Source organism: Alnus glutinosa, chromosome 14 (genome assembly GCF_958979055.1).
Source record: "Alnus glutinosa chromosome 14, dhAlnGlut1.1, whole genome shotgun sequence".
Taxonomy (NCBI): Eukaryota; Viridiplantae; Streptophyta; class Magnoliopsida; order Fagales; family Betulaceae; genus Alnus; species Alnus glutinosa.
In genome coordinates this window covers 2,782,501-2,833,256 of record NC_084899.1, presented here as the reverse complement: position 1 = coordinate 2,833,256, position 50,756 = coordinate 2,782,501, and the positions used below count along the sequence as shown (strand labels likewise).

At 34.2% G+C, this 50,756-nt stretch overlaps 2 protein-coding genes and 3 pseudogenes across 2 annotated transcripts; 3 read left to right on the top strand and 2 right to left on the bottom strand.

Annotated features, from left to right (window-relative positions):
* The first annotated feature begins 1,492 nt into the window (after positions 1-1,492).
* Positions 1,493-12,847, top strand: LOC133857481 (receptor-like protein kinase 5; annotated as a pseudogene).
* A 3,788-nt stretch (positions 12,848-16,635) lies between these two features.
* Positions 16,636-19,822, top strand: LOC133857479 (receptor-like protein kinase HSL1). Its single transcript, XM_062292749.1, has 2 exons — positions 16,636-19,276; positions 19,407-19,822. Exons 1-2 carry the CDS (start codon positions 16,636-16,638, stop codon positions 19,766-19,768), a joined length of 3,003 nt encoding a protein of 1,000 aa, XP_062148733.1. The 3' UTR covers positions 19,769-19,822.
* Positions 19,823-30,254: 10,432 nt separating this feature from the next.
* Positions 30,255-33,767, bottom strand: LOC133857477 (receptor-like protein kinase 5; annotated as a pseudogene).
* An 8,658-nt stretch (positions 33,768-42,425) lies between these two features.
* On the bottom strand, positions 42,426-42,944 carry LOC133857475 (hexokinase-1-like). The gene is made up of 2 exons (XM_062292746.1): positions 42,867-42,944; positions 42,426-42,710 (listed from the first exon to the last, which is right to left on the bottom strand). Exons 1-2 carry the CDS (start codon positions 42,936-42,938, stop codon positions 42,426-42,428), a joined length of 357 nt encoding a protein of 118 aa, XP_062148730.1. The 5' UTR covers positions 42,939-42,944.
* Positions 42,945-45,910: 2,966 nt separating this feature from the next.
* LOC133857474 (receptor-like protein kinase HSL1) overlaps positions 45,911-50,756 on the top strand; it is a 17,173-nt pseudogene continuing 12,327 nt past the window's right edge.

Sequence of the window (50,756 nt, the reverse complement as noted above, 5' to 3'; positions counted from 1 at the left end):
CATCAGTCAGCGTAAAATGAATATAATAAATAAGTGTAAAGAGTAACATTACTTTACTCTCTATATATAAATCCTTTAAGAGTCTGTTGTATTAGATAAGGTTTGGATAGAGGAGATTCCCTTTTACATGTATGACGTTGTTGTATTAGAGCAACATTCTTTTTCTTCTTGAGTCTGTTTTACATTATCTTAGGCATATAAAAAAAAAATCACTAATTATTCAAATATTTTACGTGTCTTAAACCTTTTTTTTTTTTTTTTAAAAAAAAAAAAAAATGCTAATCTTACAAATTACCATGTGTTTCATGGAGCATGATAGAGTATATCATAAGGTGAGATGTTCGGTTTAGTTGATGTGATAGAATCTTTAGGATTTGATAAGGGTTGATGAGATATTATTTCTATTTTTTAGGTTTCAATTATCTCTTTGTACTTTGAGTCTATATAAAAGATCGATTATAATTATCACTAAGGGTATTATAACTTTTAATATAAAATTCTTACAAATTAACGTGGCAGCATTAAAATGTGAATTGTCACGTTACGTGATAGATTATATGGCAAATATTACTTTTACAAATTGACGTGACAGCTCACATGACATTGATTATGTTAGCTACTAAAATGTGATAGTATTATCACATGACTTTCATTTCCAAAAGAATGCGAACGGCCATATTTCTTTAATTTGATGTTCAACTAGCCATAGTCCTTTATTTTAGGGGGTAAAATTGGCCAAATGAAATAGAAAGGAGCCTATTCAATGCAATCATTGCTTAATGTGAAATGAAGAAATTCGAGGAATGGGGAGATTGATACATTATTTGCTTTATAGTTTTTCGCGCTAACACCCTTTTCCTTAGGCAATTATGTTTAGTTAAAATAATTTTAAGATGCTCAAAATTATGAGTATATATGCAAGCAGATATTAACTGTATTTGTTATCTACACATGTGAATGTAGTTAGCAAAAAATATTATTCGCATGTGCGGATGCGAATAGCGGTTTTAGGTAAGTGAGTGCAACCTTTATATATATATATATATATATATATATATAATTTTTTTTATATATATTATAGTTAATATATTCAACACAAAACAACGCCATTAACATTAAGTTATGAATAAGTTATATTTAGACAATTTATGTTTTTTATGTTATGAATTTGTAAAATATATATATTGGATTTATAATTTATGTTTTTTTAATGTTTGCTGACTTGATTGTTATGCTCATTGAATTATAGGATAAAAAACATAAGGGTGTTTCTTGTGAGCATTGATTACTATGAATATTTTGAGGTTATATCCACCATGTTAGCATAATATAAATCAAATGCTAATTTTAATAAGCAGCGGAATAATTATAAATACCTCTAGCCATTGCTTTGTTCAAATGAAACAAATAAATTTTTCTGCAACAACATGGATTTTGAAAAACATAAAATTAGAGAGAAGATCTTCTGACCTATGCCTACATGTGCTAATAGATGGATACACATGACTCTTTATATAGGTAAGCCAGGGTCCCCTCATATTCATTATTTAGTTGATTTTCTTTCTTCCATCAATGAATTAAATCAGAAACATAAATATAAAACCGTTATTATCATTAACCATAATGTGGAATATAAAAAACGTTTAAATCATATTGAATACAATTATTATTATAATTACTGTTACAGTAATTATTTAGCCGTTACCGATACAACTATTAAATGTGGCATAGGGACACATATGTAATTTCTTACATTCTCTCACTTGGCCCTTATGACACATATAATTCTGTATAATGTTCGATTCTTCAATATGACCATTACTTTATTTATTCCAACTATTCATGAAATACTCTCACTCACTCAAGGAATACTACACATGAATCATGGTGATAAAACTTTATATAATAAGTTGTTCCTTCCATGCATTACATACATATATCATATTCCCTAAATGAGCATTATATGAGCAATCAAACTTTATGAATAAACTTCCTATAAGTTATTCAGGTTCAACGTTAAATTTATCCCCATGATAAGGTAACAAATGTGCACAAAACTTTATTAACAATAACTTCATGTCTATAGACCAAATAGAGAGAGACTAAGCAAAATTGAATTAATGAATTTCATATACTCCGTATGACTTTATACTTTCTTTACCGGTAAACTTTTAGTCATTGGATCCGCAATCATTAATTCAGTGCTTATATGCTTAATAGACATTTTATGTTTCTTTAATGTTCTCTCGTACTGAGATACTTGATGTTGATATATTTATTTCTGCTTCTACTTATAAAAGAATATTACAGTTGAATTATCGCAGAATATCTTTATGGTCTAACTATAAATCGACAATCTTGAGACTTTTAACAAAATGTGTCATCCATCATGCTTGTGTAGTAAATTCATAGCATGAAGAATTTTAACTTTCTTGGTAGACGTAGCAATTAAAGTTTGCTTACTGTATCTTTAGGATATATCCCTCAATAAGAAAATATATACTATAAAGTAGACTTTCTACTCTCTATACAGTCAGCAAAATTCAAAATCTGAATAACCAATCACCACCAAATGGTAAGTTTATCTTTAGGTTAAGTTGTACTTCTTAGTTCCTTGCGTATATCACAAGACTTTATTTGCAGCACTTTATTGACCCAATAATCTTACTGTTAGTCCAATGGTTAAGTCTAGTGCAAGTCTATGTTTGCATTAGGTTGCATAATGTAGATGCTTACAAAAGACCTTTCATCTGCCATTGTTCCAATACATTTTGGGACAATAATCTGTATTGAATTTGCTCATTTTTGTTGCTACTGAAGGTGCAAAATCCTTCATTCTAAAATTTTCCAAAACTTTTTCAATGTAGACCTTCCGAGACAATTATGTTAATGTTCTTTATGTCTCAGTGAATCTCTATATCAAAACACATAAGAGGTTTCACCAAAATCCTTCATTTCAAAGTTTTGTGAAATGAACTTCATGTAGCAAACCTAAATCACCACTTACAAAAATAATATCTACATATGGGTCTAGAAAGATTACTTTACTCCTACTGACCTTAAGTTATATATACTAATTAACAAGGTTTTCAATAAACAATGAAGCAATAACCTTGTAAAAAGCATATCACCGATGAGAGATCTGTCACAGCCCACATAAATAGAATTATTTAATTTTGAAGCATTCTGATTGTTATTTATAAAACCTTTTGGTTGTTTCATATAAACCTCTTACTTAAGATCCATATCAGGAAAGTTGCTCTCACATCCATTTGATGTAGCTCTATGTCAAAATGAGCTACTAATGTTATGATTATCTTAATGAACCATTCTTCGACACTGGAAAGAGTGTTTCATGATAATCAATGCATTATTTATGAGTAAAACCATTGGCTACGAGTCTAGCTTGACTTTTTAGCCATGGATTTATCCCTTACATCATGGCATTGAACCACAGTGTGGAGTTATCTCCACTCATGACTTGTGAAAACAATTTGGATCATCCTTAGCTCCGACATCAAAATCAGACTCTTGAGGCATACAACATAATCACTATAAATTGTTGATCTCCTTATTCTATAGGATTTTCTTAATTCTACTTCCTCTGTATTTTGCAAAGTCTAAGTAGATTCAAACTGAACCTGTTTTTCGTGAGTTGATAATTCTAAAACTGATTGTAGCTTAGGATAATCAATTTGATTTTCCATAAGTACAATCAAACATCCTTCATATAAAGGACCTTTAGTCAACTCTCGTGTTTCCTTAAGTAAAACCTTTGAGGATAAACACTACCACTAGATTCAACATCCTCTAGAAATTTTACAATCAACAACTCTAGAATTATATGAAGGGTAATAAAACATAAAAACCCCTTATAGTTTACTGTATAGCCTATAAAAGATCCGATGGTTGTCTTTGAGTTTAATTTCCTTAGGAGAGGATTGTAAATCCCCTCTTTAGTAAGGCAACCCTAATGTGTAAATAATTTAAACTTGGCTTTCATCTATTTCATACTTTAAAAGATGTCTTAAGAACAACTTTAGATGGAATCATGTTTAACATATACAAAACGGTCTTCAGGGATTTACTCTATAAGTGTAATAGAAGATTAGTATTACTAATCAATTCCCCTTTTGTGTGTACTTACCATAATACTCTTTGCCTATATCAAATCTTATGATCTTCATGTTGTTTCTCTTCTTCTACCTTATAGGTATTGAAAACATTCAATACCTCAGCCTTATTATTTTAGAAGATAGAGATACATAAATCTTATATGGTCATCACTAAAAGAGATAAAAAAAAAATATATCTGACCATTTAGGCAGTGAGTATGAAAAGGTCAATACCTATTAATGTGCATCATCTCAAGAATTTCAAAAGGCTCTCTTTAGCATCTTTAGTGGTCTTGTTGGTATGATTTCCCTTATGCAGTCCACACAAATACCAAAGTCAATAAATTATTATTTATTAACTTTTATTTTCTTTATGGAGATATATTTAAATCTCCAATGACATAATAAGAGCATTTTACATTCACACGACTCCACTTTACGTCAACATCAATATACAGAAATAAACAATAAATTTGCTTCAAAGTTGTGATATAGAATAATTTTAATAAACCATCAACTAATATTCCACCCTAAATAAAAATTTCATATTAAAAATTGAAATTTTATTTAACAAGCTAAAATATAAATTAAATTTTTCTTGAAAATTCTAGAATATTTAAAACATTATTGAGGTCTAAAAAGAACTGAATTTTAAAATTAATCTATAAATCCCAATAACCTTCAATTGTAAACACGTGTTATTTATTTTAAGAAAACTTTGCATTGTGTTGACAATGTGGATTGTTAACCAGAATCAATCCACAACATATTTAAAGGAGTCAATAAAGGAGATTCACTACACACTAGATATATAAGATTTTCTTCATTTCAAGTCATTTATCTTACTTCATGCAATTTTTCTTTATATGCCCTTATGTTTTCTTTATTGCAGGAGAAATAGGTATCTTGACTGCCAAAACACTTTATTTGCACCTTATTCTCATGCTTTAAATGTTGGGCACGATTACCTTTATTGGTCTTTACCTTAACATGAGTAACTATGTAAAGACTTTCTGGATTCTTTCATCTTCTTGAACACACATGGTTAGAAATTCCTTTAATTAACCAATTATCCTTATGTGTGCCACAAGATAAAATACCATAATCAGAAGAAAGAATTCAAAATGAAATATATACCAAGAATGACTTAAATAATTTCATCATTTAGGAACTTAAGCTAACGTATCATATCCTTCATTCCCATAATGGGATTAAAAATATTTTTGAGACTATAAAAGCCTTTTTCTAGTCAGAAAAATTACTAGCATAAAGTATTGGAACATACAACTACTAAAAGTAGAGTGATAGGAATAGTTGTAATAACCAAGAAAATAAACAAAAGAATAATTTAATACTATGAAATAACTTTATTTTAAATTAGCCATTGCCAATTTAATAGTAAATAGTAAATTTCAACATACCTGTGGGCAAATGTTGCATCATGCATGAAATTTACCCTTTATTAATAAGACTAATAAATTTAAACATTAATAAATAAATTCTCCGTACCTATGGGCCTAAGAGAAACTTTACTTTTAATCCTAAATTTGTTATCTTATTTTAATTAAGTCATAAAAATAAAAACGTCACTTTGGGGATAAGCAATTAAATTTATGAGTAATTACAACATGATGTTAATTTTTCTATATGAAGTTCAAATGTGTACGACTTTTATGTAAATATTATAAAATTAGGATGTTGTGGCTCTCCAAAAATCATAATAATTACGCTGCAATTCATGAACATCTAATAAAATTCTTTACGATGTTCATACGTGTAATCTTGATGTAATTATCAATAAAAATGGGATGTTGTAGCTCTTTCAAAATTATTATGATAATTACGTGTGTGTAATCTTGATGCAATTATCATTCAAAATTGGGATGCTTTGGCTCTTCCAAAATTATCATAATTATTACGACGTCATTAACATCTAACAATTTTATAGATGCCCATAAATGGTCCCAAGAATATAACAAACCAATACTAAATGGGGTAAACATCATTCTCTAAGGTGGAACCAGGTGAGTTTTCAAGAAAGTGAGGGAGATTACAAGGACACACTTAAATCCCAAGACTTTACTAGCCAGAACTTTTATAGACATTGCATTATTGGATATTATTGTAAACATACCAGCTTACATGGAATGATTATTCTTAGGTTTAGGCATCAAGCAATTTATATTTAAAATAATATAAATTAAACAATTAAATATATTCCTTGGCTCATGAATTAAAGAAACATTAATTTTAATACAAAACAATATAAATTATAAGAGAAATAAAATTGCAATATGAAGACATAATAAATCGCATGACCCAATAGTTTTAGTAGTCTTGGACCCTTTGGAGAGCCCAAGTTCTAAACCCCACATCACATGAGCTCAATTTTTTTTTTTTTTTTTTAAATTTGGATGGACAACTTAAGAGATTGGGCTGCTGAATAGTAAAATTCGGATGGGCCACACTTGGGCTTTTGGGCCAACCCACTTAATGACCCAATTATTTATTTATTTATTTATATATATATAACTGGATCGGGCTTAATTGGGTTGAAATAAACCCATACCCAGTAGTCCAACAAACTAGACCCGAATTTTATAAGGTTGAAACCCTACCCGGATGCCCAACCCATTAACCCGAAAATCTATCCATTTGACCAGGAAAAATTGAGCTCATGCACCGCCTTTCTTTCCCAGGAGTAACCCTAGCCGGAAAACGTAGCCGCCGCCGCCACCCCTTCAACTTCCTCATGCACCGGCCACTCAAAGCCGCCGCTCTCAACCCCTACTGCCACCTTATGCAGCGGCACTTCGTGGCCGCTGCTCAGCGGCCACGGGTCGCCGTTTACCTAAAATCAGGTGGCCCACAAGGGCCGCCGGTGCTTTCACGGGGAGAGGCCGCGAGAAGTGGCTTCTCCTCATGACGACAAGTTGCGTTGCTTTCACGACGACAAGTTGTTTTTTTTTTTTTGCCATAGTCAGACATCATGGCAGGCAAAAATGAGATTCCATAGTTGTTAGGATTGAATTCACCAGGACGAGAAAGCATAAAACATTTTAGGAATGTGGGATACGAGGAAACCAAAATAAAAAAACTTGAGGGCTTTGTGTTTGCGGTTATAGTTCTGTCTTTTGTACAGAATTAGTTTATGGAAATTCACAAATTCCTAAAGGTGTAGGCGTCTAAAACTAAAAGCTAGGTAGTGTGTGAATGGATTTCCATTATCTTTGCAAACGGGCCTAACAAGGTCACTACCTTTTTTTGGTTCTTTTTTTTTTTTTTTTTTTTAAAAAAAAAAAATTACAAGAGAGAATCATTTCCACTTCTGATCTAAAAGAAAGAAGTGGACGATCTTATATATTAATGAAAAATGAGTGGGCTCTCATCAGTAGACCTAAACCAAATTAAAATAGCACTGAAATAATAAAAAAGTTTAGGAAATAGGTCAAAGAAATGACCAGGTCATATCAATGAGACGCACAAAGCGGTTTGAAAAGATAAAAAAGAACAGATCAGAACAAACCCATATACATCCCACATGAAAACAACAACCACCACAAATGAATATTTATCTTAGGAGAAATGATTCATACACTCATTTCTCACAACAGCCCCACAATAAGCTGACGTGGCTGGTAATATTTTATTATTTTTTTTGTTTTGTTTTATATCTTAGGAGAAATGAATATTTTATTATTATTTTATTATTAATGAAAAAATAATAAAATATTACCAGCCACGTCAGCTTATTGTGGGGATCATTTCTCTTATCTTAGTCTTTGGTCCACCTGCCTTTCTCTAAGTGCACAACAAACCAACAATCACAAGTTCATATTTTTTCAACAAATTGGATTGTAAAACATTTTTTTGACCCAATTTTCGTTAAGTGTTGCTTGCGTGCTATTAGCATGCGAGAAGCATACGAGATAATAACAAGAATTGACTTCTCATTGGAAGACAATATGGTCCCTAATTAAATCGACTGTAGTATTGAATCTTATGCACTAAATATATTTTGGTTCAATGATTCCAACCACTGCATCTGAATGGACGGAGGAATTGGTTCTCATTGACTCAAACTTTTTCTAACACCAATAATTACACTTGGAAAAGTTGTAAAGGAGACGAGAAAAAACAAAGACGTCACTAATTAGCAATTAATCTTTGAGAAATGATATGCCGATTCTGTGGTCATGCATTCTTGTGCCATTTTTGGTGCATATTGTTAAACCGCCTTAATTGACGGTCAATTTTTTTGGTATTCGTGTTAAAAATTTATAGGGCTGCGTCATTGATTTAATGCATTCTCTTTTATTTTTTATTTACTTGCACTGATGAAATTATTTTGTAGCTTTTTATTGGGTTGCCCAACCCTTTTGTTCTTCTTTATTATAATTCCTTTGTTGATGTACTTCAAAAAAAAAAAAAAAAAAATGCTATCTTTTCCATTTTTTCATGCTACTTTATACATACCTAAATTGCAAACTCTCATAAATTTTAAAAAGTTGTAATTGACCCTTCAAACTATTAGCCTATTTTATTTAGCCCTCCACCATTAAGATTTTTGGTTAAGTTATATGAAAAATTAGTTATTTGATATACACATGACCTAAAATAACAATAATACACCTTTTTTTAAAAATTTATTTTGGAAAAATGTGGTCGCCAGGAGACCCATGGCCGGCTGTGGCCTTTGGGTATCCATGGAGGAGACCTAGCCGTTGGGTCTTTATGGAGTGGAGACTCACGTCGGCCGTAGGTCACCATAGTATATATAGAGACTCAATCATTAGGGAAGAGGAGACCCAGGGCGGACGGCTATGGTTTGGTCTTTGTAGAATTTTTTATTTTATTTTAATTCAAGGGCATTATTTTCACACATTTTATAAAGGGTATAATGGACATTTCATGTGTTTGCAATGCAAGTTAACAAAAAATTATAATGGCAGCACTAAGGGGGCTAATAATTTGAGAAATTAATTACAACTTTTTAAAGTTTGAGGATAACATTGAAATTAAAGTGTAAGTTCAGGAATAAAAGTATATAGTTTTCCCTCGGTTACACGCACGTTTAGCCTGGCTCTTTTGTTGTTGAGCAAACTATCTGTGTGGCACCACACAAGGGTGGCCTTGGGCAAGTGAAATTTCATTAATAAAATAAAGGAACATCCCAACAAAGACCTATGTATAAATATTTCAGTGCAAAATAAAACCTAACATTTGAGAAAAGGCCAAAAATGACCCGGCCCAATAATTTTTTGGCACACAATCTAAGAAAGGAGTAGTTGAAAATGATAATTTTTTAGACAGTTCAATAGATGAGTTGTTTAGAAAAATGCATGTTTAATGTAACTGCCAAAAAACTTGAAAGCCATTAAATAAAGGATTTAACGCATGGAAAAATTAATTTTCGCATTCACATTATTCCACCAAAAATAAGACTCAAATCTAGCTAGTCACTTGTAATATAACATTATAGTCCATATTTTAGTACCTAATATAATAATTAAGAGTCACGTTGACTTGACTATTACTTCAATTTATAAATGGCTCCTTTGGGCAATGTTGAGATCCGAGTTAAAACAAGAACTAAAGCTCAACCCCCAAATGACGAAAACAACCCTAAAATGCATCCAATTTTCTTTCTACACCATCCTCCTCCACCTCCTCTTCTTGAGCCACACAAACTCTCAGCTCAATGATCAAGAGCAAGCAGTCCTACTGAAACTGAAGCAACATTGGAAAAACCCAGAGTCTCTCAGCCGATGGAGTACCTCATCAAACTCCTCCCATTGTATCTGGCCAGAGATCACCTGCAATACCGATGGCTCATCAGTCATCGGACTATCCCTCCAAAACATGAGTATCAACGGATCAGTCCCACCCTTCATCTGTGACCTCAACAACCTTGCAACCCTTAACCTTTCATACAACTATATGACCTCAAATGAGTTCCCACGTCCTCTCTACAACTGCTCCAATCTCCAATACCTCGACCTCTCGCAGAACTACTTCGCCGGCACGGTCCCTGTTGACATTCACCGCATGGCTCAGCTTCGCCTGCTCAACCTTGGAGCCAACATCTTCTCTGGAAACATCCCAGCATCCATCGGGTGGTTAACAGAGCTGAGGTCACTTCAGCTTTTCGCATGTCAGTTTAACGGTTCTTTCCCGCCAGAAATTGGCAACTTGTCCAATCTCGAACGACTAGAATTGGCCTGGATGACGAGGATCACAACAACGTTGCCTTCGGAGTTCACAAGACTGAAGAAACTGAAGTATCTTTGGGTGGCAGGCTCCAATTTGGTAGGAGAAATTCCAGACACGATTGGAGAAATGGCGGCACTGGAGCATTTGGATTTGTTGAGGAACAATCTGAGCGGGAAAATCCCGAGTGGTTTGTTTATGCCGAAGAATTTGAGTATAGTATATCTTTACAAAAACAAATTGTCTGGGGAGATTCCTCAGGTGGTTGAGGCTTTAAACATAGATGTTATTGATCTCTCCGAGAATTATTTGATCGAGACAATACCCGATGATTTCGGAAGACTCACCAAATTGTCGGGTTTGAGTTTATTTAAAAATCAATTATCTGAAAAAATTCCAGATAGCATAGATCGTCTTCCAGGACTGATAAATCTTAAACTGTTCAACAATAATTTATCAGGTACTCTACCTCCGGACATGGGGCGGTACTCTATGCTTGAAGTTTTTCAGGTGGCGTCCAATTATAGGCTTACTGGCCAGCTACCACAACACTTGGGTGATAATGGAAGGTTGGTACGAGTGGTAGCTTCTGACAACAACCTTAGTGGTCAACTGCCCAAGTCGCTTGGAAATTGCAATAATTTGATATTTCTTGATGTTCAGAATAATAGGTTTTTCGGGAATATTCCTAATGGCCTATGGACATTATTGAATATTGGCAGCTTGCTGTTAAGCAACAATTTGTTTACGGGTGAGCTTCCTGAGAGATTGTCACGCAATCTTTCTCTATTAGAAATCAGTCACAATAGGTTTCCAGGTAAAATTCTGGCGGGAGTGTCTTTCTGGAGGAATTTGGTGTTTCTGGACGCTAGTAATAATCTCTTAAATGGTTCAATTCCTCGAGAACTAACCGCTCTTCCACGTTTAACAACTCTTTTGCTTGATCACAATCGACTCTCAGGCTCCCTTCCATCAGATTTTTTATCATGGAAATCGCTAAATATGCTAAACCTTAGCCGAAATGCAATCTCTGGACAAATTCCAGAGGCATTTGGTTCTTTACCCGGACTTACTGTTTTGGACCTCTCAGAAAACCAATTGTTTGGTGAAATTCCAAGAGAACTTGGCCTCCTGAAGCTCACTTCAGTCAATCTCTCTTCGAATCATTTGACTGGGAGCAGGGGCGGAGCCAGCCCCCCCAAGCCTCAACGTGGCTCCGCCCCTGACTGGGAGGATACCAAGTGAATTTGAAAATGATGCATATGCCAGCAGCTTCTTGAACAATCCTCGTCTCTGTGCTAATAGGCCGTCACTTAACATTGCCAAATGCAATTCCAAACCCCAAAATTTTAGCAAAATTTCATCCAAATTACTTGCTTGGATTATTGTTTTACCAGCAGCTTTACTAGGTTTGGTAGCTTCATTCCTTGTGATTAGGATATATCGAAAGAGAGAGCAGGTATTGGAATGATCATTCCAGAGGCTGAATTTCAGAGAATCTGACATTTTGTCTAGACTGATAGATAATAATGTGATTGGTAGCGGTGGATCGGGAAAGGTGTATTGGGTTGCTATTAATCCATCTGGTGAAATTGTCGCTGTGAAGAAGATATGGAATAAGAAAAAGCTAGAACAGAAGCTTGAAAAAGAATTTCTGGCAGAAGTCAAAATACTGAGTTCAATTCGACATTCCAACATAGTGAAGCTGCTTTGTTGTATCTCTAGTGATAATTCAAAAATCCTTGTCTACGAGTATTTGGAAAATCGTAGCTTAGATCTATGGCTGCATAGGAAGAGTAGTAGAGCATCAACTATCTCAGGTTCAGTCCAGCATGTCGTCCTAGATTGGCCTAAGAGGTTTCAGATAGCAGTTGGGGCTGCCCGGGGGCTCTCCTATATGCACCATGACTGCTCACCACCCATTGTTCATCGAGATGTGAAGTCAAGCAACATCCTTTTAGATTCTGAGTTTAATGCAAAAATCGCAGATTTTGGTCTAGCCAAGATGTTGATCAAGCATGGAGAATCTGCTACAATGTCAGCTGTAGCTGGCTCTTTCGGCTATATAGCTCCAGGTGCGTGACATGAAATTTCTAAGATTCACTTTGATCATCAATTCACGATGTTCGAAATTCGCGCGTTTTCTTCTTTTCCCTCGGTAGGAATTTCAGTTTTAGTTTTTGTTGTTAACTTGAACTGCAGAGTATGCTCAGACGACACGAGTCAGTGAGAAGATTGACGTTTACAGCTTTGGGGTTATGCTTCTGGAGCTTGCAACTGGAAGAAAAGCTACTGATGGTGATGAGCACACATCCCTTGCTGAATGGGCATGGCGGCACTTTCAACAAGGGGGCCCTGTAGTTGATGCCTTGGATGAGGAGGTGAAGGAACCCCGTTACTTGGATGAAATGTGCTTTGTTTTCAAACTTGGAATCATTTGTACAGGTACTCTGCCTTCTACCAGGCCCTCCATGAAAGAGGTTTTGAATATTTTGAAGAATACTGAAATTTATCTTCCTTAAAAAATTTCATCTATGTAGTCAGATTTTTATACTAATTTATTTTTAAGTTTATTATTAAATAATAAAAAATGTCCATGTAAGTTTTTATATTTAAATTTAAATTATTTGTTTATGATATATATGTATTGTTAAATATTTTGATTATATGAAATATATAATTATAGTTATTGGAGGAGAATAACAAATATTTCATTGAGTTCCAATCAAATTTTGAATGAACATGTGTCACGGTAGATTTAACAAATATGTAATATGAAAACCCGTTGAGGACAACAAAATAAATTAAAGTTAGGCATGACAAAATAAATTGCAAGTTACATTTAAATGTTTTAAACTATAATTAAAATTTGTTGAATTGTTTATTTATTTTGTTAGTTATATTTTTAATTAATTTTCGTTCAATTTTTTTAATTTTAAATCTTGCCACTTGTAAATCAAAATTCTGACTCCACCACCGCTGCGTGTACATACAGATATCGATGCAGCATTAGTTTATGGACTTTTACAAATTCCTAAGGTGTAGGAAGGCTTTGGCAAAGTTTGATCCATTATCTTTGCAAATGGACCCAATAAAAGGAGACCCAATAAGAAAGGCTTAAAGCAAAGCTTCATCCCTTGTCATCAGAACTTACAGAAAGAGAGAGCATGTATTGAATTTGACGTAGAGAAATGATTTTTGCACATTACTTGTACGTACAATATCTTTTGTATATCACTTTTTTAAATCAACCATTGGATTTGTAGGACCCATAAGGATTCACATGTTGGTCCTACAAATCTAATGGTTAATTTAAAAAAGTGATGTACAAAATATGTACAAGTAATATGCATGTAACACATCTCAGTATATCGTGTTGCTATTAGTCCTTCCCGCAAAATTGTTGCTGTGAAGAGGTTGGATTTGGAATAAGTGAATTACCAAGTACTATTTATAATACTTGTGAAATGAAACAGAAAGGTTATAAGAAAAAAAGGTTTTTACATGACCCAAAACGTTGAGGAAGGGGTTAAACACTCAACAACTGGGAAAATAAAAAAATCAAAACAAACAAAAATCAAAAAATCAAAACAAAAAAGAAGATATGATACTATTTATAAAAGTTGATCGAGCTCCTCAAATTAGTAGAAGGACTTCTCCATTAGCTATTGGTATCAACATTAACCGAAAATGGCACACATAAGCTACACGTGCATATTTTTGTAACACTCTGCACACATACCAAATATTTAAAAATACGTATACAGATAGTGTACAAACTCCGAGATCTTCAAATATTTTAAAATAATTTACATATAAAAAAAAAAGTTAATCCTCAACAAAATATTTAAAATATACATGCATAAACCAATGCTTCATAATAAATTGTTTTCAAAAGTGTTTTAACAAAATAAATATTCAAAATGAATTTCAAATCTCTAACTATCGATCCCAAGTTGAACGATCAATGTACAGCTGTCGTTGATCAATCAACCCCACTTCGAACATTCGATGCATAACTGCCATTGATCATTGGATCCTTGAGCTTGAATGACCGTCTAGAAGCAATTAAAATTCACCACCTCAGCCCTTTTATGCGTGCATGGGAGGCCTATCTAAGCATTTTTACATCCAAAAAGGCCAATTTTGTCACCCCCTTAGCTCAAGAGAGGTAACCTCCTACCACAATTTTATTCTATATGTTGTTATAAGCATGTTTTTCTTATAGTTAGCTATTGTGTAATTAGTTGTATGTTTGTAATTTTACATATGAGTTTGTGGTTTTAAGTTTAATTTCTAAGGTAAATATTGTAAGGTTGATGTTGGTTACAACTACGTAGATTAGGTTTCAATAAGCATATATATGACATTTTGTTACTCTAGCTTGCATGATTTGCTTACTATAGATATTGAGATGTTAGAAACCACCATCTTGCCCATTTTCTGTACATTTCCATACAGTGAATGAGCAAATCTAATGATAAATTTGTAAAATTAATGATTCATAGAAGTGTACAAACGGTTGTGATTGTGGTTATTACCTATTTATAACCGTTTCTCTTGTACATTGGATTAATTAGCTAGCCTGTTGGTTTCCACCAAATACATTGGATTAACTCTCTACTAATTTTATATGAAAAAAGAATTTATTTATTCTTTTCTTTTTTCAGTTAGTTAAATGCATTCGAGGAAAAAAAAAATTGACGTTGGTATGTTGGGCAACTCATCTTCTTAAAAGCTTAAGTTAATAAATTTAATTATTTAAATAAAAAAAATACCTTTTTACTTTTTTGAAGTATGACTACTTTTGCATTTCAACCTCTAAAATTTAAAAAATGACATTTGACCCCCAAAAACTACGAAACAGTGACAAGTTAGCTCTTCCGTTAAGCTTTTTCGTCTTTATAAAAGGAATATCAGTCATGTACGAATGTTACACATAATGTTTAACTACCTAAACTTTCAAACATGCCCCTAGAAAAATACATTTTACCTCCACTTTTGCGTTTTAGCCTTCAAAGTTAAAAAAGTGACATGCGAGCCTCACAACTACCAAACTATAACATATTAACCCATCCGTTAAGTTTTTCCATCATTTTAGACGGAATGTCAGTCACAACTCATGTGTGTTGCATGTCATACATCTAACTCTAAAAAATGTCCATGGGTAAAGTGTAACACAAAAAATAAAAAATAAAAATAAAAAAATAAAAAATAAAAAATAGAAAAAAAAAGAAAAAAAAATTGGGGGTGGTTGAACCACCCTCAAATGGCCAAATGGGAATGGCCAAAACTACCTTTATATGGTTCGAAGGTGACTCGACCACTCCTATTTGGCTGGACTAGGATGAAAAATCACCTCCACGTGCAGCCCATGGGGTACTAGTTTGGCCACACCAAAATGGCTGGGGGAGGGGTTAACATATATTTTCTCCTGAGAGGTATTTTTGGGAGTTTATGTGTTTAAAGTCACGGGTGGAGCACATGCTCGACATTCCGTTCAAAAATACGAAAAAACTTAACGGATGAGTTAACTTTTCACAATTTAATAGTTTGTGAGAGGGAAAATGCTATACTCACACCCAAACTTCCACAACATTTTTTCACAACCTGATGTGGAATTTCCACAACAGATTTTTTTTTTCTTTTCTAAAATGAAAACTCTCTCTCTCTCTCTCTCTCCTCTCGCTCTTCTCTCTCTCATTCTTCTTCTTTTCTCTTCCGGTTGGCAACTGTAAACGGAGACGGTGACGGAGAGAGTCGGAGCTGGACGGGATCCCGGACTTTCCCGGCCAGAACGGCCGGGGATCTGGCCCTTTCCCAGCCGGCTGGCCGGAATCTAGTCGTTTCCCGGCCAGAAGGCCGAATCGGCCGAAATCCGGCTATTCTGGCCGGAGAAGGGCTAGATCGGGTGGCCGGAGGTGGGAGATGGGAGGGGAGAGAAGATGAAGGGAGGTGGAGGAAAAAAAAAAAAAATCTGATGTGGAATGCCACATCAGGTTGTGAAGATTTGGTTGTGGAGATTTGAGTGTGAGTGTAGCAGCCCTCTTGTGGGAGTTGAATTTCATTTTTTAAAACTTTAAAAGCTAAAACGCAAAAGTGATCGATCTACGTACGGATAGTAAAGTGTATTTTTTCTATTTAATTTAAATCTAAGCTAACACGTGAATTTTATTTTTATTTTTATAGGACATTAAATAAATAAGGGCTGATTTCGTTATTGTGCCATTCGTACCGTGTTTTATCCCGCTTCTCAGCCCATCGTTGAGCCGATCGAGTTCAAACCAGAACTGACGAACTCAACCTCGACATGAGGAAAACAACCTTATTACCGCTTATTCAGTTCTCTTTCTACACCATCTCCTTCCTCCTCCTCCTCCTCCTCCTCCTCTTCAGTCATGCAAACTTTGAGCTCAATGATCAAGAACAAGCAGTCCTACTGAACCTAAAGAAACACTGGCAAAACCCACAGACTCTCGGCCACTGGACCCCGTCAAACTCCTCCTCCCACTGTTCTTGGCCAGAGATCAACTGCACCGATGGCTCAGTCACCAGACTATCCCTCCAAAACATGAATATCACCGGAACAGTCCCACCCTTCATGTGTGACCTCAAGAACCTCACAACCCTGGACCTTTCATTCAACTATATAACCTCTAATGAGTTCCCACGAGCCCTCTACAAATGCTCCAATTTACAATATCTCGACCTCTCGCAGAATTACTTCGCCGGCACAGTCCCTGATGACATTCATCTCATGGCTCAACTTCGCCTGCTCAACCTTGGAGCCAACAGCTTCTCCGGAAACATCCCAGCATCCATCGGGCAATTAACAGAGCTGAGGTCACTTCATCTTTTCGCGTGTCAGTTTAATGATTATTTCCCGCCAGAAATTGGCAACTTGTCCAATCTAGAACGACTAGAATTGGCCTACATAACTACGATCATGCCAGCAAGGTTTCCTTCGGAGTTCACAAAGTTGAAGAAACTGAAGTATCTTTGGGTGACAGGCTCCAATTTGGTAGGAGAAATTCCAAACACGATTGGAGAAATGGCAGCATTGGAGCATTTGGATTTGTCAAGGAATAATCTCAGCGGTAAAATTCCAGGCGGTTTATTTTTGCTGAAGAATTTGAGGATAGTGTACCTTTACAAAAACAAATTGTCCGGCGAGATTCCTCGGATGGTTGAGGCTTTAAATATAAATGTTGTTGATTTATCCGAGAATAACTTGACCGGAACAATACCCGATGATTTTGGAAGACTAACCAAACTATCGGGTCTGGCTTTGTTTATCAATCAATTATCTGGAAAAATTCCAGATAGCATAGGCCGTCTTCCAGGGCTGATAAATTTTAATTTGTTTAGCAACAATTTATCAGGTGCTCTACCTCCAGACCTTGGGCGGTATTCTATACTTAAAGAGTTTCAGGTGTCGTCCAATAAACTTATTGGCCAGCTGCCACAACACTTGGGTGATAATGGAAAGTTGGTAGGAGTGGTAGCTTTCAACAACGACATCAGTGGTGAACTGCCCCAGTCGCTTGGAAATTGCAACAATTTGATAATTTTTAGAGTTCATAATAATAGGTTTTCTGGAAATGTTCCTAGTGGCCTATGGACTTTATTAAATTTGAGCATCTTGATGTTAAGCAACAATTTTTTTACAGGTGAGCTTCCTGAGAGATTGTCATGGAATCTTTCTCGATTAGAGATTAGTCACAACAAGTTTTCAGGTAAAATTCCGGCAAGAGTATCTTCCTGGAGGAATTTGGTGTATCTTGATGCCAGCAATAACCTCTTAAACGGTACAATTCCTCGAGAACTAACAACTCTTCCTCTTTTAATAACTCTTTTTCTTGATCAAAATCGACTCTCAGGCTCCCTTCCATCAGATTTTTTATCATGGAAATCGCTAAATATGCTAAACCTTAGCCGAAATTCAATCTCTGGACAAATTCCAGAAGCATTTGGTTCTTTACCAGGACTTACTGTTTTGGACCTCTCAGAAAACCAACTGTTTGGTGAAATTCCACGAGAACTTGGCCTCCTGAAGCTCACTTCACTCAATCTCTCTTCCAATCGTTTGACAGGGAGGATCCCAAGTGAATTCGAAAATGATGCTTATGTTAGTAGCTTCTTGAACAATCCACGTCTCTGTGCTAATTGGCCATCACAAAACATTGCCAAATGCAATTCCAAAAACCAAAATTCAAGCAAAAATTCATTCCAATTACTTGCTTGGATTATAGGTTTGGTTATAGCAATTCTACTAGGTTTGCTAGCTTCATTTTTCATGGTTGCAAAGTATATGAAGAGAAAGCATGGATTGGATTTGACGTGGGAGCTTACTTCATTCCAGAGGCTAAATTTCACAGAATCTGACATTTTGTCAGGAATCAGAGAAAATAACATGATTGGTTCTGGTGGATCAGGGAAGGTATACCGTGTTGCTGTTAATCCTTCAAGTGATATTGTTGCTGTTAAGAGGATATGGAATAAGAAAAAGCTAGAACAGAAGCTTGAAAAAGAATTTCTTACAGAAGTCAAAATATTGAGTTCAATTCGACATTCCAACATAGTGAAGTTGCTCTGTTGTATCTCTAGTGATAATTCAAAACTCCTTGTCTACGAGTATTTGGAAAATCGTAGCTTAGATCTATGGCTGCATAGGAAGAGTAGTAGAGCATCAACTATCTCAGGTTCAGTCCAACATGTCATCCTGGATTGGCCTAAGAGGTTTCAGGTAGCAGTTGGGGCTGCTCGGGGGCTCTCCTATATGCACCATGACTGCTCACCACCCATTGTTCATCGAGATGTGAAGTCAAGCAACATCCTTTTAGATTCTGAGTTTAATGCAAAAATCGCTGATTTTGGTCTAGCCTTGATCAAGCAGGGAGAATCTGCTACAATGTCAGATGTGGCCGGCTCTTTCGGCTATATGGCTCCAGGTGTGTGACATCAAATTTCCCAAGTTTCATTTTGATAATTATGATGTTGGTTTGTCTCCTTTTTCTTTCGGCAGGATTTTTAGTTTGTTTTTTTTCTTCTTCTTCTTGTCGTGAATTTGAACTACTGTAGAGTATGCTCGCACGAGACGAGTCAATGAGAAGATTGACGTTTATAGCTTTGGGGTTATCCTTCTGGAGCTTGCAACTGGAAGAAAAGCTTGTGATGGTGATGAACACATATCCCTTGCTGAATGGGCATGGCGACAGTTTCAAGAAGGCGGGCCTATAGTTGATGCCTTGGATGAGGAGGTGAAGGAACTCTGTTACTTGGATGAAATGTGTTATGTCTTCGAACTTGGAATCATTTGTACAGTAACTCTGCCTTCTACCAGGCCGTCCATGAAAGAGGTTCTGAAGGTTTTGCTCCGATGCAACCAACCGCTCGTTTATGGAGAGAAGAAGAATGCTGCAATTTTGACATCCACTGTTTGATGCTTTTTCAATCAAATGCAACGAGGAAAACGTCCGTACGTTCAACATGTTGTACCAGGGCTTTTTCATTAATTGTTGTTATCTTAAACCATTATCATTTATCAATAAAATTAACTATTTCAACTTCAGGTAGTACTTTACGTGTATCAAAACATTTTTATTTTTATTTTTATTTTTATTTTTATTTTTATTTTCATTTTTTATTGAAAGCAAAATTTTTCAGTTTTAGCGACAAAGTTTAATCGTTCAAATTTTACTTTCTTGTTCTCGAACGAGTCAACCCTTGCATTCGCAACCTGCTCAAATAAAACCGTTTTAGGGTTGAGGAGTACGTATGGTTTTTTTTTTGAGGAAAAAGAAAGTGGTGAAGTTTTCATTTAGAGTAATGCTAGAAGTCTTTTTTATATAATTTTAGTGTTTTTCTAAAAATGATTTGACTGGCTTTTAAAATTATTATTGGATCAAAATTTAATAGTGATTTATTACAAATCAAAATTTTAAAAGTTATAATTTTTGAAGAAACACAAAAAAAAATAAAAAAATAAAGAGAACTTCTAGCGTTACTCTTTCTGTAAGGGTTTAAAATTTTAATATAATTAAAACGGCCTAGCTACCTAAAAAGCCTAGCTAATTAACAAACCTAATAATTAGTATTACGCATGATCACGTGACACGTGTTGGTGAAGGGTAAAATATGTAAGTTAGAGCTTAATTAGGTTTTAAATTTTAATGAAGAAACGAAACTAATGAACTAGGTTTAAGGGAAGCCATTAAGAAAAGTGAGGTATGCTACATGCATGGGAGCAAGAGGGTGATCACCAAGCGATGAGGTAATGTTTAGGGATTAAGAAATTTAATCACGACTAACAATGCAATTTAATAAATTCCAGGCAAGCACATGACACAAGTAAGTTGAAGGTTTAACGAGGATGTAGACGAAAGTGTAAGTCAAAAAACTTATTGGCCGACATCTAGTAAATTGTTTTGCATCCCATATGATATACCATGAACTGCTTTGCATACTTTCTTAGTGATAATCTGTCATGTGAATTTAAATATGTTCATGTATTATAGAACTGTATATTACATAAGTTGGAAGGAAATGAATTTTAAAAAGAAATAGGAATTTTGAAATAAATGAGGTTTTAAAGGAAATAAGTTAATTTAAAAGGAAAAGAAAAGTTTGCAAAATGAAAAAAAAAAAAGGAAGTTTTGAGAAAAGGTTTTTTTTCCATGATCCCAGGAGTGGAGTGGGAGTTATTAAACACTCAACAACCCTGCAGTTAAATGAGAGTAATATGCTTAACAAACTCAGCTGTTAAGTGAGAGTTATTACGCTTAACAAACCTAATATTAAAAGGAGGCTTGTGTGAACTAACATGTGTTATGATTTGACTCTTCAAACTGTTAATATGTTTGCAATTTAGCCTCTTCTATCAGTCTTGACCATTATGTATGATGAAAAATCAAATTTGATTAAAACATTTTGAAAATACCCTTATTTTGACCACTGAAAAACCAAAATTACTCTATTTCGTTATTAATTAGTAGAAAAAAGATAAAGGGTAATTTTAGTTTTTCAATGATCAAAATAAGGGTATTTTTAAAATATTTTGATCAAATTTAATTTTTCATTTACCATAATGGTCAAAATTGACGGAATGGACCAAGTTACAACAACTGGACAGTTTGAATGTTTAAAATGTGACATTTGTTGGTGCTTTATGAAAAATTAATGTAAGTATGGAGAGGGTTAAATTGTATTTAATTTTTTTGGAAAAAGCAATCTGGCAGTAAAATATAATATTAAAAGGCGTATAGACCGGGTCAAGTCAAGTCGTGACTTTTGGTTGGAAAAAGCAGTCTTCATCCTCTTTTTTAAGTGTTGATTGGGGTTGTCACCTTCACTTTTGTATCTCTTTCGAAACCCATTAGTAGAAGAACATTTGAAATTTTAAAAAAGAAAAAAAAAAGTCATAACAATCGGTCAATACTACAAATTTTTTGAAATAAAGAACTTGACTGTGCCCAGCAAACATTGGTTTGTCCACTAATGTAGTAGTTTCAAAACTTTGGCTTTTCTTTTACAGAATTTTTTCAATAACTCGAAACTTAAATGATCATTAGTCTCAAAAATTTAAACCGATAAAAAAGGTAAATTTAATCTCTTAATTAATATTTTAACTGTACTTTTGCTCACGTGTGAGTTCAGACTTCCTTTTAATAGGTGAGGCCCAACACGTGAAATATTTAATTGAAATAGAAATGTTCGAACTCAAGACATTTGACTCTGATACTATATTAAATTACCATCTATCTCAAAAGCTTAAGCATTTTCTAATGAGACAAACTAATCATTTTCATGATGCCATGTTAGCATCAAGAAAGAATATAATTAAATCCACTCAATTCAATCTTTTTTTCTAAATATGTTTTTATTTTGAGGGGTGTAGAATGTGATAGATTGGACTCAACACTCAAATAAAGGTACATATGAAAATTAGCTCACCAATTCTTTCTTGGTGCTTAATTCTTTCTTGGTGCTTAATTGACTACTTAACTCTTTTCTAACAATAATTCCACTCGTGCATGAAGATTATTGTCAATTGTTATGTTAATACATGTATTTTCAGTTCTTAATTAGGTTATGTCTGATCATATTTCGCTGCCTGCTGTTCTGCCGACATATATCTATTCCTTAAGAGATATTTATCCTTAAAATGAGGAAATTATGAGGAATAGTTGTTAACCTTAAAAAAGGTAGGAATTGCTATCTCTTGAAAATGGAATAGCTCTAAAGATCATTTTCTCAAAAAATCATTCTTTTTCTTTTGGGATATGATTTTTAAAATTAGGGTATTGAAATCCTTTCTGCTTCGATACTAATTAAACGAATTAATGAATAGGAATGGTCATCTTATTCTAACTTTTTGTATTTTTTAGGAGAAAACATGCAAATTGACTAGAAATGTATTAATCCAAACAAAAATTAAGACTGGAAAAGTGAGTGAAACAAACGTGTGCCAGTTAAAAGTGCGTGGAAAATTGAAGTCTTCCACCAATTTTTTGTCGAACCATGTTTCCACAAAGGCAAAAGTAAGTGATCTCTTTCATTGCTGACAGACAAAAGTAAGTGATCTCTTTCCTTTGAATGTTCAATGCCATCTTTCCCGTTGTTCACGTTAATATTTAGGTAGAGTAATTACTCGCATATGCTATTCTCACGTATTTACTATTTTGTCGGACGCGGTTAGCAAAAACCATCATCCGCATGTTTAACAATTTTTAGAGTATACAAATGCAGTTATTATCTGCATTCCCATACCCTTTATATATAATATATATTTAATTAAATTCACTAAAACGACGTTGTTTTGGCGTTACCTCATATATGAATAGCGGTTTTCTAACATACATGAAGCTAAATAATGTATGAGATAAAAATTTCAGGCCAAAATAATATTTAATTAAATTCACTAAAACAAAGTTGTTTTGGTGTTCTTTCATATGCGGATAGCAGTTTTTTAACATACATAAAGCTAAATAATGTATGAGATGAAATTTCATGACAAAATGATTCTCACACAACAATCTCTCACGCATATCACCTATATATTCAAGAGTGACACAGGAGGCAACACTCCTAAAATTGTGCATGACATCCAAGGCAACTTCCCAAGGTCCAACACGTACAGCAAGTCTACATGCGCCAATGTCTCCAAGAATCTTTGCATGCAGCTGTGCACCACACACATTCAAAGGCCATTCCATTTACAGCCAATCTTTCCTAACATGAATTATTCTGTACTAAATGTAATTTTATTTTCCTTATATAGTTGGTCATGTAAAACAGTATATATACCGTGTAAAAAAACCTGCCTAGCTAACAAAAGTACTAATTAGTGTTACGGGTGATCATGTGACACGTGTCCGTGAAGGGTAAAATATATAAGTTAGAGCTTAGGTTTTAACGAAGAAGAAACGAAACTAATGATCGAAGTAGCTAGGTTTAAGAGAAGCCATATATTAATCAAACAACTGTAATTGATCGAGTAATAGCCAAGAGGATAACGGAATTACCTGGCCAATTAATTTTAAGAAAAGTGAGGTATGCTACTTGCATGGGAGCTAGCTAGCTAGTGGGTGATTACCTATATATGAAGTAGTGTTAATTAGGATTAAGAAATTTAATCACGACTAATAATGCAATATAATAAATTCCAGGCATGTGACACTGGTTGAAGGTTTAACGAGGATGTATATACGTAGACGAAAGTGCATGTAAGTAAAAAAACTTATTGACCATCTAAAAAAAAAAAAAAAACCTTATTGACCAACATCTATTAAATTGTTTTTTTTTTTTTTTTTTTTTATCAGGGTATCCAACATCTATTAAATTGTTTTACATGCCATATGATACATACCATGAACTGCTTTGCATACTTTATTAGTGATAATGCATGAGTCATGTGAATTTAAATATGTTCATGTATATTACGTAATACGTATATATTGAGATTTAGATAAGTCGAAAGGAAATGACTTTTAAAAAGAAAAAGGAATTTTGAAATAATTGAGGTTTTAAATATGTTCATGTATATTACGTATACATTGAGATTTAGATAAGTCGAAAGGAAATGACTTCTAAAAATAAAAAGGAATTTTGAAATAAATGAGATTTTAAAGGAAATAAGTTAATTTAAAAGGAAAAGAAAATGTTTTGTGAAATGAAAAATAAAAAAGGGTTTGAGAAAAAGGTTTTTTATTTTTTCATGATCCAAGGCGTCGAGTGGGAGTACTTATTGAACACTTAACAACCTTGTGGTTAAATGAGGGTAATATGCTTAACAAACTCTATGGTTAAGTGAGGGCTATTACGCTAACTTAACAAACTCAATATTAAAAAGAGGCTTATGTGAACTGGCAAGTGTTATGATTTGGTGCTTCAAACTGTCAATTTGTTATAACTTAACCTCTTCTGTCAATCTTGATCGTTTTATTGGATAAAAAATCAAATTTGACCAAAATATTTTAAAAATGAGTAATGATTCACTACCACCTAAATATACAACTTTTCACCATCTTGTCTATGTGGCAAGGTGGTCCCCTACTAACTTTAGAGTTTTTTTATTTTTAAAAAATAAAATAAAGTAGGGGACCACCTTGCCACATAAACAAGGTGGTGAAAAGTTGTATATTTAGGTGGTAAAGAATCATTTCTCTTTAAAAATACCCTTATTTTGACCATTGAAAAACCAAAATTACCCATTTTCTTTGTTAATTAGTAGAAAAAGACAAAGGATAATTTTGTTTTTTCAATGATCAAAATATAGATATTTCGAAATATTTTGGTCAAATTTAATTTTTTATTAAACATAATGGTCAAGACTGGTGGAAGGCGTTAAATTGCAACAAATTGACAATTTGAAGAACCAAAACATAACATTTGTCAATTCATAATGCTTTATGAAAAAGAGACGTTATTTGCACAACTCTTATATACGCAACAATGTTAATGTGTCAGCATTTTTTTTTTTAAAAAAAATTAATAATAAAAAAAATGCTGAATACATCAGCATAATTATATAATTGTTGGGTAAAATTGTTATCCAGCTAAAAAAATGAGCGTTAGTTGAGAATGTTAAATTGTATTTAACTTTTTTATTATTTATTTATTTATTATTTTTTAAAGGGGTGGGGTGGGGAGAAGGAAAAGCAATTTGTTATTAAAATATAGAGTAATAGGGGATCACTTTGTTACATAGATAAAGTAATAAAAAATTGTATCTTTAAGTAGTGTTCAATTATTACTCTAAAATATAAAATTAAAAGGCGTATAGACCGGGTCAAGTTAAGTCTAAGTCAAGTCGTGACTTTTGGTTGGATTGTTGCGGAAAAAGTAGTATTCATAATTCATCCCCTTTTTATGGTGATTGGGGTTGTTGTGCGTCACATATCTTTGAGATAATGACGTGTGTTGAAGACCCAGTGATAGGCAAGAAGTCTAGCTACCCCATCAACCACCAACGGAGATACTCAAGGTTAAAGTAAATTTGAATCTAATACTGATCTTAATTAATTAGTATCTTTGTAGGTGGCTGATAGTAGGAGTCTAGCTACCCCATCATCCACCGACGAAGATACTCAAGATTAAAGTAAATTAGAATCTAATACTGATCTTAATTGATATCTTTGTAGGTGGATGACAGTGTTGGAGACTATGAAAGAAAAGATAATGCTATAAAATTATAAAATAAAAAGCAGAATAAAGAAAATAAGAATAAAGATTTTATCTGATTTGGTTTATGAGGATAGAAATTTCTTACAAATTGGTTTGTAGGAAATTTCATATAATTCATATATAAGATTGAAATGTGTCTATTGACATGTGAGAAACACATATTGTTTTAATAGCATGTATTTTTCACATTTTTTTTGTAGCATTAATAAGAAAATATGTGCTTATCACATGTTTAAATGACACATGTTATTCTTGTATGTGAGTTATATGAAATTTTCTACAAACTGATTTGTATTAAATTTATGTCCTGTCTTTGACCCATGTCTTCAATGTAAAGCCCAAAGGACTACATTGTTGCTTTTATTCATTGATGAGTTTACAATACAAAAGGACCTACATGTAAAAAAATAAATCCAATGATTGATCATAAAAAAATAAAAAAAATAAATAAATAAATAAATAATAATAAAAAAAGTAGTTAGAGTTGTGCAAAAGTTATGTGAAAGTTGTGCAAGAAACATTACTCTTATTTATAAAGCTTACAGATGAAATATAATCCTAATCAAATCTCTTAATTTAGGATAATTCAATATCCTCAAATCTCTAAATTCAACGTAATCTAATTTTTGTCAAAGATAATACACTTCTCATTAAATTCCTAACTTCAAGATAATTCAAATATACTCTAACCGATAGGGAGGTGAACTCCTTCGCTATTTAAACTTACTCTAATCTGGTGTATCTTTGTTAGTGGATGATGAGGTAGATCACTGAGTCTTCAAGAATGTGCAACGTATCTCTTTTGAAACCGAATATTATAAAAATTTGAAATAAAAAATCCAAGATCGTTGGAAAAATCTTCAACTAGAAAGATATGAACAATAAAGGCAGCAAGCTCAGGATTTGACTTGACCCGACAAACAATTTGATTGTCTAATAATGCAGTAGTTCCAAAATTCTGGCCTTTCTTGTATAGAATTTTTTCTACAACTTGAAACTTTGATGGCTGAAAGTTTTTATGTGGTTTAATGAGAATTAAGGAAGGTTTGTGTTTGAGTTTAGGCTTGTGAAGGTAAAACTAAAAAGAAAACTATGGAAGGTAAAAATTAATTTTGAAGATCGAGTTCATCTCGTTGAAAATATAAAAATTTAAAAGATATTTTAAAATTTTGGGGGGCTAGTGCCCCAGCCTAAAGGGTTCATTGTTTCACCTCTACCTCCACACCTTATGAAAATCATGGGTCAAAAGACTTATATAGGTGAGGGAAAATTTGAATTTTTTAAGCCAAGTCAGTTAAGAATTAAAACAATTTGTGCTAGTTCAATCGAGTTTGTTTGAATGAAAATTAAGGTTTCTAAATATCGCATCACTTCAATCCAACAATTGAGGCTCTGGCTTTTAAGTATGAAGCACAACTCGGATTTTAGTATTGAAACATTTATGATACACTGATTCATTCGAATGAGTTGCGATCGAAGCTTTCTAAACTTTAATTCTATCATTTTCTTGAACCGCACGCACTTGAGACCGACTCAACCCTAAGCCAAAACCTTATATATAACTCAATTACATCAAGTTGTTGTATGTTTGGTCCGGGGCAGTAATCTTTGGAAATAATACCACAAGTGTTTATTTTGGAAGGTTTTGGCAGGAATCCCTAGTTACACATGGGGAGGGTCTTATCGGCCAATGGGCTTCTTTTAGTGAGACAAACTAATCATTTTCATGATGCCATGTTAATTAGCATCAAGAAAGAAGAAAATTAAATCCACTCAATTCAATCTTCTGTTCTAAATATGTTTTTATTTCAATGGGTGTAGAATGTGACAGATTGGACTCAGCACTCAAATAAAGGTATGAAAATTAGATTACCCAGTTCTTTCTCAGTAGGGGTTTGCAAAACCCACCCGCACCCGCGAACCCGCCCCGCACCAACCCGCCCCGTCAATAACGGATATAAGACATTTCTAAAAAAGTGCGGGCCTTAAATATGCCAACCCGTGATTTATGGGGCGGGTTGTGATATTAAATTTTTTCTTACCCGCACACCCGCCCCGTCCCGCAATCCCTTTATACTCGTACCATCAAATTTTTCCCAAAAAAATTATAAGAATCATGACTAGGGGTGTGCCTTTGATTTCATCAAATTTTCTCTAAAAAAATTATAAGAGTCACGAATTGCCCAAATTGTGTACCTTTGATTTCATTCAATTCTGAATTATCCATTTCATCTCTATTCTTATTCCATTATTATATACACTTTCATCTCTACATTCTCACATGCACATACCCATTCAATCTACAATCACATAAAAGAATAAAAAAGTTCTTTACAGTTAGGTTTGATGGTAATTCTGGTTCTTTCTTCTTGTTATTGTTTGCTGGTGAGGTTGATTCAATTGGGATTTTCAAATTTTAAATTGGGTTAACAAGATTGTGAATTATTTTTCTAGTTTTGGGCCCGGAAAAAAAAAATACCCGAACCCGCATGAACCCGTCCCGATCCGCACTACCCAAGGCCCAGCGGGTTGACCATTCACTATGCGAGTTGCGGATCTTGAGTTTCAAACCCGTTCACTGCAGGGCGGGTTGTGGAAAACATGCAAATCCGGCCCAATCCGGCCCGCACCCACTCCTATTTCTTAGTGCTTGACTAGTTAACTTTTTTCTAACAACAATACGCATGAAGATTATTGTCGGTTGTTATGTTAATACATGTATTTTCAGTTTTTAATTAGGGTATGTCTGATCATATTTCGCTGCCTCCTTCTCCTGTTGTGCCGAAGATATCTATTCCTAATTAAGAGAAATTTCTCCTTAAAAGGAGGAAATGAGGAATAGTTGTTAACCTTGAAAAGGTAGGAATAGCTATCTCTCGTAAATGGAATAGCTCTAAAGATCATTTTCTCAAAAAATCATTCTTTCTTTTTTTTGGGATATGACTTTTAGAATTAGAGCATTGTAATCATTTCTGTTTTGATCCTAAACGAATGAATAGGAATGATCATCTTATTCTAACTTTTTTGTATTTCTTAGGAGGGAAAACGGCAAATTTATTGGAAATGTGTTAATCCAAACAAAAATTTGACTGGAAAAGTGGGTGGAAGTGTGAAACGAGCCAGTTAAAAGTGCGTGGACTTGAAGTCTTCCACCAATTTTTTGTCGAACTTTCCATGTTTCCACAAAAGAGTGATCCGTCCCAATCCATCCCAGTGTCTCTTTCGTTGCTCACAGACAAAAGTAAGTGATCTCTTTCCTTTGAATATTCAATGCCATCTTTCCCGTTGCACACGTTATTATTAGGTTGAGTGAAAACAGGACGGATAACAATTGCTCGTATATTCTATTCGAACGTATTTACTATTTATATGTGCGGATGCGATTAGTAAAAATCATCATTTTTATATATAATAGTTTTTAGAGTATGCGAATACAGTTATTAACTGCATCTACATACTCTTTATATATAATATGTATTTAATTAATTTATTAAAATGATGTTTTGATATTACCTCATATGCAGATAACGATTTTTTAACATATATTAAGCTAAATAATGTATGAGATAAAAATTTTATGACAAAATGATTAATAAGTGTAATAGTGTTCAACTATTACAAATGGTCGTCTTTTTTCTTCTACGTACTACTCTTCCAAACGGTCATCTTTGGTCTTTTATTCAAGTGCCCCTCTTCAACTATTTCTATTCTTAAGCCGCAAAAATAATATTATCAGGACAAATCAATAATTCATCTTTGCACCAAAAATCAATATAATGCCTACTATGACCAATAATAAATTCTGCCAAATTCAGAGAAAAATTCTTTTTATGCATAGATTCTAAATGGAACAAATAATCTTCATAGGAAAGTCTTTTGTAAATGCTCTTTTTTTTCTTTTCTTTTAATAAGTATTGCAGAAGGAACAAATTACAGGGAATAAGAAATAGACAAACAAAAACAAACTAATAATTGAAAAACTCAATCAAGACAGACAACTAGCATCTTACATCACTGGTGGAAAAGAGATATGTTTAAACTCGGAGAAAAAAAAAATTACAAAAATATTTTTAATGGCACTGAAATATTTGTCATTAATTCAGTATCCGATAACTAAATTACTGATTTTTTGTCCCCAATGGGTAGCTCAATCGGCTGGGGACCATATCACATGAAGTGGATGTCACTAGTTCGAATCTCCACTCCCCTCTCTTGTGTAGACATGTCAAAAAAAAAAAAAAAAAACTACTGATTTTCCTGCGTCAGTCCCGTACCATTGCCCACTTGAATTAGATTGAAGCCATCATATTCCTCCGAGTGAATATTTAGGTTGCTTAGGTCGGAGGAGATGTGGTGGGTAGCACCGATGTTCGGGTACCAATTTAGGTCCTGAAATTGTGCCGCGGCAGCAGTGTCGGCTGTTGGATTGAGCCCATCAGGTTGATAGGTTTGATCAAACCTGTAGTAGCAGACCAAAGCTGTGTGGCCCAATTTGCCACATACTTGACAGGTAGGCCTTCGGCCAGAACTACTGTGCGGTTCATTTGGACCTGAAGAGCAACGATTTGGGGCTGGGTTTGGTCGGAGCAGATTCTTCAAAACCTCTTTCATGGACGGCCTTTCAGAAGGATTCGTACATGTACACAAGATTCCAAGTTTGAAGACGAAGCACATTTCATCCAAGTTGCAGGGTTTCCTAACCTCGTCGTCCAACACATCAACTATATTTTTGCTGTCCTGAATCTGTCGCCATGCCCATTGGACAAAATGGAGAAACAAACACCATAATCAAAATAGAACTTAGAAATTATTATGTTACACACCTGGAGCTATGTAGCCCAAAGAGCCAGCCACAGCTGACGTTGTAGCAGATTCTCTCTGTTCGATCAACATCTTGGCGAGACCAAAATCAGCGATTTTTGCATTAAACCCAGAATCCAAACGAATGTTGCTTGACTTCACATCTCGATGAACAATGGGTTGTGAGCAGTCATGGTGCATATAGGAGAGTCCATGGGCAACACCAACTGCTATCTGCAACCTCTTAGGCCAATCCAGGTTGCCTTGCTGGACTGAATCTGAGAAAGTTGATGCTCCACTCTTCCTATGCAGCCATAGATCCAAGCTACCATTTTCCAAATACTCGTAGACAAGAAGTTTTGAATCCTCACTGGAGATAAAACAGAGCAACTTCACTATCTTGGAATGTCGTATGGAACTCAGTGTTTTAACTTCTGCAAGAAATTGTTTTTCAAGCTTCTGCTCTAGCATTCCACTATTCCAAATCCTCTTCACAACAACAATATCACGTGAAGGATTCACTGCAACACGGTATACGATCCCTGATCCACCGCGGCCTATCACGTTATTTTGTGTCATTCCTGACATAATGTCTGATCCCGTAAAATTCAGCCTGTGGAATGGGGTGAGCTCCCAAGTCAAATCCAATCCTTACTTTCTTCTCATGAAAATGCTGATCACGAAGAATAAAGCTAGTAGAAGTGTTGCTATCACTGAACATATTATCAAAACAAGAATTCGAATCTAAATTTTGCTTGATTTGGAATTGCATTTGTCAATGTTTACAGACGAGCTATAAGCACAAAGACCAGGATTGTTCAAGAAGCTTCCTGCATATACATCATTATCGAATCCAATTGGGATCCTCCCAGTCAAATGATTGGAAGAGAGATTGAGAAAAATTCCTGATAGGCGGCCAAGTTGCACTGGAATTTGGCCAGACGGTTTTCTGACAAGTCCAATTCAGTAAGGCTTACTAATAAACCAAATTCCTTTGGAATTTGTCCAGAGATTGGATTTCTGCAAAGGTTTAGGGTAGTCAGCAATTTCCCTGATAGAATATTTGAAGGAAGAGAGCCTAAGAGTCGATTCTAATCAAGCAAAAGGGTAGTTAAATAAGGAAGAGCTGTTATTTCTTGAGAAATTGTGCCATTTAGGAGGTTATTACTAACGTCGAGAACCTCCAAATTCTTCCAGGTTGACACTCCTGTCGGAATCTTACCCGAGAGTTGGTTGTTAGCAAGCCAAAGAGAAGTTAATTGAGGAAGATCAACTATTTCTTGAGGAGTTGTGCCATTTGAGAGGTTATTACTAGCATCAAGAACCTCCAAATTCTTCTAAGAAAACAATCTTGTTGGGATTTTACCATAGAGTTTATTGTTAGCAAGCAAAAGAGTAGTTAAGTTAGGAAGAGTTGCTATTTCTTGAGGAATTGTGTCATCTAAGATGTTCTTACTAACATCGAGAACCACCAAATTCTTCCAAGAAGACACTCCCGCCAGAATTTTACCCGAAAACCTATTATGACTAATCTCTAATCAAGAAAGATTGCGTGACAATCTCTCAGGAAGCTCATCTGTAAATGAATTGTCACTTAACATCAAGATGCTCAAATTCAATAATGTCCATAGGCCACTAAGAACATTCCCAGAAAACCTATTATTATGAACTCTAAGAATTATTAAACTGTTGCAATTTTCAAGCGACTGGGGTAGTTCACCACTAAGGTTGTTGTTGAAAGCTACTACTTCTACCAACCTTCCATTATCACCCAAGTGTTGTGGCAGCTGGCCAGTAAGCCTATTGGATGACACTCGAAACTCTTCAAGCATAAAATACTGCCCAAAGTCAAGAGACAAAGTACCTGATAAATTGTTGCTAAACAAATTAAAAATTTATCAGTCTCGGAAGACAGCCTATGCTATCTGAAATTTTTTCAGATAATTGATTGATAAACAAAGCCAGACCCGATAGTTTGGTGAGTCTTCCAAAATCATCAAGTATTGTTCCAGTCAAGTTATTCTCGGAGAGATCAACAATGTCTATATTTAAAGCCTCAACAACCTGAGGAATCTCGTCGGACAATTGTTTTTGTAAAGGTACACTATACGCAAATTCTTCAGCAAAAACAAACCGCTCAGGATTTTACCACTGAGATTGTTTCTTGACAAATCCAAATGCTCCAGTGCCGCCATTTCTCCAATCGTGTTTGGGATTTCTCCTACCAAATTGGAGCCTGCCACCCAAAGATACTTCAGTTTCTTCAACTCTATGAACTTCGAAGGCAACCTTGTTGGCATGATTGTCGTCATGTAGGCCAATTCTAGTCGTTCAAGATTGGATAAGTTGCCAATTTATGGCGGGAAAGAACCGTTAAACTGACATGCAAAAAGCTGAAGTGATCTCAACTCTGTTAATTTCCCGATGGATGCTGGGATGTTTCCGGAGAAGCTGTTGGCTCCAAGGTTGAGCAGGCGAAGCTGAGCCATGCGGTGAATGTCGTCAGGGACCGTGCCGGCGAAGAAATTTTGCGAGAGGTTGAGGTATTGGAGTTTGGAGCAGTTGTAAAGAAGTCGTGGGAACTCATTAGAGGTCATATAGTTGTACGAAAGGTCAAGGGTTGTGAGGTTCTTGAGGTCACACATGAAGGGGGGGACTGTTCCGATGATATTCATGTTTTTGAGGGATAGTCTGGTGACTGATGAGCTATCGGTACTGCAGGTGATCTCTGGCCAGATACAATGGGAGGATGAGTTTGATGAGGTCCAATGGCTGAGGGGCGGGGGGTTTTGCCAGTGTTGCTTTAGCTTCAGTAGAACTGCGTGCTCTTGATCATGGAGCTGATCAGAGGTTGCATGGCTGAAGAGGAGAAGGAAGAGGCTTGTGTAGAAAGAGAGTTTGATGCATTTTTTTGTTGTTTTCGTCATTAATTTGGAGGTTGAGTTCGTTACTTCTTGTTTGAACTCTCGTCCCAATTATGCGATCTGAAGCGCTTGAAACCATATACATAAAGACGTTAGACGTTGAAACCAATGGTCAATAATGAAACGGGAAACTTTGGACAAGAAAGAAAATTATATATATTCATCACTTTGATACTTTATGCTAAAAAGACATTAAATGTGGGACGTCCTATGCATATTGCAAGTAACCCGAGGGGAGAATGACTCATACCCACACCCAAAAGCCTTTTTATTAAAATTCTCCCACCCTTTAGTTTGCGGTGTGAATAGAATAGAAAAACAAAACAAATAAAAAGAAACAAATTAAGATGCGCACGCCTGAGAAACGTACCAGAAGAAGAAGAAAAGAAAAGAACGATTAAAGAATAAGAAGAGAATGGCATGAGTTTAAGGTAAGTAGAAATGATTAATTAAGGATTTTATGAAAATAATACGCCCAAAAATAAAGATTTTCAAAATGAAATGTATTTTGGTGTATATACATGAGCATATGTCTTATTTTCATTGATTCTCAAAGTAAATGAGAAATTTTAAATAAATCATGCAAATAGTGAATTGAGCTATATTTTGATACTGATTAGGCGTAATATTATATTTGATATAATGGTTCCATTGTGTAATTTATGTGGAATTTTATAAATGTGAATTGCATTGATTAATCTGGAAAGACATGGATTATTAAGGTGACATATGAGAATTTTATGATGAGATATGACATTGTGTTTTAACGAAATGGAAATTGACACCTTATGTATAATTTTCTGAATGATTCAGTTTATCTGTGAGCATTTTGATTATGATTTGAAAACTCTCTGTAGCATAATTAGATTTATAATTAAGCTCGGTACCAAAGCTAGTCCTTGTATAGGGCCGTCGAGCGTTAGATCTCAAATTTGAGGATCGTGCAACGATTTGTGCTTTGAAGGGGAGGCAACATGGCAATCGGTCATGTGTAAATCTCTCATTAATTATACAGGCGTGGATCCATGGCTAAATACTCCAAAGGAGAGTTGCTTTTTTTTTACTAAGAAAAGGTTTCAGTCCCAATACGGGGGCCGTACAACCCAGCCAAACGAAGTAAAAATGCTTGACAAAAAGTGTATGATATTTGGGAGATGGTTTTTAATATATTTGAATCATTGCATTATTTTATTTATTATAGTTTCGAAAGTATAATCCTGAATGAACTAACTTGCCTTGGGTACACTTATACTTTTATTTATTCATAAATTTGTTCTTGAAAATAACCTTTAAAAATATACTTGTACTATATATACATTCCGTAAAATTCTTTTGAAAATATTTTTTGCTTTTTTTGTTCTCAATTTGAAATATTATAACAAGCAGGCTCATGTACACAAAATATTCATGTTAAAATATTAATATCATGGTATGTAACTCATGTAAGTAAATGCATGCAAATGATATCATTTATACCTTCAATACATCATGTTCATTAGTTAGGATTCTCCTCCTAAAAAAAATAGTGGATTTTGCTAAGTGGAAATCTGAGGTTAATTATCAGTTTTAGCCATGGGTAGTGATTGTTGGGGGACTCTCAACCGACTCTCATCCCCCACTTTTCAATAAATAAATCACTTTTATTCAAAAAGTAATTTTTTTATTGTTTTATTTTAAATAAAAATAATTTATTTATTGAAAAGTGGAAGATGAGAGCCGGTTGGGAGTATCCACCGATCACTATCCTTCAGTCATTCATTACATATAGAGTAATGATAGACAGGGGCCATCTTGCCGGCCCCTGCCCGGCCCTTTCCCACGTGGAAAGGGCCTTTTGCCTTTTAATATATATATATATATATATATATATATATTTTAAAAAAAAAATGAAAATCAAATTTTGAAACCTGATTTAGGTCCATTCTATACCCATTTCTTCCCCAAACCATTTTCCCCCCAAATTTTTCCCTCCCTCTCTCTCTCCATCTCCTCTCCTCAACCCCACCGTGAGCCCGCCACCGTCGACCACTCCACTGTGCGTTCTCCATCTCCGGCCAAAATCCAACCACCATGCGTTCTCCATCTCCGGTTCGGCTCTGACGACCCAACCACCGTACTGCCATGAGCAGCCCGAGCCGAACCACCACCACCACCACTACCGCCGACGAGCCCATTCACCGTAAGGTTTTCTTAGTTTCTTTTTTTAGGGTTTAGGGTTTGATTTTCTCTCCAGATTTGGTTTTTTGAGTTGTTTTTGGGTGAGATTTGACTGATTCTTGGTCATTATTCCATGCCCTAGATCTTGAAAAGCCAATACCCAAAAGCTTGAGCTTCTAGATCCTTGAACCGGGGGTACAGATTTTTGCGTGGATTGGGGATCTCATCGAGCTCGATTCAGCTCATTGCCTTTCCAAGTAATCTCTCATTTCCCTGAAGGGAGGGATTTCGATGAATATGTTTTCTCTGTTAATTTAAAATTCAGAAGGTTTTTGTTATGTTTGTTTTCAGTCTTGACATGTACGGGGGCTGTATTAAAAAACAATCATATGAACCATTTCCCCTGTTTTACTTATACCCATCTTCTAGTGCTGCATCACCAGACCGAAACTTGAATTGTATGATTTTTTAGAAGAGGATGATCAAAAGCTGGCTGGTGTTTGATATGGACACAATTGTGACCATCTAGGCTCTGTTTTAGGCATTTATGTCCAACATGTGGTATCAGTCGGAAATCTCTGTTTTTTGGCATACATTTACATTGCTATTGGGTACCCTGACTCCTTGAGATTGAATACATGCAGCCAAGGAGGAACCACAGCCCATAAAGTGATTGATTTTAAGACCAAAACTGAAAATCCAACTACCCCATTTTTGGTTTTTTGAGTTGTTTTTTGATCTGCCTTTTTTAGTTGCTTGTTGTAATTTGTGGTTTTTTGCTATTGGGTTTCTGGTTATAAAATGTCATCTTACATGTTTGTTTATGCATTATTTGCTATAGGGTTTCTGCTAATAAAATTCCCTCTTCCTAAGTTCTGTTTTCTTTTGTTTTTTTTTTTAGTATGTTTCAAGAGAATGGATTATGTGAATGTATTAGTAGTTGGAACTGGTTGTATTTGGATCTTAGAGCAATAACATCCTTTCAATTCGTTGTTTAATGTTGTGTGTTTGGCAGGATTAGTGATTATTTGCTAATTTATTTTCTTTAGGAAACCGGAAGAATGTGGGAAATGAATGAAAGATGTTACTAAAAGTTTTTTTTTTTAGGTATTTTTTAGAATTTTTTTCTAACCTTTTTTTAGGTATCGATCTCTCCCATTTTTGGTTTTTTGAGTTGTTTTTTTATCTGCCTTTTTTAGTTGCTTGCCATGATTTGTGGTTTTTTGCGATTGGGTTTATGGTTATAAAATGCCCTCTTACATGTTTGTTTGTACATTGTTTGTGTTAAATCCGTCTTCAAACCATGATTTTTGCATCTCTCAAAACAGATTTTGAATCAAATCTGTGTAGACCCAAGAAAGTTCAAACTCAAATTGGAGACAGGGTATACGGAGATGTTTTTGGTTAGTTAAAAGGAGATGTACACATTCCTAGTTTGCTTTTCACTTGCAAGTTGTATGGCTGCTTGGTCTTGAGTCCCTAGTTCATTTCTTCATGTGATAACACTGTTATATGCAATTAAGAACTTTTGGAATTGGTTTTCAAGAAATGTTTGACTGTATGGGTATGTAACTAAAAATCTGTTCTTTGTTTTAATAGCATGTTCTGTTTCAGTTGTTCTCCTATATGAGGTGAGGCAGACAAGTTTGATGTTCAGTAATGGATATAATTGGTTTGCTTGGTTTATTGGTTGAATCAGGCTGAAGGTGCCAATGCAGCAGAGGACGAAGTTGAGTCTGAGAAGTCAATGTTTGAGGTGAATGATTAGGATGAAGGAGATGAAGATGCGAAATGGCATCATGGGAGAAAATGCATATTGGTTATGTCTTGATATTTTAGATGTTGGTTCAATGTTTTTTTGGTTATATATTAACATTCTGAAAAGAATACGAGTTTGACGTTGATTAATTGATGGGAACCATAGGCCGATCCTCATTTATTGGGATTTTGGTTTTGGAGTGTGTATAACGTTTTGACATGGTTTATTAGAATTCTGAAGTAAATGCTCAAATGCATTACATTGTATACCTCTGGTTTGCAGCTTTGCAATCCAAATATGAAGAAATGCCATTTTCTATCTTTAATCGTTTGTCTTATTTCTTATGCAATTCGAACCAACTGCTTATGTATTTAAAAAAAAAAAAAAAAAATGCAATTCAAGCTTCATTTTTTTAACTTTACAATTGGAATTTTTCTGAATCTCTTCTGCCATAGCTTTTCAGATTAAATATTCAGTTTTTTTGGGTGGAGTATAGATTGTGCTTTTGATGCTAATTGCTGTACTTCTTTTTCAATTTTGGCAGCAGAAAGGATGGCTGAAAGATGCTTTATATTGGTTCGAAAATATAATGATCACTATGGCCTACTTTATAACTAGCATGATTACAAACCAAACTTCAAGAGAGCGAAATTAAATTTCAATTACACACCATACTACACTTGTTCACCAATCACAAAATAACATTCCTCTAAAAAAAAGAAAAAGAAAAAAGAAGTCACTACATTACAATCATTAACTAGCTAACATATCACAATACAATACATCCCAACTTGATACAGATCTCTAATTTTCTTTCAGTTTAACATTAAGTTCATCTAGATCCACCATATTCACTAAGGTAAAAAACTAAAAGCAAAATGACTACTACTATCGTAATCCGAAACATCTTCCCATTAATTTAACACAACCCAACTCCCTTCGAAGTTTTAACATATTGATCATTAAATTTTGTTTCAATCAGCTTCTCAAGTTTAACATACTGATCATTATATTTTGTTTCAATTAATTTCTCAAGCCTATCCCCTATCTTCTTTTCTTCTATCTTCTATGACTTTTAGTCGTTCCATTATTTTCGTCTCATACGTAGTCATTTCTTGATCAGCCCATGCAAAATAATCACAATCACCATTTTTCTGCATGAAAAAATAAGAGTAAAAAATGTCATCACCTACTAGCGTAGAAAGTATAACACAATCTTAATTTCAAAAAGTACTTTATAATTTTCAGTCATACCACTTTTTGGCTGTATTGGACTCGGTCCAAGAGTACCTTACGCGTGCAAGTACTCCACATTTACATAATGGAATAGAAACATAGCGAAATACGTCATTAGTGTTTCAAAATTCCAAAAACAAAACTCATATTAACTAACCAAAAATATCTCCATATACCATGTCTCCAATTTGAGTTCGAACTTACTTGGGCTACACAGATTTGATTCAAAATCTGTTTTGAGTGATGCAAAAATCATGGTTTGAAGACGGATTTAACACATAAACAATGCATAAACAAACATGTAAGTGGGCATTTTATAACCACAAACCCAATCGCAAAAACCACAAATCACAGCAAGCAACTAAAAATGGAGATCAAAAAACAACTCAAAAAACCAGAAATGGGGGAGATCGATACCTAGAAAAAGAAGGTTAGAAAAAAAATTCTAAAAAATACCTAAAACAAAAAAACTTTTAGTAACATCTTTCATTCATTTCCCACATTCTTCCGGTTTCCTAAAGAAAATAAATTAGCAAATAATCACTAATCCAGCCAAACACATAACATAAAACAGCGAATTGAAAGGATGTTATTGCTCTAAGATCCAAATACAACTAGTTCCAACTACTGATACATCCACATAATCCATTCTCTTGAAAAATACTAAAAAAAAAACACACAAAAGATAACAGAACTTAGTAAGAGGGCATTTTATTAGCAGAAACTCAATAGCAAAAAACCACAAATCACAGCAAGCAACTAAAAAAGGCAGATAAAAAAACAACGCAAAAAACCAGAAATGGGGGAGATCGCTACTGGTGCCGAAAATGGGAGAGATCTAGGCCGGAAATGAGGGAAATGGTCGCCAGTACTGTGAGAGCCAAAACTCAGCCAACTTTGTCCCACCAATTCCTGCATTTTATCAGCCAAATCTCAACGAAAAACAACTAAAAAAAACCGGATTTGGAGAGAAAATAAAAAAAAAATGAAAAATGAAAAAAGAAACTAAGAACACCTTATGGTGAATGGGCTCGTCGGCGATGGTGGTGGTTCGGCTCGGGCTGCTCCTGGAGGTACGGTGGTTGGGTCGTCGAAGCCGAACCGGAGATGGAGAACGCATGGTGGTGGGTTTTGGCCGGAGATGGAGAACGCACAGTGGAGTGGTCGACAGTGGCTGGCTCACGGTGGGGTTGAGGAGAGAAGATGGAGAGAGGGAGGGAAAATTTTGGGGGAAAAATGGTTTGGGGAAGAAATGGGTATAGAATGGACCTAAATCAAGTTTCAAAATTTGATTTTCGTTTGTTTTTTTTTTATTTTTTTTTTAATATATATATTAAAAGGCAAAAGGCCCTTTCCACGTAGAAAAAGACCGGGCAGGGGCCGGCAAGATGACCCCTGCCTATCATTACTCTTACATATATATATATATATATATATATATATATATATATATATATATATGAATGGTTGTATACGAGTCATGTCCACAAGGATCGGAGAAAGTCTAAAAAGAAACATCTAAAAAATGGGACAGTTTGATTAATTGGTCCGATCAACCACCATCAACTATCATGTGATGTGATGGCCATGATATTGGTAATGAAACATAAAGATTGCTGAATAAGAAAATATTTTATAGGGACCTAGGTGCAAAGAATATAAAATGGTATTGAGAATCAAATTAAATCATATTTAATTGCATTACAATCAATTCTGAAATCAAATCTCATAATAACAAATCTTACAATATTTTCTAACAAAACACTTAAAAGAAGAATTTAAATAACAATACAAATCTAAAAGATAGTTTTCTAATCATTTTGGGACTCGTAACAATATATAGCAGTAATTATAAGGACAAAAACTAGCTACAAATTAATTTAATAAACTGATAAATATCTTAAAACATATGAGAAACACATGTAACTTTTAATAAACTTTACCAGTTTTAACTTTTCGTTTGTTTTTATTTTTGTTCTTCTTTCTTTTCTTTTTCCATTTTTTTTTTTTTTAAAAAAAAACTTTCTTCTTCTAACTTAACCCCTCTCTCAAAAGTCAAAAACAAGCCGTAAATGCAGTGCAGCAGGTTTTTTTTTTTTTTTTTTTCGAAGTTTTTTTTTTATCACGAAAAAAAAAAAAAAAAAAAACCCGATGCATGGTTTTTTGTTAGAATTGTTTTTTTTTTTTTTCCAGTTTTTTTTTTTTTTTTTTTTTTTATATTTTTTTTGCAAAAACTTGGGAAAAAAAAAATCATTCTTGTTAAGTTGTCATCCCATGTGGGTGGATTATGTTTGCCATTATTCTCTAGGTAATCAAACAGAGCGCATTATGTTTTCCATTATTTTCTAGGTAATCAACAGAGCGCATTATGTATTCCTTTTCCAATAATAGTTTTCTCGACGATAGTAATGATGCCATATCTTTGAAAGTAATCAAGTCAAGCATAGAAACTTGGTATGATTCGGGTAGAGATAAAAAATTTTGGACATGTGTCGGTGTTTGAGAGAGAAAATTTTACGAGTGAGGACTTAACCGTAAAAAACTCTGTTAATTATATTAAAAAAAATAATTAAAACACATTTTTTTTTAATTGCATGTGCTTTTTACATGTATTTTTAATAGCTTAAATGACATATGTCGCTTTTAGATACTAGTTTATATGAATTTCTTACAAACCAGTTTGCAAAAAATTTGTGTCCTTCAAAAATTGTCTCCCACATGTGAGAGGGACACATGACAATTTATTAGATTGGGTTTCCAATTTTTATGAAATTTTTGTCCAATTTGTAGAATTTGTAGTATATATATATTTTTTTTATTTAAAATCGTTCTTATCTTCTTCTTGTTTTCTCTTAATTTGTTTTTTCAAAAGATATGTAGAATTCATTTCTACTACAAGACATTTAGTTTCAACAGATGATATAGTGTTGAGCTACATATAATTCATTTAGTGTAGAATTTAATTTGCACAAAATGAAATTTACTTTATTCTAAATATTATTTTTAATAAACGAACTTAGTTGACTTCTTGGTTTTAACTTTAAGGTGGGTTCTCCAACAACAAAATTCAAAACGAAAAAATACTCTACATAAAATACAACAAAATAGTAAGAAATAGGCCAAAAATTGACTTGGTTCTCTTAGAAAGGCCACATAAAGCGATAACTGAAACGGCAACCAAACGGATGCCAAAGAAGGATAAGCATTAATAGTTTCCGAATAAAACCTGTCCAAGAGGAGGACCAATCTTCGGTAGCATAAGTTTCTGCAACAAGATCAAACTACAAAAACATAAGGAGACTAAAACCCATAGAAACCAAAAAAAAAAAAAAGGCAACAAAATACATAAAGAGTATCAGCAAAACACACAACAAGACACCTCAAACTAGAAGCATCGGCGGAAGAAGGCGACAAAAGGGTGGGGCGTGGGAGCAATGCGCGAACTAGTGAGATCCACATGCGGGAACTTGAGGGCCAGACAGAGGTGCGCAGAGAGGTGACAGGGTAGAGAGACCAAGGAAGACGGTAGTGAGGTGCTTCTCAGTAGTTGCGACTAACGTAAAGTGACATATCGACCTCCTCCCCCAACAACTCCTTGAGTGTACTCTCCATACAGCTGCTGAATTTAGAGTAGTGTTCATACAACCCCCCATCCATGGCTATCACCCCCTTCTGCTTCTCCCCATCCCTCATCGTGTCTCTTCCCAATTTCTTCAGGATGCCAAAGATCCCAGCAGCAGAGAGACGGGCTCCTCGTGTAGCAACAATGTCGCAGACCTCCACAATGACTCTTCTCATTTTCATTTTCAGGGAGGTATTAGATATCTATCCACAGGAAGAACATTCACATATAAGAAAACCCTTAAAATAATGTCTATGTGACCTTAAGAATACAAATTGGTGTGGGAAAGATCTGCTTGTTTTAATTAAAACGCCCTCACAAAAACATCTTAACATAAAAGTTTAGGCAGGTATCTTTACCTCTAAGACATCCTTCAATTTGCTCCCAACCACTCTTAGATCTGAAGACGTGTCATGGTGCATTGCAGACATGTCTGGGGTCCTGCATATTTTACATCATCAATGTATGAACTCTTGAGCTTCCAGCCCATCAGAAAATTTATGGGCAATGCATCCATGTGATGCAAATGCAAAGAAATATAACAATAACAGAGGCAAAAAAATGTATATAAATTACAGTGTAATTTTAATAGCGCCATGGCATAAAAGTTAACGAAGAGACAACTCAAAACAAAGTCAAACAAGTGATACAGCAGTGAATGTTTCATTCAACTTCATGTCTTCATCCCTCTGCCCCTCATTTTCCTTCCAGACTCCAATACTCTAAAAAAATGTCCTACATAACAGTTTTTAGTCATATGGGATTATAAAATTATGAGATGGGCTGCACCCAATGGCAAGCAAAAATAACAAATAACTATACGTTCTCAACTTCCATTTAAAATTTTGACGAAAACCATCACGTCAGCACCGATAATAAAATAAAAAGTGTCTCTCATAACAAAAATATAACATTAAAAAAAAAACAAAAAAGACTAAATATAAAAAATAATAAAAACAAAAAAGTATTAAAAAAAAATGAAAAAAAAAAAAAAAACATGGGGGTTGTCAGCCACCCCCTCAAGCCAGCCAAAGGATGGGAGAGGCCGAACCATCTCTTGATTCTCTTTGGGCTTGAGGGTGGTTTGGCTTGGAGCATTGGGAGTGGTTCGGGCACCCGAAATTCTGCCCAAAGGAGGTGGCTCAACCACCTCCATGGCCTTGAGGGTGGTTTGTTCCGGAGCATTGGGGGGGGGGGGGGGGGGGGGGGGGGGGGTTCTCTTTCTTTTTATATATTTTATTTTTTAATATAGGGGACGCTGGTCATTTTATTATTAGTGTTGACGTGGCGGATTGACGATTCCCATCAAAATTCCAAACGGAAGGGAGTTATTTGTCATTTTTGCTTATCACAAAAAGTTTTAAACCACTTTTATACTCTAGAGAGCTATTTCCAAATCGGTGCAACTACAAGAACTGATTTTGTATTTATCCTTAAAATTATAAAACTTTCCATAAATTTTAGTTTGAAGGAGGTCCCATTGCCATGCGGATAAAAAATGAAGATGAAAAAATGCAATTAGTATAAATTCCAGACAATGAACAACTGCAGCTTTACAGTCGTAGTCCCTACCAATGGTGAAGTTATCATTTTAATCAGCGTAATAAGCAGCAACGAGAACAAGTTTTAACCCTCCACAATCTATGTTCATTACCAGACCACCATGGAATTATATCTGCCCATGTATACAAAACCTTTATAACCCCTGTCAAGCCCAGCAGGAACCAATCTATTGGATGATATATGGATAATAAATGGCTTAGTTTTGTTGACTTGGTACGAGATTGGTTTAGGTTGCATAAATGGCAGGTCGAACCAGAAGTTCATCCTACATTTTATACCGATTCGTGCTGGAAATTGTTCGAAAAATATGTTTCTCGTTGTCGGAATTGTCTTGAAAGCAAAGGCCCACCATTTAAAGTGCGTCGAAAAACTTCCACATGTTTCCTCAAAGGCGTGCTGTTTTATTCCATTTTCTCTTTGAAAAAAACAAACAAGGAATGTCTCTTTCCGTGAATGTTCAATGCTATCTTTTCCATTTTTTCACGTTACGGTAGGTAAGAACATTCTTAATAGTCTCCCTAAAATAGTTAAAACATTTAAAAATTACTTTCAGCAGCTTCACCAATTTAATCAAAAATATTTGGTGAGTAAACTGATAAGTACTATTCAGTCCCTAAATCATTAAAAAACTATAAAAATTATCATTTCTCTTTCTTTTTTTCTTTTTTCTTTTTTTCCTCCTTTCTCTCATACAAATTAGCTAGTCTCAGCACAATCCTGTTAGGAAAAAACAAATTTTCAAAAATATAACTGTTAGGATAAGACAAATATTCATAAATATGACCGTTAGGAAAAGATAAATTTTTAAAAATATGACCGTTTGAATAAGACAAATATTCAAAAATATGACCATTAGGAAAAGACAAACATTCAAAAAAGATTAAATAGAGAAAGAATAAAGAAATCTAAAAAAGTATTATTTAAATAGAATAATGATAGTGAATAGTAAAAAAAAAAAAAGAGGCTGCTTAGAATGTTTTAAAAAAGCAGTTCACCAGAATAGAAAAAAATAGTTTTTAACTATTTTAACTAGTAAAATGTGGTGAGACTATTAGGAATGCTTAAAAAGAGAAGTTATAATAAATTGTCCTTACTATTAGCCCATTTTACGTACTTCTTTGCTATCAGAATTTTTTGTTAAATTAAACCTGGTAGCAAGGAGACCCACAACCTGGGTCTCGATGGAGGATGCCCAACCGTTGGGTCTCCTTGGAGTGGAGACTCACATCGCCGGTGGGTCACCATGGAGGAGACCCAGCCATTGAGTGTCGGTAGGCCGCACGTGGGTTAGTCTTTGCAGATTTATTTATTTTTCATATTGTTATTTTCACGCATTTTATCGAGGGTATAATGGACATTTCATGCGTTTGCTGTCTATGTTAACAAAAAAATTCTAACAGCAAGATCAATCGTTACTTTTTAAAGTTTCAAGAGTGCATTGCAATTAAGGTATAAGTTTAAGAGGCAAGTTTAAATTTTCCTTAAGTAAATGTTTAACCTGGCTCTAATGCGAGTAATTCTAGAGGTTACATTTATGTTCTTTTAAAAATAATATAACTTTTAAAATTATAATTTAATTTATAATAAAATGGGCGTGGGTGTAGCATTTTCCTTCCAGGATTGTTAGTGATCGAATGAGTGAAAGCCGGAATGGTTAAAGAACGTCTATAATGCTCATCTTTAATTCCGTACGAGACAATATTTATTTATTTATTTTGTTTTTGAGCTCGATCAGCAAGACTTCAAAAGTAATAAACTTATGGTCAACGTCTCTGCTTAATTCCCAGGAAAGAATTGCCAAAGTGACCCTCGTAGAATTTTCGACGTCTAACGTCTTTATATGGTTTCACTTTCACGCGTTTTTAGCGCATCATTGAAACCAGAGTTCAACCTCCAAATGACGAACACAACCAAAAAATCCATCAAACTCTCTTTCTACACGAGCCTCTTCCTTCTCCTCTTCAGCCATGCAACCTCTGATCAGCTCCATGATCAAGAGCACGCAGTTCTACTGAAGCTACAGCAACACTGGCAAAACCCCCAGCCCCTCAGCCATTGGACCTCATCAAACTCATCCTCCCACTGTATCTGGCCAGAGATCACCTGCAGTACCGATGGCTCATCAGTCACCAGACTATCCCTCCAAAACATGAATATCACCGGAACAGTCCCACCCTTCATCTGTGACCTCAACAACCTCACAACCCTTGACCTTTCATACAACTATATGCCTCTAATGAGTTCCCACGACCTCTCTACAACTGCTCCAATCTCCAATATCTCGACCTCTCCCAGAACTACTTTGCCGGCACGGTCCCTGATGACATTCACCGCATGGCTCAGCTTCGCCTGCTCAACCTTGGAGCCAACAGCTTCTCCGGAAACATCCCAGCATCCACTACAAAAATACAAGCATTTTGACGCGTGTCTACAGTACCCGTTACTGTAGACACGCGTCCAATTTGACACGTGTCTTTGGAGACACGTGTCTAATTGTACAGCCGTCCAAAATGGACACGTGTATTTAATACACGTGTCAAATTGGACACGCGTATTTAATACACGTGTCCAATTGGACACGTGTCTAAATACACGCGTCCAATTGGACGCGCGTATTTAATACGCATGTCCAATTGGACACGTGTAATAATACACGTGTCCATTTGGACACGAGTATTTCATAAGCGTGTCCAATTTGACACGTGTAATAATACATGTGTCCATTTGGACACGAGTATTTAATACGCGTGTCCAATTGGACACGTGTATTAAATACACGTGTCCAATTTGACACGTGTCAAACAGTTATTTTTTGTCAAATATATATTAAAAAAAAAAAAATCTGTGTCGTATTAATTTTTTTTAAAAAAAAAAAAAAAAAAAAAAAAAAAAAAAAAAAAAAAAACTCCTTATCTTATTAATCATACAAATCTTTGAAAATACGGTGTACATAACTTATACACATAAAATTAGGTTTGAAAGCTATATGCTATATGTAAATTTTATGGTTGGAATTTATACTTTTTAGGTTCCTTATTTATATATATATATAGTATACTAATAAGTACGTAAACCCTAACCTAATTTACATATTGTACTATATGCATAATTAAACAAATTTGGTGCTATATATCTAATTAAACCAAATAGTTCAAATTAGGGTTTAGTTTTGTACACCATCTACGTTTAGAAACAAAAAAAAAAAAATTTAAACATAACAAAGTTAAAAAACCTATAATTAATACTATATATATAGATATGCATGCATGTAAACGGTTTAGAAACTATATACAGTAACCTTGCTGTTTATGGCTATATATAGTAATGCAATTATTTTAAGAGTTCTGCGCTACATAATGAATTAAATACTTATAGTTTAGTCCCTCATATAGTACATACATTTAGGGTTTATGGCTATATATAGTACATACACTTAGGGTTAGGGTTTATAGCTATATATAGTATATATAGTATATACACTTAAGGCTAGGGTTTATACCTATATATAGTATATATACTTAGGATTATGGTTTATCGATATATATAGTATATACACTTAGGGTTTGGGTTTTAGGGTTTATAGGTATATATAATATATACACTTAGGGCTATGGGTTATAATTTAATTGATTTTACATTTAATGAATAATAATGTCAATATATTTTTCACGTATCATTATTGTACACTTTTAAATATATATATATATATATATATATATATATATATATATATATATATATATATATATATATATATATATATATATATATATATATTAAATCATGAACAGTTCAAAATTAGATTGTTCCGATATATATAGTATATACACTTAAACTTAGGATTTATAGCTATATATAGTATACATACTTAGGGTTAGGGTTTATCGCTATATATAGTATATACACTTAGGGTTAGGGTTTATAGCTATATATAGTATATATACTTAGGGTTAAGGTTTATCGCTATATATAGTATATACACTTAGGGTTAGGGTTTTATGGTGTATAGGTATATATAATATATACACTTAAAGCTATGGGTTATAATTTAATTGATTTTACATTTTATGAATAATAATGTCAATATATTTTTCATGTGTTATTATTGTACACTTTTAAATATATATATTAAATCACGAGCAGTTCAAAATTAGATTGTTCCGATATATATAGTACATATACTTAGGATTATGATTTATAGCTATGTATATAGTACATGTATTTAGGGTTAGAGTTTATCGCTATATATAGTATATACACTTAGGGTTAGGGTTTATAGGTATATATAATATATACACTTAAAGCGATGGGTTATAATTTAATTGATTTTACATTTTATGAATAATAATGTCAATATATTTTTCATGTGTTATTATTGTACACTTTTAAATATATATATTAAATCATGAGCAGTTCAAAATTAGATTGTTCCGATATATATAGTACATATACTTAGGATTATGATTTATAGCTATATATATATAGTACATGTACTTAGGGTTATGGTATATATATATATATAGTATATACTTTTGGACAGAGGATTAGGGTTAGGGTTTATGACTATATACAGTACGTACCCTTAGGATTATAGTTTATAGCTATATATAGTCTATGCACTTAGGGTTAGAGTTTAATTTTATGGTTAGGTTTTAGTTTTTATTTTTTATTTAGGGTTTAATATAGTATATATACTTAGTGTTAGAGTTTAATTTTAGGGTTAGGGTTTAGTTTTAAATTATAGTTTACGGTTTAGTTTTAGCGCGTAAGGTTTAGCTATATGTACGGTATATACATTTAGGGCTGCATGGGTTTGTATTTTTTTTTTATGTGGTTAAATTATATAAATACATATATATAATTTTTTTTTTATATAAATTATATATATATATTATATTTAAATACACGTCCCGGATTGGACACGTGTACTCAGTACACGTGCCCAATCCTTTGGCCAGGACAGTTGCGCGGGAGTTCTCCCGCGCGCCACCTGGCCAAAACAGGCGTACGTCTATATGTGTGTATATATATATATATATAAATTTTAAAATTCAAATAATAATATATTAAATATATATATATATATATCAAAAAATTAATATAATAATATATTAAATATATATATATATATATATATCGGAAATGGGTAGCTTCCAGAGGAAGCTACCCATTTCTGATCACTCTCTCTCTCTCTCTCTCTCTCTCTCTCCGTCGACACATACAGCCGCACCGGACAGCTCCCGGCCACCGCGATCCGCCCTTCCCGCCGGTGAGACGCCCTCTCTCCACCTCTCCTCTGCTCGATTCTCGGTCTCTCTCTCTCTAATATCTCGCTCCGTCTCTCCCTCTCTCTCTACCTTTCTCTCTCTATCTCTCTCTTCCTCTCTATCTCTTTCTCTCTTTGTCTACCTCTCTCTCTCTATCTCCCTCTTCCTCTCTATCTCTTTCTCTCTCTCTCTCTCTCTCTCTCTCTCTCTCTCTCTCTCTCTCTCTCTCTCTGTGTGTATCTCTCCCTATCTCTCTCTGCCTCTCTCTCAGTATACTCTCTCTCTCCCTATCTCTCTCTGTATCTCTATGTCTCTCTCTCTCTCTCTCCCTATCTCTCTCTGCCTCTATCTCTCTCGGCCTCCTTCTCTCTCTGTATCTCTACGTCTCTGTCTCTCTCTCTGTGTAATAATATGAAGTTAGTTTTTTGTAATTTTGTGTTTTTTATTTTTGCTGATAGTATTAATTTGTTCCTCCCAAAAAATGCAGGTACAAAAAATACAACAATCAGTAGTATATTACATCACAGAGTACAGGATTGTGAGTAATTTTCAAAATTTGTTTCCTACATTTTTTTGCTATAATAAATTTCAAATGTTTCACTGTATTTATTTATATATTTTTCTTAATTGTTTATCATTGCAGTATTACTATATATTGTTGTATCATTTTTTTGATTTTTCTGTGGTTGGTTATTATGCATGGAAAATATGCATGCGTACAGTTGTATGTTTTTTGGTAATATATTTTACCATTTACAAATTTGTGTTGTTATTATCATTTTCGACAATTATCATATTTTGGTTTTTGGGAATTCTATAAAACCAAAATCTGGCAAAATGACTCAACAAAATGATCCTCATATAGAAAATCACTTTTTAAAAATAAAATTATGGAATTGTTTAAACTAAAATTGAAACAAGTATATCGTACTATTCCTTTTTGGTATTTTCTTAAAAAAACAGTTTGAGAAACATAAAATGACCCAAAATATTTAATTTATGACCAAAAACCCTTAAAAAAAAAAAAAACCAAAAAACCAAGCTCCTTAACCTTAAACCATTAAAAAAAAAAAAAACACCCTAACCATAAACCCTAAATCCTAAACCCTTTACAAAAAGCAAAACCCTAACCCTAAAGCCCAAACCCTATAACAAAACAAAAACTCTAACCCTAACCCTAAACCATTTTTTTTAAAAAAAATACCCTAACACCCTAACCCTAAACACTAAATTCATAACCGTAAACCCTAAGCCCTAACCCTAAACACGGAACAATAAACCCTTTTTATATAAAAAAAAGAAACACCCTAAACCCATATTTGTTTTTGTTTTTTTAAAAAAGAACATTCAACTCTTAAAACAAAACAAAAACCCTAACCCAAAAAAAAAAACTAAAACCCTCTAAACCCTTAAGAAAAA

Coding starts and splice junctions, on each gene's coding strand:
- LOC133857479 (XM_062292749.1), top strand. CDS start 16,636: ATGAGGAAAACAACCTTATTACCGCTTATTCAGTTCTCTTTCTACACC. Junction 19,277..19,406: donor TTTCGGCTATATGGCTCCAG/GTGTGTGACATC, acceptor GAACTACTGTAG/AGTATGCTCGCACGAGACGA.
- LOC133857475 (XM_062292746.1), bottom strand. CDS start 42,938: ATGTCTGCAATGCACCATGACACGTCTTCAGATCTAAGAGTGGTTGGG. Junction 42,711..42,866: donor AATTGAAGGATGTCTTAGAG/GTAAAGATACCT, acceptor TCCTGTGGATAG/ATATCTAATACCTCCCTGAA.